The 72,089-nt window shown below is 42.4% G+C and overlaps 1 protein-coding gene across 1 annotated transcript; it reads left to right on the forward strand.

The window, feature by feature from the left end:
• Positions 1-33,185: 33,185 nt before the first annotated feature.
• Positions 33,186-45,192, forward strand: INHBA (inhibin subunit beta A). The gene is made up of 2 exons (XM_069730209.1): positions 33,186-33,876; positions 41,060-45,192. Exons 1-2 carry the CDS (start codon positions 33,483-33,485, stop codon positions 41,905-41,907), a joined length of 1,242 nt encoding a protein of 413 aa, XP_069586310.1. The 5' UTR covers positions 33,186-33,482; the 3' UTR covers positions 41,908-45,192.
• The last annotated feature ends 26,897 nt before the right edge of the window (positions 45,193-72,089 follow it).

The raw sequence follows: 72,089 nt of genomic DNA on the forward strand, positions 1-72,089 counted from the left end.
GGTGTTGGTCCACTGTGTTTCATCAAGGGCAGGGTCAATGCAGCTAGCTATCAGGAGATTTTGGAGCACTTCATGCTTCCATCGGCTGAAATGCTTTATGGAGATGAAGATTTCATTTTTCAGCACGACCTGGCACCTGCTCACAGTGCCAAAACCACTGGTAAATGGTTTACTGACCATGGTATTACTGTGCTCAATTGGCCTGCCAACTCTCCTGACCTGAACCCCATAGAGAATCTGTGGGATATTGTGAAGAGAAAGTTGAGAGACGCAAGACCCAACACTCTGGATGAGCTTAAGGCCGCTATTGAAGCATCCTGGGCCTCCATAACATCTCAGCAGTGTCACAGGCTGATTGCCTCCATGCCACGCCGCATTGAAGCAGTCATTTCTGCCAAAGGATTCCCGACCAAGTATTGAGTGCATAACTGAACATTATTATTTGATGGTTTTTTTGTTTGTTATTAAAAAACACTTTTATTTGATTGGATGGGTGAAATATGCTAATTTATTGAGACAGGTTTTTTGGGTTATCAGGAGTTGTATGCCAAAATCATCAGTATTAAAACAATAAAAGACCTGACAAATTTCAGTTTGTGGATAATGAATCTATAATATATGAAAGTTTAATTGTAATCATTACATTATGGTAAATAATGAAATTTAACACTATATGCTAATTTTTTGAGAAGGACCTGTACATGTTTGGTATCTCCATGATTGTAGTGACCTGGAGAATCATATTGGCAGGTCATTTATAGTGTAAATGAATGTTGTAAATAAAAACAATTGTGGAATTAGGCTTTTTCTGCAATTTTACCACACTTGCGGGCCTACACACTTAGAATTGTTTTCCCGCCTTCCAGTATATCACATGATAAAATTGATGGGGTCATTCAAAAGTACAACTCATCCCTCAAAAACAAGCCCCCACATGGCTATGTTGATGGAAAAATAAAAATGTTGTGCCTCTTGGAATAAGGGGAGGAAAAAACAAAAGAGAAAAAACAAAGAATTGTATTGTCATTAAGGAGTTAAAAACTACATAAAATGGAATGTGTAAAAGCACCATTAAAGAGTTATTCCCAACATTTAAAATTATGACCTAAATGAAAGTCCCAAGGTTCAGGCCCCCACCAATGAATCTGCAGCCAAGGTTCCATTCATTGTCTATGGGACTGCTGGGAAAATCCACTTTTTCATTCAGCTACCTCTGGCAGTAATATAGAGAATAAGCGACCAATCCTCCTTTTTGAAGGGGCATTTCAGATGTCTGTTGTCAGGATTGGTTGGGGTTGTTGGCAGTTGGGCTTCCACTGATTTACAAGCTATTAGCCACCCTTTGGATCGGTGATAATTTTTAAGGTAGGGAATTATTATGATTATTATTATTATTATTTATTATTATAGAGCCATTTATTCCATGGCGCTTTACATGCAAAATTGGATATACATAACAAAAACAAATAAAATAATCTGCCTCATTTGTGTAGGTAAGTTCTTTGGATGTTGTTGTGAGGTCTTTTGTGACCTCTTAGATGAGTCGTCGCTGCACTCTTGGGGTAATTTTGGTCAGTCGGCCTCTCCTGGGAAGGTTCACCACTGTTCCATGTTTTCACCATTTGTGGATAATGGCTCTCACTGTGGTTCACTGGAGTCCCAAAGCTTTAGAGATGGCTTTATAACCTTTCCAGGAAGACAGATCTCGATAACTTTGCTTCTCATTTGTTCCAGAATTTCTTTGGATAACGGCATGATATCTAGCTTTTGAGAAACTTTTCAGATATGTTACTTTGTCAGGCAGGTCCTATTTAAGTGATTTCTTGATTGAGAACAGGTGTGGCAGTAATCAGGCCTGGATGTGGCTAGAGAATTTGAACTCAGCATCTCAAAGATGTGATAGACCACAGTTAATTTATGTTTTAAGTGTGTGTGTGTGGGGGGAATCATGCTTTCACACAGGGCCCTGTAACTTTGGATTTCTTTGGGGGCAAACAATTTTTCAAACAATTGTATGTGTATCATCATATACCTACTAGGACCTCAACCAATCATATAGATAGTTAAGATGGCTGCCAATATTACAGTGTTGGAAAACCCCTCCCGTTTTAGCTGTTAGACTGCCAGAGAGTCAATACTATTTCTGTAACTGTTAAGTTGACATTACTGCAAAGGGTTAAGAATTCATAATGAGTTTATTAAACTTATTTTATATTATAATAATTTATGATTTTTTTTTAAAGTTGTAACATTATACAAGTTCAAACATGTGGGTAAACTGTAATTTTCAATTTCATTTTGTTATATATTCCTTGTGGTACATAGAAAACTGACAATACTAATGGCACCCTTACCGAATAAAAAAAGCAAACACACACACACACACACATATATATATATATATATATATATATATATATATATATATATATATATATATATATATACATATATATATGTATATATATATATATAAATAATATGATTAACCCTTTCACGACATGCGCCGTACTATTACTGCGCATGTCGTGTCTCCCCCTTTGATGTGGGCTCCGGCGGTGAGCCCACATCAAAGTCGCGACATGTCAGCTGTTTTGTACAGCTGACATGTGCGCGCAATAGCGGCGGGTGAAATCGCTATTCACCCGCCGCTATTAACCTGTTAAATGCCGCTGTCAAACGCAGACAGCGGCATTTAACCGGCGGCCGGAAATGATGTCATCGCCGACCCCCGTCACATGATCGGGGGTCGGCGATGCATCAGGAAGGTAACCATAGAGGTCCTTGAGACCTCTATGGTTAGTGATGCCGGCCTGCTGTGAGCGCCCCCCTGTGGTCGGCGCTCACAGCACACCTTCATTTCAGCTACATAGCAGCAATCTGATGATCGCTGCTATGTAGCAGAGCCGATCAGGCTATGCCAGCTTCTAGCCTCCCATGGAGGCTATTGAAGCATGGCACAAGTAAAAAAAAACTGTTTTTAAAAATATGAAAAAATATAAAAAATATAAAAGTTTAAGTCACCCCCTTTTCGCCCCATCCTAAATAAAACAATTAAAAAAAAAATACACGTATTTGGTATCGCCGCGTTCAGAATCGCCCGATCTATCAATAAAAAAAAGCATTAACCTGATCACTAAACAGCGTAGCGAGAAAAAAATCTGAAATGCCAGAATTACGTTTTTTTGGTCGCCGTGACATTGCATTAAAATGCAATAATGGGCGATCAAAAGAACGAATCTGCACTGAAATGGTATCATTAACGTCAGCTCAGCACGCAAAAAATAAGCCCTCACCCGACCCCAGATCATGAAAAATGGAGATGCTTCGGGTATCGGAAAATGGCACTTTTTTTTTTTTTTTAAGCAAAGTTTTGAATTTTTTTTCACCACTTGGATAAAAAATAACCTAGACATGTTAGATGTCTATGAACTCGTAATGACCTAGAGAATCACAATGAAAGGTTAGTTTTAGCATTTATTGAATCTAGCAAAAAAGCCAAACAAAAAACAAGTGTGGGATTGCACTTTTTTTGCAATTTCACCGCACTTGGAATTTTTTTCCCATTTTCTAGTAAAAGACATGGTAAAACCAATGGTGTGGTTCAAAAATACAACTCGTCCCGCAAAAAATAAGCCCTCACATGACTATATTGATAGAAAAATAAAAAAGTTATGGCTCTGGGAAGGAGGGAAGTGAAAAATGAAAACGCAAAAACGAAAAAGGGCCGCGACTTGAAGGAATAGTCCAGCTTCACGAATAGATTCTTCTTTATTAAGAAGAAATCCATACACAGGACATAGAAAGTCATGATGACAGGTGATCTTGCGTTGATATAACGCTCATATCTACAATCTATGGGTGATTGCTCATCTCAACTGCATAGATGCATGTGCTATATCAACAGTGGATCTCCTGTCATTGTGTAACGGGGGCCAGGGTGGTAGTCATGCCGAGGGGCTTCTGCATTTCCACACCCTGGCACTCCGCTACATAAACATCATGTCCAGACTGAGCAATGTGTGTACATTGACAGTCACTCACTTATAATATCTAGTTTTCCTCAGGTTGCTGCATTCCAGAGTTCTTCAGCACCACACAATGGAGGTCCCAGTCCAAGTTCATTTTTAATAAAACAACTTTACTGAGCTCGTCCAGTTTTATCACTGACACGACACTGTAATCTTCATACTTCTAGGACATTCCTTTCCCTGAACTGTTCTAGGTCCTTCCTGTCATTTCTCGTTCCTGTACCGTATCCTCCGGTACTGCAGCTCCCTGAGAAGCCATGCTAGCTTCTTCCTGATGCTCCCCGTCCACTTTCCCCATCCTGGTTGAAACTAAAGGATGCCACTGCCAATCCTTTTCAGACCATAGGTGTTGGACGTTCCGGGATTTGTCATTAAGCCTAGCCACTGTCTCTCTCATGCTGATTTGATCCTTCTCATGTCTCACACTGCCTGTAGGGACTTTTAAGCTTCTCCTTACAGACTCATTCCTCTCACAACCTGACAGGTCTGCTCAACTCTACTAACTGATTACCTCAGGAAGACACTCTTCCCGCCACAACCTGTCCCCGCCCCTTTTTCAACTGTTACTACCCTGAGTGAAACCAGTTTTGAACCTAACTCAATCTAATCTCCTACTCTCCTACTCTACATTGCCCTCCAATGTTCTAACTCCTAAATGACCCCTTATTAATACTAAACCCTACTCTATCACTATATCTCCTTATCTCTATCCCTAACCCATAAAGATATATATAATATATATATATATATATATATATATATATATATATATATATATATATAACTACTCAGTACATATACAGTACAGACCAAATGTTTGGACACACCCTCTCATTTAAAGATTTATCTGTATTTTTATGACTATGAAAATTGTACATTCACACTGAAGGCATCAAAACTATGAATTAACACATGTGAAATTCTATACTTAACAAAAAAGTGTGAAACAACTGAAATTATGTCTTATATTTTAGGTTCTTCAAAGTAGCCACCTTTTGCTTTGTTGACTGCTTTTCACACTTTTGGCACTTTTGAGGTAGTCACCGGGAATGGTTTTCACTTCACAGGTGTGCCCTGTCAGGTTTAATAAGTGGTATTTCTTGCCTTATAAATGGTGTTGGGACCATGAGTTGTGTTGTGCAGAAGTCTGGTGGATACACAGCTGATAGTCCTACTGAATAGACTGCTAACATTTGTATTATGGCAAGAAAAAAGCAGCTGAGTAAAGAAAAACAAGTGGCCATCATTGCTTTAAGAAATGAAGGTCAGTCAGTCTGAAAAATTGGGAAAACTTTGAAAGTGTCCCCAAGTGCAGTGGCAAAAACTATCAAGCGCTACAAAGAAACTGGCTCACATGAGGACCGCCCCAGGAAAGGAAGACCAAGAGTCACCTCTGCTTCTGAGGATAAGTTTATCCGAGTCAACAGCCTCAGAAATCGCAGGTTAACAGCAGCTCAGATTAGATACCAGGTCAATGCCACATAGAGTTCTAGCAGCAGACTCATCTCTACATCAACTGTTAAGAGGAGACTTTGTACAGCAGGCCTTCATGGTGAAACAGCTGCTAGGAAACCACTGCTAAGGACAGGCAACAAGCAGAAGAGACTTGTTTGGGATAAAGAACACAAGGAATTGACATTAGACCAGTGGAAATCTGTGCTTTGGTCTGATAAGTCCAAATTCGAGATCTTTGGTTCCAACCACGTGTCTTTGTGCAATGCAGAAAAGGTGAAAGGATGGACTCTACATGCCGGTTCCAACCGTGAGGCATGGAGGAGGAGATGTGATGGTGTGGGGCTGCTTTGCTGGTGACACTGTTGGGGATTTATTCAGAATTAAAGGCATACTAAACCAGCATGGCTACCACAGCATCTTGCAGCTATTCCATCCGGCTTGTGTTTAGTTGGACCATCATTTATTTTTCAACAGGATAATGACCCCAAACACACCTCCAGGCTGTGTAAGGGCTATTTGACCAAGAAGGAGAGTGATGGGGTGATATGCCAGATGACCTGGCCTCCACAGTCACCAGACCTGGACCCAATCGAGATGGTTTGGGGTGAGCTGGACCTCAGAGTGAAGGCAAAAGGGCTAACAAGTGCTAAGCATCTCTGGGAACTCCTTCAAGATTGTCGGAAGACCATTCCCAGTGACTACCTCTTGAAGCTAAAGATAGGAAAATGACAGCGCTCCATCCAGGTGTAATCCAAGTATGAAAATTTATTTAAGCCATAAAACAGCAATGTTTGCTGTTTTATGGCTTAAATAAATTTTCATACTTGGATTACACCCGGATGGAGCGCTGTCATTTTCCTATCTTCAGTCTTCTACGGTCCTAGTGGGTTCCCTGGACCTGGACGGGCGCTCCAGTTAAGTGAAGTGCGGTTTGCCAACTTGTTTGTTTTACCTCTTGAAGCTAATCAAGAGAAAGCCAAGAATGTGCAAAGCTGTCATCAAAGCAAGAACCTAGAATATAAGACATAATTTCAGTTGTTAAGTATATAATTCCACATGTGTTAATTCATAGTTTTGATGCCTTCAGTGTGAATGTACAATTTTCATAGTCATGAAAATTCAGAAAAATCTTTAAATGAGGTGTGTTCAAACTTTTGGTCTGTACTGTACATAAGCATGCTGTTTGACATGTTAATACACAATAAAACAATATCACATAACACATCACTTTACATGTGAAACGTACCCGTTTTATTAGGAAAGTGTGCAAAGTTATGCAGGGCATAAGCTAGCCCCCAATACACCCCTTACAGTAGTGACTTTCTATGTCCTGTGTATGAATTTCATCTTAATAAAGAAGAATATATTTGTGTGTAAATCAAGTTTATTGAGTTGCACGTAAATAACACAGTTGTAAGAAGAATATATTTGTGAAGCTGGACTATTCCTTCATATATCTTTTATCTGGGCTGTGGCAGAGCTTTTGTCAGAGCTCCGAGTGGATGGAGTCAACGTCAATGGTAAGCTGCAATCTATATTATTGTATTATATAAAATAATACACCAGAAAATCACACGCAGGACAAAACAAATTGTGAAATCAGGAAACTTACATAATTTTCCAGTGAAACCAAAAGTACAAAATTCTAATTCCACCTACGCCATAGGAGAATGAGTTCATTTCCCCAAAAATTCACAGCTAGTCACATAATATGATTATGAATAATGTGATGTGAGGCTGGGGATACATAAATGACTATTTTAGGAAAAAAACACTATTCCAGGCAATAGGTCCACCATGTAGATGAAGAATGTGTGCACTTAGTCATGCTGAGAAAGCCAATGTAGCGTTGATGTACTGTCCTGGTATTTAAACAAGTCAAAGAAGAGGAGGCTGGGGGGACAGACACATATTCTTTTCATTTGTTGGGGGGTCATAGGCCTTTTCACATGTGCAAACATACCATATATTTGTCTGTTCCCAAGATGGTGTTAAATGGATTTTCTTCTAGGAAAGTGTTTGCTGAGCAGTCGATTGATTGAAGCTCGTCTTCTGGAGCTGTTTAATATACAAATGAGTATCATATAAATAGAAACATACTAGAATATGCTTAACGATGATTTACTGACATGGGTGACATAAAGCATCATAGCAATTATTAAGCAATGACAAAGTTACTCACACAAAAACTTCTTAGAGCAACGAATATAGCTGGCTTGGAGGGCAGAATGTTTTCAGAAAGTTTTCTACAATGTAATAACAATAATAATATTAATGATGATGATGATGATGATGATGAAAAAGAACCTACAACATTAGCACACATCAATGATATGTTCCCTTTGCTTATTCCGATGATTACTTTCTTTAATTCTACATTGCCTCATATCAGCTCTGACACAGGCATAACTATAGGATTGTGAAGGTAACAGTCTCCCTCAAAAACTGGTACCTAAAGGGGTCTAAAGGCTCCTTTGTCCTTTCCTAAATTATGGGACACCAAAAATATACATGGCACATGGTAGGTACAGCGCCTATTACTGTATGACGTTTCTCCCCTGACCATTGCTTCCTCTGGAGCCTCATAGAATGCTGTGGGAGATCTCAAGAATGACTTTAAATGGGTAAAATTTTGATGCATCATAACACTTCATTGGTTTAATTCTGAGCTTAGATAGTTGGTGCTATTAGAAACAGCAATAGAACTATTCTAGGGGTGAATACCTCTACGAGGTGGACCACTATCATTGTGGTCAAATCTTTTTGTATCAAACAATACAATAATAAAATATATTCTAAGAACAGTGGAATATGGTTACATGTGTTCTATGGGACGTAAAAAATATACAGCGGGTGAAATAAGTATTGAACACGTCACCAACTTTCTAAGTAAATATATTTCTAATGGTGCTACTGTTATGAAATTATCATCAGATATCGGTAACAATCCCCACAGCCAAAGAAATTAAACCATAGATGTCGATAAATTAAGTTCTGAATATGGAGGGCTACATGGCTGCAAGTTTACAAGTCCTATAGTGATAATCTCTGGCTGATAAAACTGTGATTTTATAAAAACGACAGCACATTGCTAGAATCGGGGTCTTTACAGTTTGCCGTTCCATTAATAAAGTTATCTTCTGCGCATAATGAAAAGCATATATGGTACATTTATGGTAAAGGATAATGACTAATGTGCCTTGATTGTTGCTGCGTACTATCATGTGCGCTGCTGGCTATCACCCCACTAGTGTAAGGAGTTCACTCATTGTTACCGTCATGGATGGCACGGCAGTTCTGTGTCACGAGCTTTTTGGGGCAATGCTCATACTTGCATTAAACATGATTAATAACTCCAATGTAAATCATGAATCACATGTTTGTAATACATCAGTGAAAACTCTTCATGTCACGTATAAGCCCAGTGGAGGTGTTTTGTAAGCAGCTGCTTGGTTTACTTCATCTCTCCCAGAATTTAAGCACTCATTATATTTTACTGCACTGGATATAAAAGTTTCTTGAATAGGAAAATGTAATTTTTGGCTTTAAGTTAACAGAAGATTTGTTTTTAAGAAGCAGTTTATATTCTCTAAAAATATATGTGGAGTGTAATTAAAAATATAAAAAGTGTCCTAGATGAATATGGAGTTTTGTGCTGGTGGAATAAAGCTGTTCTTTTTGATAGATGACCTAGCATAACTTAGTCTATGTATTGCATCCATCGTGGGAGCCAGAGGCTTGTGTTGTAAAATAAACTTGCAATAAAGAGCTTACTGTTTTCATTTAATGCAATAACGCTGGAAACACTTTGAGACTGTACGGCCTTACAATGACAATGGGCGACACAAATACACACGCACACAGATTTTCATGGCTCTTAGAATACACTGTGGAAAACGAACCGATGCTTGGAGTTCACACAGATGAGGCAGCATCATGTCAAAAAGGATAGTGGAAACCGGACAACCTCGGGTCACCTGGGCAATAACGGTAATGACGGAGCAGATCGTGCAGCTGCCACAGCTTTGCATCATTCTTAATGTTCCGAAGCCAAAAGCCAGAACTTTTAAAGGATTCCGTACAGTCATATTACTTTTCTTTAGGCCTCATTCAGACATCCGCTTTGTACCTATGTGTTCTATCCGTAATTTTCATGGATAAAACATGTACCCATTATAGTTTATGGACTGCTCACATGCCCGTGTTTTTCACTGACTGTTTGTCCTTGCAAAGCTCATGGAGACATGTCCATTTTTTTTCCAGTATGATGGATGAAAAGGACCAATACAAGTGTATGAGTCATTGAAAACACGTACGGCACACGGATGACATCCAGGTGCCATCTGTGTACTGTCCGTATTTAACATTGCAAAGGATAGAAGCAGCTTTGTAATTTATTTATTAATGCATTTATTTATTCATCCGTGAAAAGCACTGATGTCACACTGATGGTAAAAACAGACACAAGGATCGAATACTGATAACACACGGATCAGTACCATTTTTTCACATATGTGTTTAAACACAAATGTGTGAATGAGGCCTACAGCACAGTAAATGCTTGCTCACCGCTCCGCCTGCTGCTGTTAAGCACTTAAATACTGCTGTCAAACCGTCACAGCGTCATTTAGAGCGGAGAAAAAAAAACTTTCCGCGCATCCATTGCGCCCCTGCCACCCAAACCAAGATCACGGTATGTCAGTCGCTTGCCTTGATAGCCAAGGACTTGCAGAAGGGCCCCTTTAACTGAAGTCCAGTCAGTGGCTGACACTCATAGGAGACCAAGATAATTACAAGATACATACAATACATAGCATAAGTGATCAGATGATTGTAGGTGCAAGTACCCGAAGGTAAAGACAATATATATATATATATTTATATATATATATATATACTGTATATATATAAATATATACAAATTCAAATTACCCCCTTTAAGGTAATCTGTGAACAGGTTTTTGCAACTTCATCTGAGAGCAGCACAATGTAGGAGCTGATTCCAGGGATGTGTCACTTATTAAGCTGTGTGCTATAGCTTCAATACATTCAGGGCTTTATCCCTAGAGGACTACATCTCATGTGTAGGCAAGTCAGGCTAATCTGTGTAGCCCCACCCCCACCACTGATTGGCAGCTTGCTGACAATTCACAGGACCAGGAAGCTGCCAGTCAGGGTTGTGGGCGGGTTATACACATCCCAGAAGTCTTATCTCTGCTAGATCAACATCAGACAAAACAGAGATTCTATCAAAATTGCACCCAGCAGTCCAGTAAGTGATACATCCCTGGAATCAAGGTCTCTATCGCTACTTTTAGATTGTCACAGCTTCCCCTTTAAAGAAAGAAATAAAAAATATTTAAAAATTAACATATATGGTATTGCTGAAACCATAAAAGTCATAAAAGGTAACAAGAAAAATAACAAAATGTCAGACTTGTGTTTTTTCAGTTGTTGCAACTCCAATAAAAAATGCAATAAGAAGCAATCAAAATATACCTACTTCAATATGATATGAAAAAAATGAGAGCTCCCAATGCAAATGTGCTGAATTAGTAACCTTTTCTCTGCATTACAGCAATATGTAGATCTATGCGTGTGTGCAGAAAACTAGAATAATAGAACAGCAGCTCAACAGATTTTGATAGAATAAAAAAAGATGGCTTTTCAATGCGTAAGAAGGTGCAATAAATGTCAACTTATCAAAATACAGATTCAAAAGGCAGAAATAACCAATCTCAGCCAGAAGCATTCTTGTACTTGCTTCTCCATCAATAGTAACCAACCAAGTAAAGATTAGTGGACAAATACGTATAACTACCACAAGATGAGTACCAAGTACCCACAGACCACTATATCACAAATGCCATACAATCAATAAAGTTTATTGAGAACAAATTAAAAAAGTATACATAATACCATGTGAGTTTTGTCAAAGAGAATTAGTCAAAATTCCATGTGCAGCGGAAGTACCACATCTAGCCATATCACTTTAAGCATTAAAACACATTATGATTGGTATAAGTCCCATATAAGATTCCCAGAGACATCCTTTAAGGTAGTCATACATATATTGTTCCCGGATGATGAGAATTCAGTATATAGTATATAAAGTAATTATCAGATGTTGTAAATGGATCAATGCTTACCCATAGTTGTGTACCGCTGCCCAGGAATGCCCCGACGCGCGTTTCGCCCGTGCTTTTTCAAGCACTCACAAAACTCACATGGCAAAACTTACATGGTATTATGTATACTTTTTTAATTTGTTCTCAATAAACTTTATTGATTTTATGGCATTTGTAATAAATGTCAACTTATGCTGCATTTTTCTAGCCTGATGCTACTGTTTATTAAGACTAAACAATGTAAAAAGAGGAACTACTCCCAGCAGTAGAGGCCATAGGTATTGTCCAAAACATCACTTATGGGACCCTTCCATACCCAGGACTTTAAAGCCGTAACTGTCAACAGTTCTTATTTTGCAGGACAATTCCACAACCAAGACTGGAAAGGCGGGGGCTTATGCAAAGCAAAACTGGGGATTTGGAGTTGTGTTGTGTACCTGGGTATTTGGGGGGAATTACAGGATGTTCAAGGGAGTAAAGTTAAAGGGGTTATTTCAAAAGTCACAATGTGGTCTACTAATAACATACACATATTCATTTGTTCCTCTTTTTGTTTTAAATCTGCTGTGTTTTGCACATATCACCCCACAAAGGATGCCCATCCAGGCTCTATTTACCCTCCAGTTGCCACTGAAACCAACCTGCTATAGATCCACTACTCCTGGTTGATAATGTGCAGTGCAATCTATCTCAGCTGGCTTCCTGCCAACATAGCTCTGTTCTGAGTCATATCTAGAATAGAAGGAATATGTCATTGGAAGAGGCAGAGCCTTCTGCATTACAGTGCAGAGATTATACCTGGAAGCAGAGGTGTGCCTGTGTGAACTAAAAAAGTGATGTAGTGCAGGATGGAGCTGTATATAGGAGGCTGAAAGCAGTGATATACTGCAGGATGGGGCTGTGTATACAGTGCCTTGCGAAAGTGTTCACCCAATTGTTTTTTTTAACCTAATTTGTTGCATTACAACCTGTGTTTAAATATTTTTGTAATCCAATTTCTGTATGATGCATTAACACTAAATAATCCAAGCTGCTGAAGTGAAGTGATAAAAATATAGGCATAAATTAAATGTATGGGGTCAATTAATTAAAAATTGGCATGTTCATATGTATTCGCCCCTTTTTTTGATGAAGCACCTAAAACCTTTTGGTGCAAGCAATTACCTTCATAAATCACATTCTTAGTGAAAGGAAATCCACCTATGTGCAATCTAAGTGCCACATGGTCTGTCAGTATATGCACACCTTTTCTTAAAGGCCACAGAGGCTGCAACATCATTGATCAAGAGGCATCACTAACCAAACACCATGAAGACCAAGGAGATCTCTAAACAAGTCAGGGACAAAGTTGTTGAGAAGTACAAGTCAGGGTTGGGTTATAAAAAAATCCCAATCTCTGATGATTACCTGGAGCACCATCAAATCAATTAGCATCAATAATGGAAAGAACATAGTACCACAACAAACCTGCCAAGAGAGGGCCGCCCACCGAAACTCTTAGCCTGGACAAGGAGGGCATTAATCAGAGAGGCAGCACAAGACCAAAGGAGCTGCAGAGTTCACAAGCAGAGACTGGAACACCTGTCCATATGACCACAATAAGCTGTACACTCCATAGAGGTGGCCTTTATAGAAGAGTGGGCAGAAAAAAAGCCTTTACTAACCCACAAAAATTGTAAGGCTTATATTTAGTTTGCCAAAAGACATGTGGGAGACTCCTCAAATGTATGGTAGAAGGAGCTGTGGTTAGATGAAACCAAATTGAACTGATTTGTCACCAAGGTAAATGCTACATCTGGTGTCAAACCAACATAGCTCATCACCCAAAGAACACCATCCCCACAGTGAAACATGGTGGTGGCAGAATCATGCTGTGGGGATGTTTTTAGCAGTAGGTACAGTGGAAATGGTCCATGTCAAGGGGAAGATGGATGGTGCGAAATAGAGGGGTAATTTTGAGCACAACCTGTTTCAGTCTGTCAGTGATTTCAGATTGGGATGGAGGTTCACTTTCCAACAAGACAATGACCCAAAGCATACTGCTAAAGCAACACTTGAGCGGTTTAACCCTGCTGTTCTGTTCGGTCTGGGGAGACCTATTTTGAACTTTGGTATTTTTTGGGGTGTTCAAGATGCGGTTCTGAAACTTGTGGTTGATTGACTTAAATGAGGATGGGTCGGTCGGCCACGGGTTTCAGAGCCGCATCTTGAATATTTTAAAGAATATTGAAGTTCAAAGTCGGTCATTTTTGACCAACAGAACAGCAGGGTTAAGGGGAAGTGTGTAAATGTTTTGGAGTGGCCGAATCAAAGCCCAGACTGTAATTCAATTGAGACACTGTGGTAAGACTTGAACGTTCACCAAAGGAAGTCATGTAACTTGAAGGAGCTGGAGAAGTTTTTCCTTGAGCTATGGGCAAAAATAACAGTGGTGAGATGTGGAAAGCTCATAGAGACTTATACAAAGCAACTTGGAGCTGTAATTGTCATAAAAAGAGGTTCTAAAAGTGCTGACTTTAGGCTGGTGAATAGTTATGCACACTGAAGTTTTCAGTTATTTTGTACTATTTGTTGTTTGCATCACAATAAAAAGAAAACAAAATGTTCACAGTTGCAGGCATGTTCTAAAACCCCTGGCAAAATTTATGGAATCACCAGCTTTGGAGGATGTTTATTCAGTTGTTTAATTTTGTAGAAAAAAAGCAGATCACAGATATGGCACAAAACTAAAGTAATTTCAAATGGCAACTTTCTGGCTTTAAGAAACACTAAAAGAAATCAAGAACTAAAAATGTGATAGTCAGTAATGGTTACTTTTTGTAACCAAGCATAGCGTAAAAATTATGGAATCATTCAATTCTGCGGAAAAAATTATGGAATCACCCTGTAAATTTTCATACCCAAAAATAACACCTGCATCAAATTAGATCTGCTCGTTAGTTTGCATCTAAAAAGGAGTGATCACACCTTGGAGAGCTGTTGCACCAAGTGGACTGACATGAATCATGGCTCCAACAGGAGAGATGTCAATTGAAACAAAGGAGAGGATTATCAAACTCTTAAAACAGGGTAAATCATCACGCAATGTTGCAAAAGATGTTGGTTGTTCACAGTCAGCTGTGTCTAAAATCTGGACCAAATACAAACAGCATGGGAAGGTAGTTAAAGGCAAACATACTGGTAGACCCAGGAAGATATCAAAGCGTCAAGACCGGAAACTTAAAGCAATATGTCTCCAAAACAGGAAATGCACAACAAAACAATTGAGGAATAAATGGGTGGAAACTGGAGTCAACGTCTGTGACCGAGCAATAAGAAGCCGCCTAAAGGAAATGAGATTTACATACAGAAAAGCTAAATGAAAGCCATCAATAACACCTAAACAGAAAAAAAACAAGGTTACAATGGGCTAAGGAAAAGCAATCGTGGACTGTGGATGACTGGATGAAAGCCATATTCAGTGATGAATCGCAAATCTGCATTGGGCAAAGTGATGATGCTGGAACGTTTGTTTGGTGCCGTTCCAATGAGATTTATAAAGATGACTGCCTGAAGAGAACATGCAAATTTCCACAGGCTGCATGTCAGGTAAAGGCACTGGGGAGATGGCTGTCATTACATCTTCAATAAATGCACAAGTTTATGTTGATATTTTGGACACTTTTCTTATCTCATCAATTGGAAGGATGTTTGGAGATGATGAAATAATTTTTCAAGATGATAATGCATCCTGCCATAGAGCAAAAACTGTGAAAACATTCCTTGAAAAAAGACACATAATCTCAATGTCATGGCCTGCAAATAGTCCAGATCTCAATCTAATTGAAAATCTTTGGTGGAAGTTGAAGAAAATGGTCCATGACGAGACTCCAACCTGCAAAGCTGATCTGGCAACAGCAATCAGAGAAAGTTGGATCCAGATTGATGAAGAGTATTGTTTGTATTGTTTGACACTCATTAAGTCCATGCCTCAGAGACTGCAAGCTGTTATAAAAGCCAGAGGTGGTGTAACAAAATACTAGTGTTGTTTTGGAGTTTTTTTTGTTTTTCATGATTCCATTATTTTTTCCTCAGAATTGAGTGATTCCATAATTTTTACCCTATGCTTGGATAAAAAAAGGAACCATTACTGACTACCACATTTTTTTTTCTTGATTTCTTTTAGTGTTTCTTACAGCCAGAAAGTTTCCATTTGAAATGACCTTAGTTTTGTGCCACATCTGTGATTTGCTTTTTTTCTACAAAATTAAACAACTGAATGAACATCTCCAAGACCGGTGATTCCATAATTTTTGCCAAGGGTTGTATACATGAACTGATGCAACCGGCAAAAAAAACTGTGAAATTCCAGATTGTGAGGAAGCAAAATACAAAAAATGCCAGGGGGGGGGGGGGGGGTGAATACTTTCGCAAGCCACTGTAATTGATGCGTCTATTTTAGAAAATAACAAATTTAACACCTACATTTTGTTGTTTAATGCTAAAGCAAATGAAAAATCTTCCGACAAGTGTATTATAAGCTTAGCCGGTACAGATATATCTTTAGAATTACAATAACACATTTCACCTGTTGATCAAGTTTTATTCCAGAAGTAAACACATTTTATCCACTGTAAACTTGCTCGTCATTTCCATATTACTACATGTCTCCACTCTTTCATTGCTCATGTAGTAACGGCATGCCTTCTGCATCGGCTAAATCCTTGTATTATTTGGTGAAGGCAGCGAATACACGAGTAAATAATAAAATCAATATTATAGGGCTTGATAGCTGGAGTTTAAACACAGCAGTAAAGTATAAATAGTTTAATACACTAACATTCAGAATGATTCTCAAGTCAGTTTCCTAGGAGAACGAAGACTGCTTGCTGAGTTAAAGATGTATCTAGATGAACTTTTACTTCAGTTTCAGGCTCGGCATTGCAACAAGCCATAATTACAGCTCTCTGTTGGGCTGTTTGCAGAGAGACATGATATTAATATGCATTATTATAAGCCTTTGGTTACTTAGGCGCTTACTATATGATACACCGTACGGACCATTTCCACAAGGAGCCAAGTCAAAATATACATAATGAACGCCTACGACCTTATGGAATATGAACCTTAAAATGTGAAGCTTTGTCATATCAGTCCTATCTGTCCTGTATTTGTATAGCTGCATAACATAGCCTTCTATCCGAATGGGAAATAATAGAAAGACGTGGAGGACTATCATTTAGTAAGGATGAATGACATATTATAAAAAAAAGACCAGCAGCCGGGTCTCCGCAGGCAGATTGTACAATGTGTATTTATATGATTATGTCAATCCATTGATTACAGTAACATGAACTTATATGGCTCTCAGGGAGGACGTACTGCGGATAAAAAAGAAATCATAATCTTAAATACACATCAAGTTAAATGTATCTACAGATGGTGCAGAGCTGAGTCTCTAAAACGCAGCAGAGCAGAGCTGAGCTTGTCACTTGGCACTCACTGTGATTTTCCAATATCTGTGTTTTACTATACCCTATAATTTTATTATATGCTGTCATTACCTTAATGTAAATGACCTTAGGAGTATGCTCACAGAGTACTTTTTATGCATACATTATATGTGTTTTTGTTGCATTTTTTATGCATTTTTTATGTATTCAATTGAATGGGTTGAAAAAGCAGCAAAAACGCTTATTTTGCTGCTCATGTAAAACGCTGCCTTTTTTTCATCATGAAAATACACAGGGAAAAAAAGAGCAGCAATAACATCATGTGTGAACAAGCCCTAAGGGTACATTTAGACAGAGCGTAATGGCACTGCAAGGCTTTCGCCTATGGAAGAAGCTGGGAGAAACGCGCGTCGGGTTGGAGGAACACAGAGCCGAACACTATGCTGAATACTGTGCTGGCTTAATGCTGCTCTAATGTATATCCTGTCTAATTGTGCAATTATTACTGCTGCTAGTGCAGTACACACACATATATATATATATATATATATATATATATATATATATATATATATACATGTATTTCTGATTGCTCACTAGTAGGATTTGTGCCTGGGTGGATATCTTTGGTTGTTTATTTAGAACATATTTTCCTTTTTACCATGTCCCCTCATAAGTCACATCTGTGGGTCAGTATTTTACATATTGGCTATTTCAGTGTCCCTCAAAAGAGGCATCTTTTTAATATATGTGTTTTATGCTTACAATAAACATTTACTGATTTTATTTGTGCTTTAGTTCACTTCATTTAACTGCTGGGGATTTATTCCCATTCCTGGCAGTTGTGTTGTTATATACCTCGAAGTGCTATTCTACTGCTACATTTCATGGAAAAGACTTGTGTTGTCATACTGTAAAACACTGGATTTTTTTCAGCACAAAAAATGCGTGGAAAAAAGCACAACAAAATCATTACGCGTGAACAAGCCCCAAAGGTACATTCAGACATACGATAGAAAATTTTTGCTATTTTGTCATAATATACTACAATAAAAACAAAACATCGAAATCTGATGTCACATCAGACAATAGAAAGATATAAAGCACATCTATTTTATATTTTTATACAAACACACACACACATATATACTATACATATACAAATACACTCATATATACTGAGGGACACCCATTGGGGCTATCAGAGAATGTGAAATATGTACACTGGTCATTAAGTGCCAGGGGAAACAAGTAACTGTGCCTTGATATTAAGTGCTGGGGTGCCTGGGTTACAAACCACTGTGCCTTGATATTAAGTGCTGGTGTGCCGGGGGTCAAGTCACTGTGCCTTGATATTAAGTGCTGCGATGCCTGGGGTAAAAATCACTGTGCCATGATATTAAATGCTGGTGTTCTGGGGGGTACAAATCACTGTGCCTTGATATTAAGTGCTGGCGTGTCTGGGGGGGGACAAATCACTGTGCCTTGATATTAAGTGCTGGGGTTCTGGGAGAGGACAAGTCACTCTACCCTGATAGTAAGTGCTACGGTGCCAGGGGGGGAGGGTACAAATCGCTGTGACTTGATATTAAATGCTGGGATGCCTGGGGTACAATTCACTGTGCCTTGATATTAATTGCTGGAGTGCCGGGGGGGACATGTCACTGTGCCTTGATATTAAGTGCTGGGGTGCTGAGGAGACAAGTCACTGTGCCTTGATATTTAGTGCTGGTGTGCCGGGGGGGGGGGGTACAAATCACTGTGACTTGATATTAAATGCTGGGATGCCTGGGGTAAAAATCACTGTGCCTTGATATTAAGTGCTGGGGTGCCAGGGGACAAGTCACTATGCCTCCTGATATTAAGTGCTGGGGAGTCGGGGGGACAAGTCACTGTGCCTTAATATTAAGTCCTGGTGTCAAGTCTTGCCTTGTGCAGGTGTGTACTATGGAGGACAGAGAATGAACTTCAATCCAATATTGCAGCCAGCATGCAGCCAGCGGGTAAGGAAAGGGTGAATCAAACACCCGAAAACTCCGCCCATATGACCCAAAACCAGTCCCGCCAAATTCAGGTGACAGGTTCCCTTTAAGTGCTGGTGTGCTGGGGGGACAAGTCACTGTGCCTTGATATTAAGTGCTGGTGTGCTGGGGGGACAAGTCACTGTGCCTTGATATTAAGTGCTGGGATGCAAGGGGAACAAGTCACCGTGCCTTGATATTAAGTGCTGGGGTGCCGGGCAGGACAAGTCTCTGTGCCTTGATATTAAGTCCTGATGTGCTGGGGGGACAAGTGTTGTGAATTCTGTGGCTGAATTCACTCCTGTGGTCACAAGTGGTACTGCAGCTTCTGAGCTTCCTCCCTCAGGTGTTCTCGTGAGCTCGTTAACTGCTTCATTACTTAACTCCGCCTGATGCTGCTATCCTTGCTCCTTGTCAATGTTTCAGTGTTGGATCTAAGCTTCTCCTGATTGTTCCTGTGACCTGCTGCTCTGTATAGCTAAGTGCTTTTTTCTTTTTTGTTGCTTTTTTTCTGTCCAGCTTGTCTTTTGTTTTGCTGGAAGCTCTGAGACGCAAAGGGTGTACCGCCGTGCCGTTAGTTCGGCACGGTGGGTTTTTTTTTTGCCCCCTTTGCGTGGTTTTGCTTTAGGGTTTTTTGTAGACTGCAAAGTTCGCTTTACTGTCCTCGCTCTGTCCTAGAATATCGGGCCCCACTTTGCTGAATCTATTTCATCCCTACGTTTTGTCTTTTCATCTTACTCACAGTCATTATATGTGGGGGGCTGCCTTTTCCTTTGGGGAATTTCTCTGGGGCAAGTCAGGCCTATTTTTCTATCTTCAGGCTAGCTAGTTTCTTAGGCTGTGCCGAGTTGCCTAGGTAGTTGTTAGGCGCAATCCACAGCCGCTTTTAGTTGTGTTTAGGATAGGATCAGGTGTGCAGTCTACAGAGTTTCCACGTCTCAGAGCTCGTTCTTGTATTTTTGGGTATTTGTCAGATCACTGTGTGCGCTCTGATCGCTAAGCACACTGTGTTTCTGGATTGCCTTCATAACACCTGTCATTAGCAAACATAACAGTACAAGGAGCCTAACTAATTATTCTCAATAGAGGGAAAGAAAAAGTTCTGACATCATTTTTTTTTTTTCTCAGCTCTGTGTTCACTTTTTTTTTTTTCCCCTAGACATTTGGGTTATTCTGGACACAGGTGTGGACATGGATATTCAGGGTCTGTGCTCTTCAATGGATAATCTCGTTATAAATGTACAAAAAATTCAAGATACTATTGATCAGAAATCTATGTTAGAACCAAGAATTCCTATTCCTGATTTGTTTTTTGGAGATAGAACTAAGTTTCTAAGTTTCAAAAATAATTGTAAGCTATTTCTGGCCTTGAAACCTCATTCTTCTGGTAATCCTATTCAACAGGTTTTGATTATTATTTCTTTTTTTGCGCGGCGACCCTCAAGACTGGGCATTTTCTCTTGCGCCAGGAGACCCTGCATTGAGTAGTGTCGATGCGTTTTTCCTGGCGCTCGGATTGCTGTACGATGAGCCTAATTCAGTGGATCAGGCTGAGAAAAATTTGCTGGCTTTGTGCCAGGGTCAGGATGATATAGAAGTATATTGTCAGAAATTTAGGAAATGGTCAGTACTCACTCAGTGGAATGAATCTGCGCTGGCAGCTTTGTTCAGAAAGGGTCTCTCTGAGGCTCTTAAGGATGTCATGGTGGGATTTCCTATGCCTGCTGGTTTGAATGAGTCTTTGTCTTTGGCCATTCAGATCGGTCGACGCTTGCGCGAGCGTAAATCTGTGCACCATTTGGCGGTACTGCCTGAGGTTAAACCTGAGCCTATGCAGTGCGATAGGACTATGACTAGAGTTGAACGGCAGGAATACAGACGTCTGAATGGTCTGTGTTTCTACTGTGGTGATTCCACTCATGCTATTTCTGATTGTCCTAAGCGCACTAAGCGGTCCGCTAGGTCTGCCGTCATTGGTACTGTACAGTCCAAATTCCTTCTGTCCATTACCTTGATATGCTCTTTGTCGTCGTTTTCTGTCATGGCGTTTGTGGATTCGGGCGCTGCCCTGAATCTGATGGATTTGGATTATGCTAAACGTTGTGGGTTTTTCTTGGAGCCTTTGCGGTGTCCTATTCCATTGAGAGGAATTGATGCTACACCTTTGGCCAAGAATAAACCTCAATACTGGGCCCAGCTGACCATGTGCATGGCTCCTGCACATCAGGAAGTTATTCGCTTTCTGGTGTTGCATAATCTGCATGATGTGGTCGTGTTGGGGTTGCCATGGCTACAAACCCATAATCCAGTATTGGATTGGAATTCCATGTCGGTATCCAGCTGGGGTTGTCAGGGGGTACATGGTGATGTTCCATTTTTGTCGATTTCGTCATCCACCCCTTCTGAGGTCCCAGAGTTCTTGTCTGATTATCAGGATGTATTTGAAGAGCCTAAGTCCGATGCTCTACCTCCGCATAGGGATTGTGATTGTGCTATCAATTTGATTCCTGGTAGTAAATTCCCCAAAGGTCGATTATTTAATTTATCCGTGCCCGAACACGCCGCTATGCGCAGTTATGTGAAGGAATCCCTGGAGAAGGGACATATTCGCCCATCGTCATCACCACTGGGAGCAGGGTTCTTCTTTGTAGCCAAGAAGGATGGTTCGCTGAGACCGTGTATTGATTACCGCCTTCTTAATAAGATCACTGTTAAATTTCAGTATCCCTTGCCATTGTTATCTGACTTGTTTGCTCGGATTAAGGGGGCTAGTTGGTTCACTAAGATAGATCTTCGTGGTGCGTATAATCTGGTGAGAATCAGGCAAGGAGATGAATGGAAAACTGCATTCAATACGCCCGAGGGTCATTTTGAGTATCTAGTGATGCCGTTCGGACTTGCCAATGCTCCATCTGTGTTTCAGTCTTTTATGCATGACATCTTCCGTGAGTATCTGGATAAATTCCTGATTGTTTACTTGGATGACATTTTGATCTTCTCAGATGATTGGGAGTCTCATGTGAAGCAGGTCAGAATGGTTTTTCAGGTCCTGCGTGCTAACTCTTTGTTTGTGAAGGGATCAAAGTGTCTCTTCGGTGTGCAGAAAGTTTCATTTTTGGGGTTCATCTTTACCCCTTCTACTATCGAGATGGATCCAGTTAAGGTCCAAGCCATCCAGGATTGGATTCAGCCGACATCTCTGAAAAGTCTGCAAAAGTTCCTGGGCTTTGCTAATTTTTATCGTCGCTTCATCTGTAATTTTTCTAGCATTGCCAAACCATTGACCGATTTGACCAAGAAGGGTGCTGATTTGGTTAATTGGTCTTCTGCTGCTGTGGAAGCTTTTCAAGAGTTGAAGCGTCGTTTTTGTTCTGCCCCTGTGTTGTGTCAGCCAGATGTTTCTCTTCCGTTCCAGGTCGAGGTTGATGCTTCTGAGATTGGAGCAGGGGCGGTTTTGTCACAGAGAGGTTCTGATTGCTCAGTGATGAAACCATGTGCTTTCTTTTCCAGGAAGTTTTCGCCCGCTGAGCGTAATTATGATGTGGGCAATCGAGAGTTGCTGGCCATGAAGTGGGCATTCGAGGAGTGGCTTCATTGGCTTGAAGGAGCTAAGCATCGCGTGGTGGTATTGACTGATCATAAGAACTTGACTTATCTCGAGTCTGCCAAGCGCTTGAATCCTAGACAGGCCCGTTGGTCGTTATTTTTTGCCCGCTTCGACTTTGTGATTTCGTACCTTCCGGGCTCTAAAAATGTGAAGGCGGATGCTCTGTCTAGGAGTTTTGTGCCCGACTCTCCGGGTTTATCTGAGCCAGTGGGTATCCTCAAGGAAGGAGTCATTGTGTCTGCCATCTCCCCTGATTTGCGGCGGGTGCTGCAAAAATTTCAGGCGAATAAACCTGATCGTTGTCCAGCAGAGAAACTGTTCGTCCCTGATAGGTGGACTAATAAACTTATCTCTGAACTTCATTGTTCAGTGTTGGCTGGTCATCCTGGAATCTTTGGTACCAGAGAGTTAGTGGCTAGATCCTTCTGGTGGCCATCTCTGTCACGGGATGTACGTACTTTTGTGCAGTCCTGTGGGATTTGTGCTAGGGCTAAGCCCTGCTGTTCTCGTGCCAGTGGGTTGCTTTTGCCCTTGCCGGTCCCAAAGAGGCCTTGGACACATATTTCGATGGATTTCATTTCTGACCTTCCCGTTTCTCAAAAGATGTCAGTCATTTGGGTGGTCTGTGATCGCTTTTCTAAAATGGTCCATCTGGTGCCCTTGGCTAAATTGCCTTCCTCCTCTGATTTGGTACCTTTGTTCTTTCAGCATGTGGTTCGGTTGCATGGCATTCCTGAGAATATTGTTTCTGACAGAGGTTCCCAGTTTGTTTCAAGGTTTTGGCGAGCCTTTTGTGGTAGGATGGGCATTGACCTATCCTTTTCCTCGGCTTTCCATCCTCAGACTAATGGCCAGACCGAACATACCAATCAGACCTTGGAAACATATCTGAGATGTTTTGTTTCTGCAGACCAGGATGATTGGGTGTCCTTTTTGCCATTGGCTGAGTTCGCCCTTAATAATCGGGCCAGCTCGGCTACCTTGGTTTCTCCATTTTTTTGCAATTCTGGGTTCCATCCTCGTTTCTCTTCAGGACAGGTTGAGTCTTCGGACTGTCCTGGTGTGGATTCTGTGGTGGATAGGTTGCAGCAGATCTGGACTCAGGTAGTGGACAATTTGATCTTGTCCCAGGAGAAAGCTCAACTTTTCGCTAATCGCAGACGCCGTGTGGGTCCCCGACTTCGTGTTGGGGATCTGGTTTGGTTATCTTCTCGTCATATTCCTATGAAGGTTTCCTCTCCTAAATTTAAACCTCGTTTTATTGGTCCGTATAGGATTTCTGAGGTTCTCAATCCTGTGTCTTTTCGTTTGACCCTCCCAGACTCCTTTTCCATACATAATGTATTCCATAGGTCGTTGTTGCGGAGATACGTGGCACCTATGGTTCCATCTGTTGAGCCTCCTGCCCCGGTTTTGGTGGAGGGGGAATTGGAGTATATTGTGGAGAAGATTTTGGATTCTCGTGTTTCTAGACGGAAACTCCAGTATCTGGTTAAATGGAAGGGTTATGCTCAGGAAGATAATTCCTGGGTTTTTGCCTCTGATGTTCATGCTTCCGATCTTGTTCGTGCCTTTCATGCGGCTCATCCTGGTCGGCCTGGGGGCTCTGGTGAGGGTTCGGTGACCCCTCCTCAAGGGGGGGGTACTGTTGTGCATTCTGTGGCTGAATTCACTCCTGTGGTCACAAGTGGTACTGCAGCTTCTGAGCTTCCTCCCTCAGGTGTTCTGGTGAGCTCGTTAACTGCTTCATTACTTAACTCCGCCTGATGCTGCTATCCTTGCTCCTTGTCAATGTTTCAGTGTTGGATCTGAGCTTCTCCTGATTGTTCCTGTGACCTGCTGCTCTGTATAGCTAAGTGCTTTTTTCTTTTTTGTTGCTTTTTTTCTGTCCAGCTTGTCTTTTGTTTTGCTGGAAGCTCTGAGACGCAAAGGGTGTACCGCTGTGCCGTTAGTTCGGCACGGTGGGTTTTTTTTTTGCCCCCTTTGCGTGGTTTTGCTTTAGGGTTTTTTGTAGACTGCAAAGTTCGCTTTACTGTCCTCGCTCTGTCCTAGAATATCGGGCCCCACTTTGCTGAATCTATTTCATCCCTACGTTTTGTCTTTTCATCTTACTCACAGTCATTATATGTGGGGGGCTGCCTTTTCCTTTGGGGAATTTCTCTGGGGCAAGTCAGGCCTATTTTTCTATCTTCAGGCTAGCTAGTTTCTTAGGCTGTGCCGAGTTGCCTAGGTAGTTGTTAGGCGCAATCCACAGCCGCTTTTAGTTGTGTTTAGGATAGGATCAGGTGTGCAGTCTACAGAGTTTCCACGTCTCAGAGCTCGTTCTTGTATTTTTGGGTATTTGTCAGATCACTGTGTGCGCTCTGATCGCTAAGCACACTGTGTTTCTGGATTGCCTTCATAACACCTGTCATTAGCAAACATAACAGACAAGTCACTGTGCCTTGATATTAAGTGCTGGTGTGCTGGGGGGACAAGTCACTGTGCCTTGATATTAAGTGCTGGGGTGCTGGGGGAAAAGTCACTTTGCCTTGATATTAAGTGCTGGGGTGCCGGGGGGAAAGTCACTGTGCCTTGAAATTAAGTGCTGGGGTGCCGGGGGAAGGGGAACAGTCACTGTGCCTTGATATTAAGTGCTGGGGTGCAAGGGGGAAAAGTCACTGTGCCTTGATATTAAGTGCTGGGGTGCCGGGGGGAAAAGTCACTGTGCTTGATATTAAGTGCTGGGGTGTTGGGAGGAAAAGTCACTGTGCCTTGATATTAATTGCTGGTGTGCTGGGGGGACAAGTCACTGTGCCTTGATATTAAGTGCTGGTGTGCTGGGGGGACAAGTCACTGTGCCTTGATATTAAGTGCTGGGATGCAAGGGGAAAGAGTCACCGTGCCTTGATATTAAGTGCTGGGGTGCCGGGCAGGACAAGTCTCTGTGCCTTGATATTAAGTCCTGATGTGCTGGGGGGACAAGTCACTGTGCCTTGATATTAAGTGCTGGTATGCTGGGGGGACAAGTCACTGTGCCTTGATATTAAGTGCTGGGGTGCTGAGGGAAAAGTCACTTTGCCTTGATATTAAGTGCTGGGGTGCCGGGGGGAAAGTCACTGTGCCTTGAAATTTAGTGCTGGGGTGCCGGGGGAAAGGGAACAGTCACTGTGCCTTGATATTAAGTGCTGGGGTGCAAGGGGGAAAAGTCACTGTGCCTTGATATTAAGTGCTGGGGTGCCGGGGGGAAAAGTCACTGTGCTTGATATTAAGTGCTGGGGTGCCGGGGGGAAAAGTCACTGTGCTGTGATATTAGGTGCTGGGGTGCCGGGGGGACAAGTCACTGTGCCTTGATATTAAGTGCTGGGATGCCGGGGGGAAATGTCACTGTGCCTTGAAAATAAGTGTTGGGGTGCCGGGGGGACAAGTCACTGTGCCCTGATATTAAGTGCTGGGATGCCGGGGGGAAATGTCACTGTGCCTTGATATTAAGTGCTGAGGTGCCGGGGAAAAATGTCACTGTGCCTTGATATTAAGTGCTGGGGTGCCGGGGGGAAAAGTCACTGTGCCTTGATATTAAGTGCTGGGGTGCCGTGTAGAAATGTCACTGTGCCTTGATATTAAGTGCTGGGGTGCCGGGGGAAATGTCACTGTGCCTTGATATTAAGTGCTGGGGTGCCAGGGGGACAAGTCACTGTGCCTTGATATTAAGTGCTGGTGTGCTGGGGGGACAAGTCACTGTGCCTTGACATTAAGTGCTGGGATGCAAGTGGAACAAGTCACTGTGCCTTGATATTAAGTGCTGGGGTGCCAGGGGAGACAAGTCACTGTGCCTTGATATTAAGTCCTGGTGTGCTGGGGGGACAAGTCACTGTGCCTTGATATTAAGTGCTAGTGTGCTGGGGGGACAAGTCACTGTGCCTTGATATTAAGTGTTGGGGTGCTGGGGGAAAAGTCACTTTGCCTTGATATTAAGTGCTGGGGTGCCAGGGGAAGGAGAACAGTCACTGTGCCTTGATATTAAGTGCTGGGGTGCAAGGGGGAAAAGTCACTGTGCCTTGATATTAAGTGCTGGGGTGCCGGGGGGAAAAGTCACTGTGCTTGATATTAAGTGCTGGGGTGTCGGGAGGAAAAGTCACTGTGCCTTGATATTAAGTGCTGGGGTGCCGGGGGGAAAAGTCACTGTGCTGTGATATTAGGTGCTGGGGTGCCGGGGGGACAAGTCACTGTGCCTTGATATTAAGTGCTGGGATGCCGGGGGGAAATGTCACTGTGCCTTGAAAATAAGTGCTGGGGTGCCGAGGGGACAAGTCACTGTGCCCTGATATTAAGTGCTGGGATGCCGGGGGGAAATGTCACTGTGCCTTGATATTAAGTGCTGAGGTGCCGGGGAGAAATGTCACTGTGCCTTGATATTAAGTGCTGGGGTGCCGGGGAGAAAAGTCACTGTGCCTTGATATTAAGTGCTGGGGTGCCGTGTAGAAATGTCACTGTGCCTTGATATTAAGTGCTGGGGTGCCGGGGGGAAATGTCACTGTGCCTTGATATTAAGTGCTGGGGTGCCAGGGGGACAAGTCACTGTGCCTTGATATTAAGTGCTGGTGTGCTGGGGGGACAAGTCACTGTGCCTTGATATTAAGTGCTGGGATGCAATTGGAACAAGTCACTGTGCCTTGATATTAAGTGCTGGGGTGCCAGGGGAGACAAGTCACTGTGCCTTGATATTAAGTCCTGGTGTGCTGGGGGGACAAGTCACTGTGCCTTGATATTAAGTGCTAGTGTGCTGGGGGGACAAGTCACTGTGCCTTGATATTAAGTGTTGGGGTGCTTGGGGAAAAGTCACTTTGCCTTGATATTAAGTGCTGGGGTGCCGGGGGGAAAGTCACTGTGCCTTGAAATTAAGTGCTGGGGTGCCAGGGGAAGGAGAACAGTCACTGTGCCTTGATATTAAGTGCTGGGGTGCAAGGGGGAAAAGTCACTGTGCCTTGATATTAAGTGCTGGGGTGCCGGGGGAAAAGTCACTGTGCTTGATATTAAGTGCTGGGGTGTCGGGAGGAAAAGTCACTGTGCCTTGATATTAAGTGCTGGGGTGCCGGGGGGAAAAGTCACTGTGCTGTGATATTAGGTGCTGGGGTGCCGGGGGGACAAGTCACTGTGCCTTGATATTAAGTGCTGGAATGCCGGGGGGAAATGTCACTGTGCCTTGAAAATAAGTGCTGGGGTGCCGAGGGGACAAGTCACTGTGCCCTGATATTAAGTGCTGGGATGCCGGGGGGAAATGTCACTGTGCCTTGATATTAAGTGCTGAGGTGCCGGGGAGAAATGTCACTGTGCCTTGATATTAAGTGCTGGGGTGCTGGGGGAAAAGTCACTGTGCCTTGATATTAAGTGCTGGGGTGCCGTGGAGAAATGTCACTGTGCCTTGATATTAAGTGCTGGGGTGCCGGGGGGAAAAGTCACTGTGCCTTGATATTAAGTGCTGGGGTGCCAGGGGGACAAGTCACTGTGCCTTGATATTAAGTGCTGGTGTGCTGGGGGGACAAGTCACTGTGCCTTGATATTAAGTGCTGGGATGCAAGTGGAACAAGTCACTGTGCCTTGATATTAAGTGCTGGGGTGCCAGGGGAGACAAGTCACTGTGCCTTGATATTAAGTCCTGGTGTGCTGGGGGGACAAGTCACTGTGCCTTGATATTAAGTGCTAGGGTGCTGGGGGGACAAGTCACTGTGCCTTGATATTAAGTGCTGAGGTGCTGGGGGAAAAGTCACTTTGCCTTGATATTAAGTGCTGGGGTGCCGAGGGGAAAAGTCACTGTGCCTTGATATTAATTGCTGGGGTGCCGGGGGGGGGGGGGAACAGTCACTGTGCATTGATATTAAGTGCTGGGGTGCCAGGGGAAATAGTCACTGTGCCTTGATATTAAGTGTTGGGGTGCCAGGGGAGGACAGTCACTGTGCCTTGATATTAAGTGCTGGGGTGCCGGGTAGAAAAGTCAATGTGCCTTGATATTATGTGCTGCGGTGCCAGGGGGAAAAGTCACTGTGCTTGATATTAAGTGCTGGGGTGCTAGGGGGAAAAGTCACTGTGCCTTGATATTAAGTGCTGGGATGACAGGGGTAAAGTCACTGTGCCTTGATATTAAGTGCTGGGGTGCCGGGGGGAAAAGTCACTGTGCCTTGATATTAAGTGCTGTGGTGCTGGGGGTAAATGTCACTGTGCCTTGAAATTAAGTGCTGGGGTGCTGGGGGGGGACAAGTCACTGTGCCTTGATATTAAGTGCTGGGATGCCAGGGGGACAAGTCACTGTGCCTTGATATTAAGTGCTGGGATGCAAGGGGAACAAGCCACTGTGCCTTGATACTAAGTGCTGGGGTGCCGGGGGGGACAAGTCACTGTGCCTTGATATTAAGTGCTGGGGTTCCGGGGGGGGGGAACAGTCATTGTGCCTTCATATTAAGTGCTGGGGTGCCAGGGGGAAAAGTCACTGTGCCTTGATATTAAGTGCTGGGGTGTCGGGGTGGGGGGGTGGGCAGTCACTGTGCCTTGATATTAAGTGCTGGGGTGCCGGGGGGAAAAGTCACTGTGCCTTGATATTAAGTGCTGGAGTACCAGGGGGGACAGTCCCTGTGCCTTGATATTAAGTGCTGGGGTGCCGGGGGGAAATGTCAATGTGCCTTGATATTAAGTGCTGGGGTGCCGGGGGGAAATTTCACTGTGCTTGATATTAAGTGCTGGGGTGCCGGGGGGGAAAAGTCACTGTGCCTTGATATTAAGTGCTGGGGTGCCGGGGGGAAAAGTCACTGTGCCTTGATTTTAAGTGCTGGGGTGCCGGGGGGACAATTCACTGTGCCTTGATATTAAGTGCTGGGATGCCGGGGGGAAATGTCACTGTGCCTTGAAATTAAGTGCTGGTGTGCTGGGGGGGGACAAGTCACTGTGCCTTGATATTGAGTGCTGGGATGCCAGAGGGACAAGTCACTGTGCCTTGATATTAAGTGCTGGGATGCAAGGGGAACACGTCACTGTGCCTTGATATTAAGTGCTGGGGTGCCGGGGGGAAAAGTCACTGTGCCTTGATATTAAGTGCTGGGGTGTCAGGGGGGAACAGTCACTGTGCCTTGATATTAAGTGCTGGGATGCAAGGGGAACAAGTCACTGTGACTTGATATTAAGTGCTGGGGTGCCGGGGGGACAAGTCACTGTGCCTTGATATTAAGTGCTGGGATGCCAGGGGGACAAGTCACTGTGCTTTGATATTAAGTCCTGGGATGCAAGGGGAACAAGCCACTGTGCCTTGATACTAAGTGCTGGGGTGCCAGGGAGAAAAGTCACTGTGCCTTGATATTAAGTGCTGGCGTGTCGGGGGGGGGACAGTCACTGTGCCTTGATATTAAGTGCTGGGGTGCCGGGGGAAAAGTCACTGTGCCTTGATATTAAGTGCTGGAGTACCAGGGGGGACAGTCCCTGTGCCTTGATATTAAGTGCTGGGGTGCCGGGGGGAAATGTCAATGTGCCTTGATATTAAGTGCTGGGGTGCCGGGGGGAAAAGTCACTGTGCTTGATATTAAGTGCTGGGGTGCCGGGGGGGAAAAGTCACTGTGCCTTGATATTAAGTGCTGGGGTGCCGGGGGGAAAAGTCACTGTGCCTTGATATTAAGTGCTGGGGTGCCGGGGGGACAATTCACTGTGCCTTGATATTAAGTGCTGGGATGCCGGGGGGAAATGTCACTGTGCCTTGAAATTAAGTGCTGGTGTGCTGGGGGGGACAAGTCACTGTGCCTTGATATTAAGTGCTGGGATGCCAGGGGGACAAGTCACTGTGCCTTGATATTAAGTGCTGGGGTGCCGGGGGGAAAAGTCACTGTGCCTTGATATTAAGTGCTGGGGTGCCGGGGGGACAATTCACTGTGCCTTGATATTAAGTGCTGGGATGCCGGGGGGAAATGTCACTGTGCCTTGAAATTAAGTGCTGGTGTGCTGGGGGGGACAAGTCACTGTGCCTTGATATTAAGTGCTGGGATGCCAGGGGGACAAGTCACTGTGCCTTGATATTAAGTGCTGGGATGCAAGGGGAACACGTCACTGTGCCTTGATATTAAGTGCTGGGGTGCCGGGGGGAAAAGTCACTGTGCCTTGATATTAAGTGCTGGGGTGTCAGGGGGGAACAGTCACCGTGCCTTGATATTAAGTGCTGGGATGCAAGGGGAACAAGTCACTGTGACTTGATATTAAGTGCTGGGGTGCCGGGGGGACAAGTCACTGTGCCTTGATATTAAGTGCTGGGATGCCAGGGGGACAAGTCACTGTGCCTTGATATTAAGTGCTGGGATGCAAGGGGAACAAGCCACTGTGCCTTGATACTAAGTGCTGGGGTGCCGAGGGGGACAAGTCACTGTGCCTTGATATTAAGTGCTGGGGTGCCGGGGGGGGGGAAACAGTCATTGTGCCTTCATATTAAGTGCTGGGGTGCCAGGGGGAAAAGTCACTGTGCCTTGATATTAAGTGCTGGGGTGTCAGGGGGGGGGGACAGTCACTGTGCCTTGATATTAAGTGCTGGGGTGCCGGGGGGAAAAGTCACTGTGCCTTGATATTAAGTGCTGGAGTACCAGGGGGGACAGTCCCTGTGCCTTGATATTAAGTGCTGGGGTGCCGGGGGGAAATGTCAATGTGCCTTGATATTAAGTGCTGGGGTGTCGGGGGGAAAAGTCACTGTGCTTGATATTAAGTGCTGGGGTGCCGGGGGGGAAAAGTCACTGTGCCTTGATATTAAGTGCTGGGGTGCCGGGGGGAAAAGTCACTGTGCCTTGATATTAAGTGCTGGGGTGCCGGGGGGACAATTCACTGTGCCTTGATATTAAGTGCTGGAATGCCGGGGGGAAATGTCACTGTGCCTTGAAATTAAGTGCTGGTGTGCTGGGGGGGGGACAAGTCACTGTGCCTTAATATTAAGTGCTGGGATGCCAGGGGGACAAGTCACTGTGCCTTGATATTAAGTGCTGGGATGCAAGGGGAACACGTCACTGTGCCTTGATATTAAGTGCTGGGGTGCCGGGGGGGACAAGTCACTGTGCCTTGATATTAAGTGCTGGGGTGCTGGGGGGGAAACAGTCATTGTGCCTTCATATTAAGTGCTGGGGTGCCGGGGGGAAAAGTCACTGTGCCTTGATATTAAGTGCTGGGGTGTCAGGGGGGAACAGTCACTGTGCCTTGATATTAAGTGCTGGGATGCAAGGGGAACAAGTCACTGTGACTTGGTATTAAGTGCTGGGCTGCTGGGGGGACAAGTCACTGTGCCTTGATATGAAGTGCTGGGGTGTCGGGGGGCAAATGTCACTGTGCCTTAATATTAAATGATGGGGTGCTGGGGGGAAAAGTCACTGTGCCTTGATATTAAGTGCTGGGGTGCCGGGGGGACAAGTCACTGTGCCTTGATATTAAGTGCTGGGGTGCCAGGGGGGAAATGTCACTGTGCCTTGATATTAAATGCTGGGGTGTCGGGGGGACAAGTCACTGTGCCTTGATATTAAGTGCTGGGGTGCCGGGGGGACAAGTCACTGTGCCTTGATATTAAGTCCTGGGGTGCCAAGGGGGAAAAGTCACTGTGTCTTGATATTAAGTGCTGGGGTGTCGGGGGGACAAGTCACTGTGCCTTGATCAGAAGTAGGACAGCACATTACTGAACCTTGGCCATGGGTGAATGTATAATAATAATAATTATTATTATTTTACTTATAAAGTGCCAATAAATTTGCCACACTTTACAATTAATATATATATATATATATATATATATATATATATATACACAGTATATTCGTGTGTGTAAGAAATTAAGAGCAGATGGCAGTGACATAGTAATCGTTTAGCATAGCAGTGTGCATCAATGCCTCCTACATGTTTGTAATACAGTAGTCTGTGGGAATAAAGTGAAGACTTTTAGTCACTGTAATGATATTGAATCAGTTGTTCAGGAAACCCCAAGTTTGCTTCTTATGATTGCTCATAAGGCAGTGAAATAACAGACGGCAGCTGTGTCAGAGAGAATTTCTTAATTCTTCATCATCAGCCGCACTACACGTTATTGTCTATACACCTAGGTTATCTCCCCCCCCCCCTCCTTCTTCTGCTCCAAGCAGTGGCGGGACAGTAGTAATGACTGCCAGAGGTATTTGTGTTAAGTTACTTATTTTTCTCTCCAAAAGTCATAAAATGGTCTGAGCTTAGCTATAGGATACCTGTGAAGAACTGCGTGTGAAAACCTGGTAGCTGCTGTGCACATGGCAATAGAACATAGAGTGTATGTAACATGGGCAGCTTCAGACAATAATGTGTCTAATATGGTGAAAAAAGAGAACAGATTCTGAGGCTCTGGAGACTAAAAAAAAGAAAAAAAAAAGATAAAAGAGGAGGGCGGTGAAAACATTAACATTGGTGTGTATAGCTTGGAGCACCAGAGCAGAGCTCGAAATGTTCCTCCCCTTCCTTACTCATAGACCAAACTCCCACCCTCTCATTCACTTAGTTGAGGCCAATCGTCCTCTCTGTCTGTCTCTTTTTCACTCTCTCTCTCTCACTCTGAGACAGAAGTCAGAGCTTTTCCTCACTGACAGCCTCAAGTACTCACAGCACTTACAGAAGACTAAGAGAGACACTGCTAACTAAAACTACACTGAAAAACTTTTTTCTCTATTTTGCTCCTGATTATTTTTCATTAGAGGAAAAAAAAAAGTTCTAGTTTTTCTTTTTTTTTTTTTATAAAGGGATAAGCTTTTCACGCAGAGAATAAAGAAGAGAAAAAAAAAAGTAAGCCTATAAAACCTGGTGTCAGGATGTCTGTACATTTACTGAAAGGATTTCTGCTGGTACTTTGCTGGATTATGGTGAGGAGTACGCCAACTCCAGGATCTGAGGGGCACAGTTCAGTCACAGACTGTCCATCATGTTTGCTCTCGAGATTCCACAAGGATGCACCCACTTCTCAGACTGACATGGTTGAGGCAGTGAAGAAGCACATACTAAATATGCTGCACATGAGGGACAGACCCAACATCACTCAGCCAGTGCCTAAAGCTGCGCTTCTAAACGCTATCAAGAAAGTTCACGTGGGGAAAGTGGGAGAGGATGGCCAAGTGCAAATAGATGATGTTATTGCACGGAGAGCAGAAATGAATGAAATTTTGGAGCAAACTTCAGAAATCATCACTTTTTCTTTTACTGAAGCAGGTGAGTGTGGCTGTCACATTTTTGGGGCTATGAAGCAATTTAAAAGGTCCATAACTAGCAATGGCCAAAGGGGTAGAAATGCCCAAAATAATGTGTTTTCTGTGATCTAACCTTGGCTGCAGCCTCCCTGTTTACATTAGCTAAATTCACCTAGAATGAGCTATCTCTAAGAATCTTTAACAAAGTACAAGTGTTTCAGAGGGGGGAGGGTATGGACATTCTGCAAAACTCCACAAGAACCCCCCACCTAAGAGGGCTAAATATGACTTGTGCCCTTAGGGCAGGTTTTTATCCTAGCAATGCAATTAGCCGGCAGGGCACAAAAACAATAACCGCGTTATTTGTAGCTGAAGGTAGCAATGACAATTAAGGGTTAAGCCGAAACTTAGGCAGAAGGAAGATGAGGTGCCAGGAGAGTACCCGGCGCTGTGGGTGCCACTCTAATGCACAGCTGCTGCGCCAGGTCGCAGAGCTCAGAGAGCTGTGCACTTGCAGCCGTCACAGCTGTAAAATTAGGCAAGGAGATGACTTTAACTGCTGTATATATTCCCCTCCTAAAGTAGGAGTTATACTATCCCACTGAGGAGTCGCCTTAAAGTGCTCCATCATCTGCAGACCGATAGCTTACCTTACAGCGCTGTCGAAAACGGGGAAATATCTATTAGAAAAGAACATTTCTGCGCTTCTTCCACTTTGGAAACATCTCTAGGATTTTCCAGTCTGGACCATCAGTGTTTTTTGATAACAGTCATCTCTCAATTATAGGAATAAAAGTTAAGCACTGGCTGTTTGCTGAAATACTCTGCAGCAGGCAGAAGCTGGGAGCCTGTCAAACCTCAGGTTGGCCAAAACTGTTAAAGGAACGGGCTTGTAAACACATTTTTTTTTTGTATTCTTGCCTCTAAGCCAAAGCAAAAAGAATGTCATTGTTTAGCGCAGAACATGGTAGTCAAAGTATGTGCGGGAACTATAAGCATTTCTGTTTAAAGTGTGCTCCAGCAATATAAACAATTAGGACAGCACTCAGAGTTTCCAGTCTTAAAAAACCTGTTGACTCAGATGTTCTGTCTGCAGGAAAAGCCTTGCAGTGTGAGCATGCCTTCAGATCAGACATTCCTGCCAGCTTTCTGCTGCTTCTGAGTACACAATGAAGTATTGCGTCCTAGCTCCCTGTCAATGAGACTGTGTTATGGAGCCTGGAGGTTACCAGTCAGGCTTCATATGGCTTGGTGAATAAATGCAATTCACATGTGTGGAGAAGGCGCCCGCTGCACTCCTGGAATGCTTGACAAGGCCACTTGCAAGGAGAAGAGTTTGCATACAATAAAGATGCATGTTGGCTCTTCAGGTTACCCAGCTGCTTTGTGAGTAAGATTTCGATTGGCGTAATTCATATTCTCCCTACACGAGATAAATCAAAGTATAAACCTTCTGGCTTTAAGTGTTGAAGCCAATACTCATAATTGGATGCCAAAACGTTATTTTCGGCAGGCATAAGGCTACGCATTATGTAATGTATGAATCAGTTGCTAGGCAGAGAATATCTTGGCAAGTAACTTTACCCTATACCATACTTTTAAAATACAAAAAATTCCGTCTTTAAAAAAATTGTACCGTTAAAAAGTTCTTTAGATATAAAATGGATGATATAATAGTCCGACTGATGTTGTCATATCAATTAAAATCCTGCTGTGGCCCGGAGCGCAGCTGCTCCATGATGTCAGGCTTTTCGAGAAGTTCCGTTGCTTTCATTGGGCTCTCTGCAACCTCACAACAACCTTGTAAATTAAATGATCTAATGTGGTTGGCTTGCAACAGGCAAAAGCATTCGGCCAAATGGGTGGTTGCTGCATTACGCCGGGGGGCGACCATATTTTAGGGCTGTGTTCGTGACTAAAAAAAAAAAGCCTGTGGAGACTTCCCAGGTCAGGACAGGTGAATACACCCGCACTTTAAGTTTCATATTTAAGTGCACCTTCGTTGGGTCAAGGTAGCGAGTGTCGAGGATATTTTGCCTGTGAACAGGTAACGATAAGTAAAAGCAGACTGGGAGATCGGTCATGGGCTAGGACACAGTAGAGAGGTCATATCTCCTGGTTAGGAGTCCATCACCCACTCTAGGTATAGTCAGACAATTTTTATGGAAACGCATATGTAGCAGGCATTTTTGTAAAATAAAAAGTTCTAATCCGTTATTTAGACATGTCCATTTTACATGGTGTATATCATTATTCTAGCCATCTGACAGCAGCTAATGAGTAGCATGGAATGATAACCATATAACAGATGTCTGGTGGCATAGAGGAGGCCAGTGATAATATTTACTTGCTATGGATCACATGCATCATTCCATGTAGTAATACAAATCATCCATTCATTCCAAACTTAGATTTACTGCACATTGATATAGGGAAACCTAATATCTGGCAGCATGCTTCATCATTAAGTTTCATTTACAGCAGCGTTGCAAAGAGTTAAACACCAATGCTAATAAGTCCAGTAAAACTTGCAGTCCTGTGAAACAGTAGCTTCATTTCAATGGCCACTAGAGGGCGCTGGCTACTGCAAACTGCATTTCCCCAGCTACTTCTACCTAATGACTTCTCATGCAGAGCTACAGCAGTAAAGTCTCATTGGATAACGGCTGTCCTATCCACTGGTAAGGGCTGTTATATAAAAACAACATCTTGACTACCTTTCTATGGAAAAGAAAACGAGCAGGCACCATAGCGAGAGGTTAAGTCAAATAAAGAATATATAGGATTGCACACAAGGAACCACAAACAATGCAGCGCTTCCCAGCCCCACGGTAAGGGTGCGCAGCCATGATTTAATATATCCACAAGCTGACGTACTCATGATTTAGATCTCTATTCTACACACGGACAAAAGCAGATTAGGTAGTTTTCTGCCTGCGATTTTTCTCATTGACTGCAATTGCAATTAACGGGAGACAACGGTCGGATTTCTTCTTCTCGTATAATAAGGCCTTTAGTCACATTCATCTTGGTGGATTTCAATCATTCTGCAATCAATAACATCATATTGACAAAGGGCAAACAAGGGCAATATTTCAATAGGAGCTAGCTCCGAGAGGGTAGCATTTATCAGAACCTTCACAACTGTTTGGCTTAAGCAAGTGACAGAGGAGAGAAAAGTCAAAAGGAGCCGTTCTCTTTTGATGGGAATATCGTTCAAAGCTTTTTCTCATTTTGGAAAATGAGTTTACTGATCTGGAACGAGCTTGCGGTGACAAATAACATGTCTTCGGCTATTTATGGCACTTTTCTTTCTAAGAATACAATTTCAGCTTGTTTTTGAGGAAACAAATTCATCTAGCCACAGAAAAAAAATACTAATACATATTCATTGCCAGACTTGTCAGCAGCCGAAATGCAAAATTTTTTTTTTTTCAGAAATACTTAATAGTCCATAAAGAAAACTACTAGTAAGTTCCTTGTCAAATGTATCATCCAAAAACAAAAGGGTCACCAGACTGGTGACCGCCGCCGATTGAGCTCCACCACAATCCCGCATTCCCTTCATGTTAGTAAATTGCATGTGTGCAACAGAATTGTACTTAGCAGGAAATCAAACGGCAGTGTTAGTTTATTCCTGGATTATTCACCTGATGGTATGTATATCAGGCAGGCGGCTGTGTGTCATGCCAAGATGTCTCTTTGCAGAAGTTAAGGCATGCACAGTAACTTGTATGAGTCCTGTGCACATAGTATCACTCTGAAAGACTTACTCATAATCTGCCAATATTTCTCACAAGGTTCTATTATCGGGCTACTGTTAGCAAGGCTTTATTTAGTTTGCCTATTATTTTGCCTACCTCATTTTCCCTTTATAAGTAGCACTTCTCTTCAATTTGTGTTGATTCGAGAGACTTCCCCAGTTTTATGAATGTTTGATCTTCCTAGACAAGTACTAGAACACAAAATGTGTGCACATCATGACCAGCAGTGACTTTACATCTTTATTGATCATGACTTCATCACATTGGACTCTACAATAAAGTCAGTCTGTAGAAGTTGAGCTTAGGAAATCCAGGCAGATCATTCATATATGAGGTCTCTGTAGACCAGATACATAAAATATGCTCATTTAGAGCAATGAATGGATCCTGGCGGCTTGCATGCATAGGCCACAATATAAATACACAATGACTTCCTAAAGGGTCTGCCTTTTATTTAGTGTAGATGGGTAATAATGGTGTGCACTCAGCCTAATAAGAGCGAGGTGCTGGTGTAATGGACTGTGAGAAGTCCCTAACAATGAAACATATTGATACACCACACACTCTATTGGTATTCATATGCAAAAATAGTAAAGTTTAAATCACATAAGTATGGGAGCAAAATATGTACAATGAGCGATCAAATAAATGTTGACGTTTCAACCCTCCTGAGTCTTACTCATAAGTCACTTCAATAGTAGAATGTAGGTTTATTGTGAAACCTTAAGTGGGTATAAGGGTTGCTGCTGGTATGCAGCAGTAGTGTGGATAAAGAAGGACAATGCCCAAAAGGTAGGGGACCTGGTCTGAGCTGATGCTAGCCAGCATACCAGCAACCCTTATACCCACTAAGGGTTTCACAATAAACCTACATTCTACTAATGAAGCGACTTGTGAGTAAGACTCGGGAGGGTCGAAACATCAAAATTTATTTGGGCGCTCATTTTATTTAGTGTAGATAAGGAAACCCTTCCCAGTTATATTAATCTAATCCCAAAAGACCACAACCTATCAAAATGCATGAAGAGAGCTCTTTAAACTTGGGAACAACCCTATAGTAATAGAAATGTTATTTTAAGTAGCATTTCCTTAATCTCATGAACTCATATGTGGTCCTGATGGATTTTGGGTTCCTAACTAGCTTACAGTAAACTTCTCAAACAGTTTATCTACCTTTAGAAGACATCATAGTCCTGTCACAGTAAAGTACAAAAGACCCCAAAAAGGAAGAAAAAAAACAACACATTTAAAAAAAAAGCCATCAAGTAACATTAAAAATAGGTAAACAAAAAAAACCCCCAAAAGTCAAACTTTTGACATAGTCAATGTCATACGAAATAAGTTTTGATTTGTAGGGTCCCGGATACTGAGACTCCCACTTGTCCTGAAAGAAAGGTGCATAAGAACTCAGATCCTCAAGGTTTGACCGGAGCGTTGTACCGACTCATAGAAAGTCTATGTCAATCTGACAATTAACTGAGCCATTTTGCCCCTTCGTTCTCAGAACTTGGACCGTTACTGATTTTAAACTTCTGACAGCCAAATGTAACTTGGCAAAAGTTTTTGAATAGTGTAGTTCTTGTTTAAAAACATTTTCCTGATCTTGCATCATGTCCTGTTCAGTACCTCTACCTCAATGGACTGCTCACTAACATTACGAAGCTTTAACATTTACCTTCAGATATCTGTATTCTTACATGGTAAGGTGAGTGTGCAGGTCTTTGGACCACTGCGCTATAATGAAGGAACTCACATGTTCCGTTGTACCATACAATACATTTATATCAAAGTAAATCCTACTTCTGATTAGCCAATATATGTAGGTCTCATAAAGCCAGTGGGTACCTATCTTCTAGCAGTAACTGGTAGTCCCAGCTCATGTGGTCCGCTGATACTATATTCTAGCATATTTGTACTGTGTAACTACGCCTGGAGAGAGATAGAAGAGGGGAGACATGTTAAAGCTTTGTGCGTGCAATTCTTAGAGGTTTGACCCCAAAATGACAGTTTTGTTTGCCTCCTGCTTTTTTCCTGCTTTCTTTAGAATTTTATTGTAAAATAGTTGACGTGAACATACTTCCTCGAAATGTGCAACAGCCCTGAAATCATACAAGCAGAAACAGAATTGCATTTTATGTGTTCCAGTTATTAGTATACAACATGTTGTAGCAGACCAAAACATAGACAGTCCTGCCTGTTCTGCAGCAACACATTTCGAGGCCTATAAAACACCGTACTAACGAGTCATCGCTCAAACTGCTTGTATCATCGTGAGAAAGAATGGCAGTGACCATCTGTGAGACTCTGATCATTTTTTATAATTATTTTTTTTGGAACAGTAAAACTAAATTCAATGTCTTCTAAACTGTCACCTTCCCCAAATAAAGCAATACGTGTTATAATAAGAAACGCTTCATTTGCTCATGATCAAATAACCCAGCAGAACCTATTACTCATTTCACCCTCTGCCAAGTACATGTAGTCTTTATCAAGGGAACGCCCCCACATCATGATGTTCACGATCAGAACCATTATGCCAACAAGTATATGCATAGGAGAAAACATCCCAAAATATGCTCTTCTCTGATTATATCCATTCCTCAGCATATCTACCACCAGAGTGCTATAATTATCGTGCACACAGCATGTTAAATTAGAAACATAGCTGTCAATGACAAAGCTTTCTATAAACACTTTATAAATCTGCTTATGCAAGACAGATGCACAGGCAGGTAAATAAATGTGCACAGGAAACTACAAAAACTTTTACTATACATGGATAAGATACAGATGTAGCAGAGCTGACTTAGCTTCTTAGTGTAATGTCACAATGAATTAGCCTAGTTAGTTTACTTGCAGTCCTTTAGGGAAGCTGTAGAGACCATGACATCAAAATAATGCCAAATTAAAAACTGAACTCTATTACCTATTTTCTTCTTTTTAAATATATTTTAAACACTATTCTACATATCTACATCCCATTGCGAGACTTAAATGTAAGATATGTTAGAAGATGAGAAGGTTATGCTGCTTGAAATGCTATTGCAAACGTAGTCACTTAAGTGAGCTGACAGTAGAGGCAGATGTGTATGCCCTTGTAGATCTGTGTAATGATGAAAGCTGAATATGCCATGCAGATGTATGAGGGATTATTAGTAATCAAGAGGCCTCTGACATATTCCCATTTAGAGGTAATGACTTGCATGATATTTATCCTGTAGAGTCGCATGGACCAACATTTAGGAGAAGTGAACTATATTGCCATGAAAAGTAGTGGAAGAAGTGAGCAAGCTGTTAAAGCCAAAGCCTCACACATTGTGCTATGTATCTTCTCCAATGTATGAATCGTGTGAAAAGAAATCTAATTATGCATGCAATATAGCTGAAAGTCAAGTGACTGAAATAATATTTATATTTGCTTTTGTTGCCCTTGACCTGTAGGACCCTCGAAGAAGATACTCCACTTTGAAATTTCCAAAGAAGGCAGCGATCTATTGATAATCAGGGAAGCAGAACTTTGGTTTTTCCTTAAACTCTCTAAAGCCAATCGAAGTCGGACGAGATTAACAATTCGTTTGTACCAGCAGCAACGAGGGCAAAAGGAGCATAGAGGACCCGATGGGAACAAGAATGAAGTGTTGATTGCCGAGAAAGTGGTGGACACAAAGAAAAGTGGCTGGCATACATTCCCTATATCTGGGAGCATTCAGCGCCTTCTGAATCATGGAAAGTCATCAATGGATGTTCGAATAGCCTGTGACCAATGCCAAGAATCAGGAGCAACCCCTGTATTGCTTGGTAAGCGGAAGAGAAAAGATGATGAGGACAAAGAAGCAGGGGCAACTGGAGGTGAAGAAGAAAAAGAACAGTCACATAGACCTTTCCTAATGATCGTGGCTCAGCAGACAGATGAACACCCTCACCGAAGGAGGAAACGTGGCTTAGAATGTGACGGTAAAGTAAGCAACTGCTGTAAAAAGCATTTTTATGTAAGTTTCAAGGACATTGGCTGGAGCGACTGGATCATAGCACCTCCTGGCTACCATGCCAATTACTGCGAGGGAGATTGCCCTAACCACATCGCAGGGACATCTGGGGCTTCTCTGTCATTTCATTCCACAGTCATTCACCAGTATCGGGTTAAAGGCCACAGTCCCTTCAATAGTATCAAATCTTGTTGTGTTCCCTCTAAGTTGAGAGCCATGTCCATGCTATACTATGATGATGGACAAAATATTATTAAAAAGGATATCCAGAACATGATTGTGGAAGAGTGCGGTTGCTCGTAAAAAAAAGAACAAAATGCAGAAACAATGTCTGTTGTTGAATACGCTAATCAAGAAGACGACAAATGACTTGCAGCTGAGCAATGATCAATGGAAGAAGAAATAAGATACAAAGGAAGTGCAAGTTCTACACCTGCAGCAACCAATATATGAAAGGAACATTTCCAGCTCTTCTAGCCGGGAGTGTGACTAATAGACTTACAGGCACGAGAATACCCCTGTATATCTATAGATACATCACATTCACTGTTTGCGTAAATGTGTTTGCATTTATACCAGTTTGTATAGATAGATATACAGAGATCCAGACCACCTTCTTAAGACTCTAAAAGTATCTATACTGCGCGGGAGACTCGACTTCTTCCTCTGCACTATTACTGCAAAAAAAAAAATTGAAAGCATACAAAGTTAAATTTCGCTAAGGTGCTTACGATCTTAGAACTATGCAACTCATGGGGATTGAAAACTGTTTACCCAAAACAAAGAAAAGAGAGACTTTTCAGTGGAAGTAACATGTTTAATATTTTTGTTCTTTCATGAGAGATACTTGAAAGGAACATGTTGGTTCAGATACTGGAACCAAACATTTCTATATTTTGTAAAAAAAAAAATGTTTCTTTTTTATTTGCACTACAACAGTATTTGACCTGTTTAATATCCTTATTTAACAAGTATTTTCAAGAGAGGTTTTAAGAGCTGCACTTAACATGAGCTATATTGGAAATGCTACAGCACACATCAAAATAGATATTTTTATGACTATTTTCAATATTTTTTCTACCTTTAATGAGACACTTACACCAAAGACGTGTGTGAAGATATAAGTCTGCCTGTGGTTAATAATCACTGAGCATATGGGAGGGAAGAAGTTAAAGGATTGAGTGTAAAAGAAAATGTAACAAAGCCAAAATTACATATTTTATTTCCATTCATTATGGATAATTGTGCTGCCCTTTAGCAGCTTGTATTTCCTTTAGAAAATGGCACTTCAGCAATTTTTTTTTCTCTATACCATATTTTTCCATATTTTCTTTGCCGATTATCATTCTGCTAATGGGTTAATCTTAATCTAAGATAAGATTTTCTTGGCTTATGGAACAAATTACCTACATAAGTTATCTTCTGACAGTAATGCAAGCTTCATACTGTGCAAAAAAAAGTAGCAAAATTAAAAACCACTCTGGCTGTTCTTATTTGCCAACCGGCGTAATTTTCCAATATATTAAAAACTTACACCAACAGAACATTTCAGTAATAGAACATATCATGGCAGTAGTCGATATGAAGTAATTATGCATTTGTCGAATCGTTTTGATTTTTTTCCCCACAGTATTTAGCTTGCATCTTAAAGCAATATATGTATTTGCCTATTTAACTGACACATTTCAAGCGCCTTTTGCATAAAAAAGGACAGAAAGAAAATATGATCAAAAATCTAAAAGGACTCGGAAAGTTAAAGAGTGTAAAGTTTTTACACTGCTGTACATAACTCATTTTCAAGACAGAAATTTGTAAAAAAAAAAAAAAGTCAACTGTTCACTGCTTTAACAGAGTATACTTTTATTCTCTCTTCACACTGCTAGTTAATCACAAGGGTTCCTCATATAGTAACTTTAGTATCTTAGTATTAATTTGCCAGTTTACATTAAAGCCATAGAAAATAAAAAATGGGCCTACGAAATGAGCATTCCTTTAGAGACTCTATAGATGTCAAACTCAATATTTTATTCATTAATATGTATATGGCGTTTTATGCCTTATGTATTGCTCAGTATGAGTAAGCATAGTTCTGCAATACACTACAAAATCCAAAACTTTTTAACAAATTAGTACCTTGATTATCATGACACCTATGTTTTTGATATCATCAGTGTCACCGGTAATCTACTCGATTAAAGATTTGTTTGCCTTAATATTTTTGCAAAAGACAAATATCTTCTCCCAAACACTAATTTTCCAAAAAACGAATGTCACACTCAATATAAATTGAAGGAAGAATATCTACAGATATTATTAAATGATTGTTCATCCAGGCTGGTTTTCCAGATTTTCGATTTGTACTATATTCTATAAAGGTCATTTCCTTCATTGTAAAATATTTTGTCATGCTAGGCATAAAATCCCCTCAATTTAAACCAGCAAATTGATGTGACACAACATTAACAGATACATAATAACCACTTTTTGTAAGCTGTATATTTTACTTGTATTATTGTAAGTCATGAAAGGACTGTAAAGGTAATTACCAAATACTTTTTCTAAACGGTGGTCATAAACCTCGTAAGTTGTGAAAAATTAACTAAAGTTAAAACACTACTTAAAGAGATTTTAATTTCCGTTAGCCACTATTAGAAATAACATAACTCTAAGTTACTGTATAGATTTATTTTAAAAAAATAATAATTAAAAAAAACAATGACATCTGAGCAAGGCAAATGAAGGTCAGATTAAGAGGGAAATATAAATAGACACAGGAGGCCATTATGTATCCTCCGACTCATGGAAAAAAAAAAAGATTTGTTCTACAGTATATAGTGTCTTTCTATAATTTACAATGAAAGTATAGGAAACAGAAAATCTGCATGACAAGATGAGAGAAAATAGGATGGTAATCAAGGCTGACCACTACTAAATAGCATGGAGGACAATTTAGTTTAATGAAATATGCATGTCCACAAATAGCAATAGAAATTGTTACCATATTTAAACATTTTGCAGGCCATCCTATATTGTAGGCAACCCTTCTTTAAGGTAGCTGTTGAAAAAAAAAAAAAAACTAATTAATGGTAAATGTTACCACATTTTTTCTAAAGCCATGAGTCCATCTCCCTTATCCAGAAATAATCTTTTCATCATTAAGCATTTATGTGGAAAAAAAATATATTTTTTTTCTTGTCGATTTTGTGTTTGTTTTTTTTTAGTTACTTACACTTTTTTAATTTACATGTTTAGTCAGCACTTGCATTGGGACAAAAACTTTTAGTAAGATCCTTATGACATCTATATTACTAATAGTCAATTAAAAAGCAAAAACCTTATCGTGAATTATTTTATTTCCGTGATACCCTTTAAAATAAATTATCGCAGGAAAAAAAAAAATGATTTAACGCAAAACACTTGCCGTTGGTTAAATGTTCTGCATCACCCAGAGTCTTTAAAAATCATAAAGGTCCAACAACATTGCATTACACCAAGCGGTGGGTATTGTTTTCATCCCTAGGTATTAAACAGCCACATTTTGGAACTAAAGGCAGTTAAAATTTCCATTTTCCATTTCAATACTAATGCAAAATAAAAAAAAAATAAAAAAAAATAAAAAACATTTTAACTTACAGAAAGGTAATTTATTCTTTTACGTTGCTCTATTAAAACATTTATTTATTTTGTAAAATAATAAAACAACATGGTAAATCTATAAACAATTTCTTCTTTATATTTTAGCTATCGCAACCAACTCATTCTCGGAAATATTTTATTTGCATTCCACTTTCATCTTTGTTAATTGCTTTTACCTATGTTCATTCTGCTATATGTAATTAAAGTTGTTAATTTATATGAGAATATTTTCAACTATGTCAATGGTTTCTTAATATTTATTGTGTAAAAGGACTGGTATTTTTTTTTTTATTTACGGTTTGTTGAAAGAGATGTTTGCATTTGTTTATAGTAGATATTATTTATTTGGACGGCATACCGCTCAGTATGATTTTCATGTGAACGGTATGCTAGCTGTACAATTTAGTGGGAAATACTCAACAGCTCCTTGTAGATTTTAGGATTTATGATTTTTCAAATACCTGTTGAAATAGGTTTTTTTTTTCCAAATCCTTTTTAAAAACTTTCTTTAAAAGGTCCACCATGCACACAGGTGGTTGCCTTGGTAAAAGGCTGTTGTTAAAAAGGATGCTAAAAAAAACCCAACAAACTATGGAGTACTCCTATAATGAGGTCATTTTTTTTATGTACACGCAAGATGCTTGAGTCAGATATGTTTTTATCTTGATCTTATGTCCTCTTGTTCTTTGAACAACAGCAAAATGAAACAACTTAAGTGAACTAAATAAACAGAGTTTACTGAGACACTTGCGTCTGTCACTGTGTGTTTTTGTTATGCCGGGGTCTTCATGGAATGGGAAGAAATGCAAAGGAAATGCTATATATATATGCCTGATGAGCTATTTCGATATTGTTTTCTTGGGAGGGACATTCCTGCTAAAAAATAATTAGCTCATCGTAGACCTTAAACACATGGTAATTTACGTGCTACTAATTACATATACATCTCTAACATAGACCTTTGCAAAGAAAAAAGAGAAAGACCACTTACTCAGATCACACTAAACAAGAGTCTATATATAGTTCAAACTATTCACAGTATGGGACAAGTAACAAATACCGACATCACTAATATTGAGACTATAGCAAAAGAGTTCATATTATAGAATCATAGAATGTTAGAATGTTGGAAGGGACCTCCTGGGTCATCTGGTCTAAAGCCCTGCTCAAGTTGAGTGAAGACTCGGTGACAGAAAGATGTTGTGCACAAACTCTTTACATTGTTGTACGTAGTCCATATAAGTCCATATTATGGTCCATTGACACTCTCCATGCTGATGGAGATGGTATTTTGGTTCCATTGGCTTTCTCCATGCCATTGTATGGTGCCTCTACATAGCAACATACTCCTGAGGTTTTCACCCTAAAATTTCTAGAATTTCTCCACAACATTGTATCCAACCAATGTATTAACCTGTACAGGGGCAGACACGTGCAGCAGAGGGCCCCTTTGTGAAAACAATGGTCCCTTGCTCTCCAAATGACTAATTTCCCTAGTAAAAGAGAGCCACTATATTCATTAGGTCAGTACGCTACATGCAATGTAATAAGCTGAAAGAGGCAAAACGAAACTTCTTTGAGGGTGGCAGTGGGCTCCCTAACCTACTGGGCCTCAATGTAGCTGCACACGTCACAAATATAATGGGTTCATCCTGGCCCAATAGACTGGAAGCCTATAATGGCTGTTTGTATAAGCTCTTAATTGGCTTAATGGATCAACTCAGATCTAAAGAATGAATTGGTTTATGTATAATTATAAATTGTAAAATATTGTTTCTGTGCTCAATCAAAAGCAGAACTCTTTAGTGAATATATATCTAGGTATATATATATATATATATATATATATATATATATATATATATATATAACTCGTATATATATAACTCGTATATATATATATATATATATATATATATATATTCCTTAGTGATATTTAAACAGTTTGTCTCATGTTGTTTCTGCAAGAAGCATGGCTGTGCCTCTGGCCTGAACTGTGTGCTCTTCTGCCTCCCATGTTACAAGCAGAGGCAACTTTGGATTATAGGAATGTAGGAGCACTGAAGTTGACCAGTAGTACATGGACCCGAGTTCAGGTTCTGGTACCTGACCCAAACTTTAGTCCAAAGTTCGGTTCAGGTACCAGAACTGTACCCAAACTTGAACTAGGATCCGAACTCCATTAAAAAACAATGGGGACCCGAACTTTGGAGCAGGAAAGTACTCTCTTTCTCTCTGCAACGGACTTCTCCCAAAACTCTGAACTTCGCAAGAGACTTCCGGAGAAGTCCGTGTTTGGTTTTTGATAGTGATGAGCGAGTGTGCTTGTTACTCGAGTTTTCCGAGCATGCCTGGATGTTCTCTGAGTATCTTGGGCGTGCTCATAGATTATGTTTTGTCTCCACAGTTGCATGATTTGCAGCTGCTAGACAGCCTGAATATATGTGGTGATTCCCTAACAAACAGGCAATCCCTGCATGTGTTCAAGTTGTTTAACAGCCAAAAAATCATGTAGCTGCGAAGACAAAAACATAATTTATGAGCATGCCCAAAATACTCGGAGAACACTCGAGCATGCTCAGAAAACTCGAGTAGCGAGCACACTTGCTCATCACCAGTGTTTAACTGTCCAGAACAAACTACAAACTTTTAAGTTCAGGTTCGTTCATCTCTATTGGCCAGATCTAGTAATTGCCGATTTCCAAGCAATGTTTGCAAGTTCTATAGCAAACAATTTGCATGCACTGTGCTTCTTGACTAAGAACCCAGTCATGTCTCAAAGATGGCATTAGTGGCCGGTAACCTTGGCTATGAGGAGTAAACTATATAATTTAAAATCCATTTAAGAACAGAGAAGATTTTTACTGTGGAAAATTGCAAAGCTGTTTGTTTTTGCAAGCACGTTGCAATGTTTACCCATTTAAGATAATGGGTTAAACAATAAAATAATATGGACTATATGGACTAAAACAGTTGGTGGTAATGTTGAAGAGGTTTCCTACAAAAAAAACAACTTAATGTCATTTATAGTATAGCTAGGTGAACATATCTGCTGCTGGTTCTTCGTGAGCGTTGTGGAACAGCTAAAGGAAACATATACAATATATTAAATATGTTATAGAAACATTCTATCTTTCCATTCTTTTTTTTCTAGGCAAAGACTAAATGACTGAATGAATAGTTCACATTTTGAAAGCATCATTGTGACACTTAGTTCTTAACATCTATTCCAGGAATTACTATATTGGCTTCTGAGTAATACACAGGAGACACTCAGACTAAGACATGTATAATACAAGTGTCTTACTCATTTAATCTATCTACCTAATAATCCTGGGCATTATTTTCCATTGCTTTACATATTTGTAGACCACCAGCATGGTTATCAGTAGTCCTTCCATTATAATGGACCTATGCCTAACGTAGGGAAGTATGCGATTGTGTAGAACAAATAATAATTTAGTATCTACTGTTTTGAAGAGAATCAGTAGTATATAATGTTGTACTGAGTAAAAAATGAATACTTTTATAAGCATTAGAATTTTTTTTATCATTTTTTTCATCAATTTTTTTATCATTTTTTTTTATCAAGACCCAATTAATGCCAGCATATTGTTTACACCATGGAACTTGCATAAATATCTATTGCATATAGTTTTTTCAGCACTGCAGTAGTAATATAAGTGACCTTTAACTTTGTAGAAGCAAATAGAAATATCGCTCTGAAATGCGATATCGTTTTTATATTATAAACTGTAAAGGCAATCTAAGGGGAAAGCAACATCAAATGGCATTAAATAGGAAAAAAAGAAACGAACAAACAATCAAGAATAAATGAAAATTTCAACCATTAGTGGAAGAGTTATTTAAACAACATAACAATCATCCTGCATTAAGAAAACATTTGTACCACAGTGCTTCATTGTAAAACTAACAACTTAATCCACCACAGAAAAGTAGACCTTCAGGCAACATTGGACAAACAGCCCAGCCCTAAGTGTTTTTTTCACTGCGCTTTGTCTGACTGTGTCATCTGAGCGCTTTGCTTATGTCCATTACAGTGATTTTCCGAACTGATATTTCTACATAGATGACCAAAAATTGGTTGAGGAAACTTTTTAATGCAATTTCATAGCCTGGCCCTTAACTAATTATAACACTTGGGTTGAGTACAAAATAATTTTACATGCATGAAGCTTGGGCTTACACAGTAAAGTTTCTTCTTCTGAACTTCTAAATGGAGATTTTCTCAACTGAGTTTCTAAGATATGAAAATCATCAAAACTCAAAACTAAAGAGTTTGGAGCTCCATAGTCTCACAGGTTTAAAGAGGTTGTCCGATCCCTAAAATATACCTTTATAAAAATGTATTTTTAACCCTTATCCACTTTTGAAATTTGTTTTATTTTAAAACATGAACGTTTTTTCCCTATAAAGCAAATCTTTATTATAAACCCTATACAGTTAATAAACCTGTATTTGTATTTCTTACTTCAGTTCCTTTGATGTTTTCTTTGCCAGTGGAGAAGAGCGGACCACTGAAAGTTCAGATTTGTCCGGTTCAATTGAACTTTAGTGAAACTTTTCAGTTGGAAAATCTCTCTCTCTCCTACCCAAACTAGCGAACTGTAAAATGGACATCCTGGAAAAGCCCCTGTGTGGAGATCAGCACCGGACACCTGTCCAGTATGAACCCCTAACTTTGCAGTCCGAGTTCTCATATTTCTATTTGACAGTTCTGCTCCAGGCGGGATGATAGGAGATGTTCGTACAAGGCCATCCTTGTAATGACATCTCATTTGAGACTCCACTCAAATGAAGTGTTGCAGGATCTAAAGCAAAAAGAAGCACATATAGGGATTAGCTACTTAGGGAGAAAAGTAGGGTATTGTAAAATAAAGCAAATTACAAAAGGGGTTAGGGGTTAAAATAGATATTCTAAGATATTTATAAGGACATTTTAGGTATGGGACAACCCCTTTAACATAGGGTTAAACCATGGACCTTCTGACTAGTCTAAATTACACATTAAATTTCGGTACTCTGACAGTAGTGGCTTAGTCAATAATCTTTGTCTTCTCCCCACCTTCCATCACAACACCCTTGCATTTACTATTCATTGTGATGGCTTATATAGCGCTATCATATTATGCAGCTTTTTACAAAAATTATCATCACTTTCCCCATTGGGGCTCACAATATAAAGGAAGGAAACTGGAGTACCAAGAGAAAACCCATGAAAACCCATGAAAACACGGGGAGAACATACAAAACTCCTTGCAAATGTTTTCCTAGGTGGGAGTTGAACCCAGGACCCCAATGCAAAGAAACAGTGTTAACCACTAAGTTTTGACTATAGTCAACCCACAAAATAAATCTGACCCAAACCAGAAAGTAAATAAATTCAGACCCCAGACAAGATCCATATATTTATTCTCTTTGCTTCGGGGCTCCTCTTCAGGTCCAGACCTAAAGAATATCATAATATTATTAGAAAATGGGCCACTGTTATGTTATTGGTGTTCAGCTAAGAACCACGCAGCATATAATTCATTCAGTTCCTTGCTAACTGCAATGGTTTTCATATGCTTCATCTGCATTTGCCACAAAGTAATAGCAATTAGTGGTAAAATGTGCATGTTTTGACTCGGTTTTTGGCCACTTCACAATACCACAGGAGAAGCATTATTTGTAAACCTATCTCTAAAGAGTAGCTGTCACCAAGTCAAAAGTGGCCAGTTTTTCATATTGTTTTATTCCCACTGGTCCCTATCGTATTCCAGCTACTTATTCTTCTTAAATGTGACATACGGCTACAGAGATATGAGTCTTTTTATTTACTTATTATAAAAAAAATTCCAGCTCACCAGCATAAATGATTGCAACAATGGGGGCAAGAAAACCACATGTGCCAAGATGTAGCTAGAGAGGAAAAGGAGAAAATGTTCAGCTCCACAATAGTGCAAAATAGTTTATTAACCCCTTTCTGACATTAGACGTACTATCCCGTCGAGGTGGGGTGGGCCCCTATGACCACCAATGGGATAGTACGTCATATGCGATCGGCAGCGCTCACGGGGGGAGCGCCGCCGATCGCGGCCGGGTGTCAGCTGCCTATCGCAGCTGACATCCGGCACTATGTGCCAGGAGCAGTCACGGACCACCCCTGGCACATTAACCCCCGGCACACCACGATCAAAGATGATCGCGATGTGCCGGCGGTACAGGGAAGCATCGCGCAGGGAGGGGGCTCCCTGCGGGCTTCCCTGAGCCCCCCGCAGCAACGCAATGTGATCGCGTTGCTGCGAGGGTCTCTTACCTCCCTCCCTGCCTGCTCCAGCCCCGGATCCAAGATGGCCGCGGATCCGGGTCCTGCAGGGAGGGAGGTGGCTTCACAGAGCCTGCTCAGAGCAGGCACTGTGAAGCCTGCACTGCTTTAAGTCAGATCGGTGATCTGACAGAGTGCTGTGCAAACTGTCAGATCATCGATCTGTGATGACCCCACCTGGGACAAAATAAAAAAGTTAAAAAATTTTTTTCCAAATGTGTAAAAAAAACTAAAAAAAAATATTCCTAAATAATGAAAAAAATATATATATTATTCCCATAAATACATTTCTTCATCTAAATAAAAAAAAAACAATAAAAGTACACATATTTAGTATCGCTGCGTCCGTAACGACCTGACCTATAAAACTGGCCCACTAGTTAACCCCTTCAGTAAACACCGTAAGAAAAAAAAAAAAACGAGGCAAAAAACAACGCTTTATTATCATACCGCCGAACAAAAAGTGGAATAACACGCGATCAAAAAGACAGATATAAATAACCATGGTATCCCTGAATATATCATCTTGTCCCGCAAAAAACAAGCCACCATACAGCATCATCAGCAAAAAAATAAAAAAGTTATAGTCCTGAGAATAAAACGATGCAAAAATAATTATTTTTTCTGTAAAATAGTTTTTATCGTATAAAAGCGCCAAAGCATAAACAAATTATATAAATGAGGTGTCGCTGCAATCGTACTGACCCGTAGAATAAAACTGCTTTATCAATTTTACCAAACGCGGAACGGTATAAATGCCTCCCCCAAAAGAAATTCATGAATAGCTGGTTTTTGGTTATTCTTCCTCACAAAAATCGGAATAAAAAGCGATCAAAAAATGTCACATGCCCGAAAATGTTACCAATAAAAACGGCAACTCGTCCCGCAAAAAACAAGACCTGACATGACTCTGTGGACCAAAATATGGAAAAATTATAGCTCTCAAAATGTGGTAACGCAAAAAATATTTTTTGCAATAAAAAGCGTCTTTCAGTGTGTGACGGCTGCCAATCATAAAAATCCGCTAAAAAATTTGCTATAAAAGTAAATCAAACCCCCTTCATCACCCCTTTAGTTAGGGAAACATTAAAAAATGTATTTATTTCCATTTTCCCATTAGGGCTAGGGTTAGGGCTAGGTTTAAGGTTAGGGCTAGGGTTAGGGCTAGGGTTAGGGCTAGGGCTAGGGCTAGGGTTAGGGCTAGGGTTAGGGTTAGGGTTGGGGCTACAGTTAGGGTTGGGGCTAAAGTTAGGGTTAGGGTTTAGATTACATTTACAGTTGGGAATAGGGTTGGGATTAGGGTTAGGGGTGTGTCAGGGTTAGAGGTGTGGTTAGGGTTACCGTTGGAATTAGGGTTAGGGGTGTGTTTGGATTAGGGTTTCAGTTATAATTGGGGGGTTTCTGTTATGATCTGGTAATTCAGTACCACAATGGACATAGAAGTCAGAGCACATACAGTGACCTGACAATAACCCAAAAACATAGAACGAGCTCTGAGACGTGGAAACTCTGCTGACCGCAATCCCTAATCCTCTCCAACCACACTAGAGGCAGCCGTGGATTGCGCCTAACGCTCCCTATGCAACTCGGCACAGCCTGAGAAACTAGCTAGCCTGAAGATAGAAAATAAGCCTACCTTGCCTCAGAGAAATACCCCAAAGGAAAAGGCAGCCCCCACATTTAATGACTGTGAGTTAAGATGAAAAGACAAACGTTGTTAGGACTGGCGGAAAGCACCAAGAAAGATGTAATAGATGCGTTCGCAGTCCGGGGTCCACCGTGCAGGTAAAAACCTGCTGCTAGTAAATGGCAGCGTAATATGGCGGTGGAAGCGAACCCGGTAAAACCACAGGTCCGCAATACTGCACTAAAGAGTGCAAGCAAGGAGTCAGCGAACACAACCCCAAGACACAGGATTGAAGTCCGATTAGACCCCTTGCTGACACAACACCGCAACAGGGTGTGTAAGGCAACTCTTATAATTAGAGCACCGAAGTGCGAACTGTGCCGTGCTGGCAGGCACCACTAAGCACCCAGACATGGGTCAGGAAGCGCACTACTGGCGCGTGGCGCCGCACTGGCGGTCACAGCAATAGACGCTGATACGTGTGTGACACGTTGAGAGATTAGTCTGGCGCTAGATAGCAGCCATACTCCATACGCGAACAGTCATACACTAGGGTAGGGGTATTTAATGAACGACTTGCACTCACAACAAACACACGTATTCAATTGTAAGACAATACTAGCGCATGGCCGTGCGGTCATGCGCAGTTTATGTAGCAGCAGCACAGGAAGTGGCTACAGTACCTTTGCCCTTTCAAGACCTGCCAAAAGGACCAATGGAATGTGCGGCAGAGCCTGAGCACATTACCCTCGATCTCCAATGGGAGATCTTACCCTGGACATGCTCAGTACGTGCAGACAAGGACTTAGTCCCAGAGAAGTCCGCTCGCTGCTGACCAGCACTGACTTTAATGGCAGAGACTGGAGAAGCAGCAGTAACTCTCTGAACAGAGTGAGAATGAGCAAGACGCTGGGACCGACGTCTTTGCTGAGCAGACTCCACTGCGGCTGGACAAGAATGGGAGACCGCAGCGGAGGTGGCTCGAGATTCCCCCTGTGCAGAAGCGGGAACTCGACCCCTAACATTACCCCCCTCCTAGGGCCCCCCCTCCTTGGGCCTCGCTACGCTCGAAGGCAGCAATGAGCTGCGGAGCCTGAATGTGCTCAGCAGTCTCCCAGTATCTATCCTCAGGACCGTAACCCCTCCAATCCACCAAATAAAATTTTTTGCCACGAACCACCTTGTACCCCAAGATAGCGTTCACCTCGTAATCGTCCGTAGACGAACCCGACGTCCCAGTAGATGACTCAGAAAACTGGGACATGTAGACGGGCTTAAGGAGGGACACGTGAAAGGTGTCGGTGATACCTAGGCGTGGAGGAAGGGCCAGACGGTAAACCACAGGATTAACCTGTTCGAGGACCTTAAAAGGACCTAAGTAGCAAGGTGCAAACTTGGTAGACTCAACTCGCAGCCTGATGTTACGGGCGGAGAGCCACACTAAGTCGCCAGGAGCAAAGGTTGGAGCGGGGCGCCGATGTGCGTCGGCGGAGGACCTCATTCTCTCCTTGGAAGCCTGAATGGCATCCTGAGTGTGATCCCAAATGTCCCGTGCCTCCACAGCCCAGTCTGCCACCCTGGAATCGGCGGAAGACACGGGCATGGGCACAGGTACCCGCGGATGCTGACCATAGTTAAGGAGGAATGGAGTCTGTCCAGTGGAATCAGCGATGGCATTGTTAAGAGCAAACTCCGCCCACGGTAGCAAAGATGCCCAGTCATCCTGCTTAGCGGAAACAAAATGTCGCAGATATGTGACCAAGCTCTGGTTGGCTCTCTCTACCAACCCATTCGTCTCGGGATGATAAGCCGAAGAGAGATTCAACTCGATACTGAGAAGACGACAAAGCTCTCTCCAGAACCGAGACGCAAACTGGGGACCTCGGTCACTGACAATTTTGTCTGGCATACCGTGAAGACGAAAGATGTGTTTGACAAACAACGCTGCCAAGGCCCGTGCAGAAGGTAACCGGGGAAGCGGCACCAAATGCACCATTTTAGAAAAATGGTCGGTGATTACCCAAATAATGGTACAGCCACGAGACTTGGGCAGACCCACAACAAAATCCATCCCGACCATCTCCCAGGGCCTGTCTGCCACCGGCAGAGGGTATAACAAACCAGCTGGCCGTTGTCGGGAAGACTTATTCTTGGCACAAGAGACACATGCCTGAACGTAGTCTCCGACGTCACGAACCATATGTGGCCACCAGTACGTCCTCGCCAGTAGCTCAGATGTCTTTTTTGCCCCAAAGTGTCCACCCACTCTGGATGAATGAGCCCAAGCGAGAACCTCCGGACGCAAATTGATGGGAATGAAAGTCTTGCCCGGGGGCACAGACTCCAGCGAAACCGGAGCTACAGTTCTCAGACTCTCCGAAGGGACAATGAGCCGAGGCTCGTCCTCCTCCTCCTCAGCTGACACGAAGGAGCGAGAGAGAGCGTCAGCACGAATGTTCTTCTCCCCGGCGAGATAATGTAGGGTAAAGTGGAATCGGGAGAAAAACAAGGACCATCTGGCCTGACGAGAATTCAGCCGCTGGGCTGTTTGTAAATAGACCAAATTCTTGTGATCCGTGAAAACTTGGAATGGGAACCGAGCACCCTCCAAGAGATGTCTCCACTCCGAAAAGGCCAACTTCATTGCCGGCAACTCTCTATCCCCGATGGAGTAATTTCTCTCCGCTGGTGTGAAGGTCTTTGAGAAAAAGAAGCATGGGTGCTTCCGACCCTGAGCATCCTTTTGATAGAGGACTGCTCCAGCACCAACGGATGAGGCATCCACTTCCAAAAGGAATGGCTTACCCACATCGGGACGATGTAAGATAGGAGCACTGGCAAAATGGGACTTTATAGAAGAGAAGGCCTTGGAGACCCCTTCGGACCACGATTTGGGATTCGCTCCCTTCTTGGTGAGGGATACCAAGGGAGCTACCAAAGTTGAGAAGTGGGGAATGAACTGGCGATAGTAATTTATGAACCCCATAAAGCGCTGCACCGCTTTAAGAGAATGGGGTTCCTGCCAGTCCATCACTGCTTGTAGTTTGGCAGGATCCATAGCCAATCCCTGGGCCGAGATGATATAGCCCAGGAAAGGCAAGGACTCCTGTTCAAACACACACTTCTCCAACTTTGCATATAAGGAATTCGCCCGTAAGAGTTCGAAGACTCTGCCAACATCTCTCCGGTGGGAGTCAATATCTGGAGAGAAGATGAGAATATCATCCAGATAGACTACAACCGAGGTGGAAAGCATATCCCGGAAGACATCGTTGACAAAGTCCTGAAAAACGGCTGGGGCATTACAGAGCCCGAAGGGCATCACTAGGTACTCATAGTGCCCATCCCTGGTATTGAAAGCCGTTTTCCATTCGTCCCCCTCACGGATGCGAATTAAGTTGTAGGCACCCCGCAGATCTAGTTTGGTGAATATCTTTGCTCCCCTTAGCCTGTCAAAGAGCTCCGATATCAGGGGCAACGGGTACTTATTTTTAATGGTGATAGCATTGAGACCCCTGTAATCAATGCAAGGACGTAATTCCCCGTTCTTCTTCTGTACGAAGAAGAATCCCGCCCCTGCAGGAGACACTGACTTCCTAATGAATCCTCTTGCCAAATTCTCCTGGATGTATTGAGACATAGCCTCCGTCTCAGGGAGAGAGAGGGGATATACCCTTCCCCGAGGAGGTTCAGCTCCAGGCAAGAGGTCAATAGGACAGTCATAGGGGCGATGAGGCGGTAGAGTCTCTGCTGCCTTTTTAGAGAATACATCTGCATAGCACCAATAGTACCTTGGAAGAGATGAAAGGTCTGCGGGTACCTCGGTAGTAGAGACCTGTACACACTCACTCACACACCTGCCCATACAAGACTTACTCCAACCCAATATTCTCCCAGAGGACCACTCAATATGTGGGGAGTGGTAACGGAGCCAGGGTATTCCCAGTAAAATCTCATCCATTCCCTCGGGTAGGACTAGAAGGGAAATAATCTCCTGGTGGGAAGGGGACATGGACAACGAGAATGGAACAGTCTGGTGTGTGATTTGTTGTGGAAGTGTCGACCCATTCACAACTCTAACAGTTACAGGTTTGGCGAGCATAACAAGTGGTACAGCGTGGCGCAGAGCAAAAGCAGAGGACATGAAATTTCCCTCTGCTCCTGAATCCACACAAAGCTCGACTGGTAGAGTGGATGAGTCAAACAGGATTGTCCCTTTAAAGGACAATTTGGAGGAAAAAGCCGCTGTGTCTAGTGAACCTCCCCCTAAGGTTACTAGACGCGATCGTTTTCCCGACCGCCGTGGACATTTATTAGTGTAATGTCCTCGTTGGTGACAATTTTTACAAACCATGGGTACTCGAGCGGCCTGAGACTTAGGTCCCGCTCGAGAAACCTCCATGGGCTCATGGGAGTCGGACGCCAAAACGGAAGATTCAAGAGGTCTGGCGAAGGTGGGAGCCAGTTTAAACCTCTGCCTACACTGGGTCTGCTCTAACCTTCGTTCGTGAAAACGGAGGTCGATGCGGGTAGATAGAGAAATAAGCTCCTCCAGTGTGGCAGGTATCTCCCTAGTGGCTAAGGCGTCCTTCACGTGGTCTGCCAGTCCCCTCCAGAACACCGGAATAAGAACTTTATCCGACCACTCTAACTCCGAGGCTAGAGTCCGGAACTGGATGGCAAACTGACTGACCACGGACGAACCCTGAGTGATTGTCAATAACTGGAGCGCGGTATCGTGTGTAATACGGGGTCCCAAAAAGACCTGCTTCAGAGCATCCAGAAAGAGCGGAGCACTCTGTACCACACGGTCATCACGCTCCCAAAGTGGCGTTGCCCACTCCAACGCCCTGCCCGACAAGAGAGATAAAATAAATCCCACTTTCGCCCGTTCCGTAGGGAAACGCGCCACCAGGAGCTCAAGGTGTATGGAGCACTGGCTTACGAATCCACGACATTGTTTACTGTCACCAGCAAACTTGTCAGGAAGCGGGAGACGGGATAAAGTCGGGGCAGAGGTGGCAGCGGACAAACTGGCTGCGGCTACACTTGCAGCCTGAACAGCGACAGCAGTGACATCCACAGCTGAGGTTGAACGCTCTAGAGCCGCCAACCTTCCCTCCAGCTGCTGGATGTACCGCTGTAAACGCTGATCGTCTGCCATTTACTAGCCAGACCCTGGCGCTAGTATTCTGTTAGGACTGGCGGAACGCACCAAGAAAGATGTAATAGATGCGTTCGCAGTCCGGGGTCCACCGTGCAGATAAAAACCTGCTGCTAGTAAATGGCAGCGTAATATGGCGGTGGAAGCGAACCCGGTAAAACCACAGGTCCGCAATACCGCACTAAAGAGTGCAAGCAAGACACGACCCCAAGACACAGGATTGAAGTCCGATTAGACCACTTGCTGACACAACACCGCAACAGGGTGTGTAAGGCAACTCTTATAATTAGAGCACCGAAGTGCGAACTGTGCCGTGCTGGCAGGCACCACTAAGCACCCAGACGTGGGTCAGGAAGCGCACTACTGGCGCGTGGCGCCGCACTGGCGGTCACAGCAATAGACGCTGATACGTGTGTGACACATTGAGAGATTAGTCGGGCGCTAGATAGCAGCCATACTCCATACGCGAACAGTCATACAATAGGGTAGGGGTATTTAATGAACGACTTGCACTCACAACAAACACACGTATTCAATTGTAAGACAATACTAGCGCATGGCCGTGCGGTCATGCGCAGTTTATATAGCAGCAGCACAGGAAGTGGCTACAGTACCTTTGCCCTTCCAAGACCTGCCAAAAGGACCAATGGAATGTGCTGCAGAGCCTGAGCACATGACCCTCGATCTCCAACGGGAGATCTTACCCTGGACATGCTCAGTACGTGCAGACAAGGACTTAGTCCCAGAGAAGTCCGCTCGCTGCTGACCAGCACTGACTTTAATGGCAGAGACTGGAGAAGCGGCAGTAACTCTCTGAACAGAGTGAGAATGAGCAAGACGCTGGGACCGACGTCTTTGCTGAGCAGAATCCACTGCGGCTGGACAAGAATGGGAGACCGCAGCGGAGGTGGCTCGAGATTCCCCCTGTGCAGAAGCGGGAACTCGACCCCTAACAAACGTAGAGATGAAATAGATTTAGCAAAGTGAGGCCCGACTTTCTGAACAGAGCGAGGATAGGAAAGGTAACTTTGCGGTCAACACAAAACCCTACAAACAACCACGCAAAAGGGGGCAAAAAGACCCTCCGTACCGAACTAACGGCACAGAGGTACACCCTCTGCGTCCCAGAGCTTCCAGCAAGCAAGAAAAAGCAAAAAAGCAAGCTGGACAGAAAAAAAACAGCAAACAAATAGCAAAAGCAGAACTTAGCTATGCAGAGCAGCAGGCCACAGGAACGATCCAGGAGGAAACAGGTCCAATACTAGAACATTGACTGGAGGCCAGGATCAAAGCACTAGGTGGAGTTAAATAGAGCAGCAGCTAACGACTTCACCACATCACCTGAGGAAGGAAACTCAGAAGCCGCAGTACCACTCTCCTCCACCAACGGAAGCTCACAGAGAGATTCAGCCAAAGTACCACTTGTGACCACAGGAGGGAGCTCTGCCACAGAATTCACAACAGGTTTCCACTGTTTAGGCACATCAGGGGCTCTCCAAACACGACATGGCGTCCGATCTCAATTCCAGCCAATTCTGCGTTGAAAAAGTAAAACAGTGCTCCTTCCCTTCCGAGCTCTCCCGTGTGCCCAAACAGGGGTTTACCCCAACATATGGGGTATCAGCGTACTCAGGACAAATAGGACAACTTTTGGGGTCCAATTTCTCCTGGTACCCTTGGGAAAATACAAAACTGGGGGCTAAAAAATAATTTTTGTGGGAAAAAAAAGATTTTTTATTTTCACGGCTCTGCGTTATAAACTGTAGTGAAACACTTGGGGGTTTAAAGTTCTCACAACACATCTAGATGAGTTCCCTGGGGGGTCTAGTTTCCAAAATGGTGTCACTTGTGGGGGGTTTCTACTGTTTAGGTACATTAGGGGCTCTGCAAACGCAATGTGACGCCTGCAGGCTATTCCATCGAAGTCTGCATTCCAAATGGCACTCCTTCCCTTCCGAGCCCTCCCATGTGCCCAAACGGTGGTTCCCCCCACATATGGGGTATCAACGTACTCAGGACAAATTGGACAACAACTTTTGGGGTCGAATTTCTCCTCTTACCCTCGGGAAAATACAAAACTGGGGGCTAAAAAATAATTTTTTGGGGAAAGTTTTTTATTTTTTATTTTCACGGCTCTGCGTTACAAACTGTAGTGAAACACTTGGGGGTTCAAAGCTCTAACAGCACATCTAGATGAGTTCCTTAGGGTGTCTAGTTTCCAAAATGGTGTCACTTGAGGGGGGTTTCTACTGTTTAGTTACATTAGGGGCTCTGCAAACGCAATGTGACACCTGCAGACCATTCCACCTAAGTCTGCATTCCAAATGGAGCTCCTTCCCTTCCAAGCCCTCCCATGTGCCCAAACAGTGGTTCCCCCCACTTATGGGGTATCAGCGCACTCAGGACAAATTGGACAACACATTTTGGGGTCCAATTTCTCCTGTTACCCTCGGGAAAATACAAAACTGGGGGCTAAAAAATAATTTTTGTGGGAAAAAATTTTTGTTTTATTTTTACGGTTCTGCATTATAAACTTCTGTGAAGCCCTTGGTGGGTCAAAGCGCTCACCACACATCTAGATAAGTTCCTTAGGGGGTCTACTTTCCAAAGTGGTGTCACTTGTTGGGGGTTTCAATGTTTAGGCACATCAGTGGCTCTCTAAACGCAACATGGCGTCCCATCTCAATTCCTGTCAATTTTGCATTGAAAAGTCAAACGGCGCTCCTTCCCTTCCGAGCTCTCCCATGCGCCCAAACAGTAGTTTACCCCCACATATGGGGTATCAGCGTACTCAGGACAAATTGGACAACAACTTTTGGGGTCCAATTTCTTCTCTTACCCTTGGGAAAATAAAAAATTGGGGGCGAAAATATAATTTTTGTGAAAAAATATGATTTTTTATTTTTACGGTTCTGCATTATAAACTTCTATGAAGCACTTGGTGGGTCAAAGTGCTCACCACACCTCTAGATAAGTTCCTTAGGGGGTCTACTTTCCAAAATGGTGTCACTTGTGGGTGGTTTCAATGTTTAGGCACATCAGGGGCTCTCCAAACGCAACATGGTGTCCCATCTCGATTCCAGTCAATTTTGCATTGAAAAGTCAAACGGCGCTCCTTCGCTTCTGAGCTCTGTCATGCGCCCAATCAGTGGTTTACCCCCACATATGGGGTATCAGTGTACTCAGGACAAATTGTTCAACAACTTTTGGGGTCCATTTTCTCCTGTTACCCTTGGTAAAATAAAACAAATTGGAGCTGAAATAAATTTTTTGTGAAAAAAAGTTAAATGTTCATTTTTATTTAAACATTCCAAAAATTCCTGTGAAGCACCAGAAGGGTTAATAAACTTCTTGAATATGGTTTTGAGCACCATGAGGGGTGCAGATTTTAGAATGGTGTCACACTTGTGTATTTTCTATCATATAGACCCCTCAAAATGACTTCAAATGAGATGTGGTCCCTAAAAAAAAATGGTGTTATAAAAATGAGAAATTGCTGGTCAACTTTTAACCCTTATAACTCCCTAACAAAAAAAATTTTTGGTTCCAAAATTATGCTGATATAAAGTAGACATGTGAGAAATGTTACTTATTAAGTATTTTGTGTGACATATCTCTGTGATTTGTTTGCATAAAAATTCAAATTTGGAAAATTGCGAAATTTTCATAATTTTCGGCAAATTTCCATTTTTTTCACAAATAAACGCAGGTACTATCAAATAATTTTTACCACTATCATGAAGTACAATATGTCACGAGAAAACAGTGTCAGAATCACTGGGATCCGTTGAAGCGTTCCAGAGTTATAACCTCATAAAGGGACAGTGGTCAGAATTGTAAAAGTTGGCCCGGTCATTAACGTGCAAACCACCCTTGGGGGTAAAGGGGTTAAGGATGATATTGATTTTATTTTTTCCTTGCACATTTTAATTGTACCTTGTATATGATTACTTTTTTGTACTCTTCCGCTGAATAAACTATTTTGCACCATTGTGGGGCTGAACAGCTCCTCCTTTTGCCCATTTTTTTAGTGCTAATAATTGTGATTTTAACTGGGGGCTGTTAAACATATGGTAATTATGTAGAACAGCTCAAAGCCACACCCCATTAGTAAATACCATAAAATTTAGCACTAATTAAAAGAAAACACATTTCTGCTACCATATGGTGGATTTTAAAAAGCAAAAAACCCTGAATAATCAGTGGAGCAGGGAGAATAAAATAAGAGTATAAACTTGTCACTTTTGTCTTTGTGACAGGTCAACGATAAAGAACTTGTCTCTGCTGTATCTAAGATTAACTATACTGATATCAGGGTACATGATGTGGCCCATTTAGCAGGGTCAGCGGAATGACTGGGTTTATTTAATATGAAAATTGTCTCTTCAGAGAGAAAGAGGACTTGAACTGAACTCTTTAGCGTCATCTGTTGGAAGTAGCAAGCAACCCTTTAACAAGTTTTGGAATATGACATAGGATAAAAATCAAATCAGAATCTCAATTTGCAGATGGAGCGCCCGCTAGGGCCTAGGAGTACTCGGTACCAAGTCTGGTCATCGTTAAAGGTGTGGTCACGGTGGCAGCGACCCGGTCCGTGGCCCTGGGAGTCCAAATTAAAGGGAAGGTCTTTAAAGGGGTTATAAGAAATAAGAATGTTTGTGATGCCACCTATGATATACGGTTAGGGGTGACAGATGCTGCTTAAAGGGGTCCTCTGGGTAGTGATGGCTCTACAGCAAGGATGGTACGGCTTCCCACAGGTGAATCTGGGTCCCCAGGGCTCCCAGTGTAATAGGAAAAGATAGTGTAGTGCCAGAAATAATCAGAAAACGCAAGGATGCAGTCTCTTTACCTAGTTTACTGGTGGTTTACGGCCACAGTCCAGGGTACCAGCAACAAGTGACGGCGGAGTCCAGGCAGCCTGGAAACGAGTTGAATTCCCCTTGTCAGTTCAGATTGGGAGCCTTCTTCTATGCGCTGAATAATAGTTCCTTGCTGAATATGGCTTCTTTCACTGTCCTCTCTCACTCTCTGTCCTGAGACTGTACCTGCATGTTAGGCAGCACAAGCCATTTTGTAGGGGCCTCTATTCACTGTGACTCCAGGCTCTGTATGTTGCTGTACCTCAGGGTGTAGATGTGGTCAAGTTACTTTCAATCTCCTGCCCTCCAGCTTCTGCTGTGGGGAAAACAGTCCCACACAGCCTCGGACTCCTGGTGTCCGGTCTCTGCGCTTCAGAGTGGAGGGAACCCAGTCGCAGCTCCCCTCCAGCTCCTCACTTCTCCTCTGCTCCTTCCTCCTTCACTGTCTCACACAATGTAAACTCCTCCTCCAAGCCAGAATATACATCTAGGGAAGCTCCCCTGGAACCGGGTCAAGAGCTTCCCCTTCTGGCCTAGAGTCAGAAAGTGTTGCATGTACAGATTACCTGTCAAAGGGATCATCCTCGTTTCTAGGCATGGCATCACCCTCCCCGAGAGGAAGGAAATACCACTGTGGTTCCTGAACTCCTGGGGTGCCACACAGACATGGTGTTTTGGGCTGTTGGCCTTCGTCAGTGCAAAGTATGAGAACTGATTTGGCTAGGTGAGAGGCCCTGGACTGGGGTCTAAGGGTTAAGGTTTCTCCTTGTGGAGAGTGACATACCAGCTCTGGCTTTTCAAGGTAAGGAGGCTTATTCGCCGTGCAATGCTCTTCTGGGAAATGTAATATGCAAATTGCCTTTTCAGAAGGAAAGAGGACTTGAGCTCCATAGCGCAACCTGTTGGAAGTAGCGATTCTCAGTCTTATTAAACAGAGGTTCTTCAGTGAACTCTTGAAAATAAGTGGAGATAAGTTGTATTTTCTGTTTCTACAACAGTGTTTCAGCCAGACAGTGTATCTAGAAATGATAAAAGCTGCTAAGTGACTGGCAGTGAACATGTGATGCATCATGTGACTCTACAAAACCAAGAAGTGTTTCCTTTCCCTAGATAGACAAAATGCACACAAACACATAAACTTTTATAGCTTGCATATATCTGGACTTTTGTAATGCTGGTACCATGGTCAGGATGCTGGGGCTCCTTTGCATGACAGCAGTGCAGGAGGACATGGATAATAAAAGATTCTTCATTCACAACTAGAGATGGGCGAACCCAGTCACGGACCCAGAACAAGGACTTCTCATTGGATGTTTCCCACGCTGTCATCTGTATGACAGCAAGACAAACACCAGCGACTCTGATCGGCAGTAAGATTACTACCACAGGTCAGAAAGCTGCTGTTCCCATGCTGTCAGATGACAGCAAGAGCCAGCAGCTGTGATCGGTGGAAAAAAGTTTACTGCCGATCACAGTTGTTGACTGGTGAGAGATTACTACTCCCATCAGCCTACGCCTGCTTTAGCTGATAACAGCAAGAGCAAGTGCTTGTGCTATAAATACATTTTTTTTAAATGGCGTGGGGCTCTCTTCTATTTTTGATAACCAGCGCAAGCAAAACTGACAGCTGCGAGCTGCAACCCTCAGCTGTCAGCTTTATCATGGCTGGTTATCAAGAATAAATGGGTCCCCATGCCATTTTTAAAAATTATTTAAATAAATAATTAAAAAAACGCATGGGGTCCCATCATTTTTGGCAAACAACCAAGCTAAAGCAGACAGCTGGGAGTCTTTTCAGACTGGTCAGGGGCCATGGAAACTGCCCCCAGCCAAAAAATAGCAGTTTGCAGGCACCCTGTGACTGTCCAGGTTGAAAGCCATGTGAAAGTGAGGCACTGTGAGTACAGTGTCAGTGACTAGTGTGGACGTCATTGAGGTTACCACAGGTCACTGAAGCTGCATAGGATTAGACAGAGACAGGAAGAACCCATTTTACTCTACACTAATTACCATACAGACTCTACTTGTACTCCAAGGTCCCCTGGAGACTCCATTGAGTGAAGAACCACGTCGGGATGCACATAGGGAGAGTGCAAGGCCTTCTTATTAGGGTTAGGGTACCGTCACACAGTGCAATTTTGATCGCTACGACGGCACGATTCGTGACGTTCGAGCGATATAGTTATGATATCGCAGTGTCTGACACGCTCCTGCGATCAGGGACCCCGCTGAGAATCGTACGTCGTAGCAGATCGTTTGAAACTTTCTTTCGTCGTCTAGTGTCCCGCTGTGGCGGCATGATCGCATGCTGTAACATATATCGTATACGATGTGCGCATAGTAACCAACGGCTTCTACATCGCACATACGTCATGAAATTATCGCTCCAGCGTCGTACATTGCAAAGTGTGACAGCAGTCTACGACGCTGGAGCGATATTGTTACGATGCTGGAGCGTCACGGATCGTACCGTTGTAGCGATGAAAATTGCACTGTGTGACGATACCCTTAGTTGTGGACTGTGAAGCTTTTGGGAATTCAGGCTATTATAATCGTATGACCAAACTGTATGCCATATCTCCTGGGTGTTTTCTTAGCAGGATTGATATTGCTTCCCCGTACATAAATGAGCATCAATTGGATAAGGACGTTTGTACTTTTTTTCATTGCTTGGTTGTGTTACATGACATAAACTTTTTATAGAATGCCCGCTCAAACAGACACTACTATCATGTGTACTGTGTACTCACTACTATCGTTCTCTATGATCTAATATGTATTCTGGCTTGTTTCTTTATACCATATCTGAGCAATGTCAACTGATATATCCTATGACCTTTTAGAATCTGACCACTCATATCCTGTCATAATTAGCCCGATACATTTATGTTCAGCAACAATTTGTGATTGCCAGGAAGACAATTTGTTACCCAAATAAGCATGGACAAATCGAATTGTGTGGTTAGATGTCTCACTGTTATCCTAATAACCATAACATGAGGGTTTTTTCTGATTCTGGATTTACTCTTGCATTTTATTATAAAAGGGTGGGCCTCCACCTTTTGTCAAAGGTTATACAGGTCCTTCTCAAAAAATTATCATATAGTGTTAAATTTCATTATTTACCATAATGTAATGATTACAATTAAACTTTCATATATTATAGATTCATTATCCACCAACTGAAATTTGTCAGGTCTTTTATTGTTTTAATACTGATGATTTTGGCATACAACTCCTGATAACCCAAAAAACCTGTCTCAATAAATTAGCATATTTCACCCATCCAATCAAATAAAAGTGTTTTTTAATAACAAACAAAAAAACCAACAAATAATAATGTTCAGTTATGCACTCAATACTTGGTCGGGAATCCTTTGGCAGAAATGACTGCTTCAATGCGGCGTGGCATGGAGCCAATCAGCCTGTGACACTGCTGAGATGTTATGGAGGCCCAGGATGCTTCAATAGCGGCCTTAAGCTCATCCAGAGTGTTGGGTCTTGCGTCTCTCAACTTTCTCTTCACAATATCCCACAGATTCTCTATGGGGTTCAGGTCAGGAGAGTTGGCAGGCCAATTGAGCACAGTAATACCATGGTCAGTAAACCATTTACCAGTGGTTTTGGCACTGTGAGCAGGTGCCAGGTCGTGCTGAAAAATGAAATCTTCATCTCCATAAAGCATTTCAGCCGATGGAAGCATGAAGTGCTCCAAAATCTCCTGATAGCTAGCTGCATTGACCCTGCCCTTGATGAAACACAGTGGACCAACACCAGCAGCTGACATGGCACCCCACACCATCACTGACTGTGGGTACTTGACACTGGACTTCAGGCATTTTGGCATTTCCTTCTCCCCAGTCTTCCTCCAGACTCTGGCACCTTGATTTCCGAATGACATGCAAAATTTGCTTTCATCAGAAAAAAGTACTTGGGACCACTTAGCAACAGTCCAGTGCTGCTTCTCTGTAGCCCAGGTCAGGCGCCTCTGCCGCTGTTTATGGTTCAAAAGTGGCTTTACCTGGGGAATGCGGCACCTGTAGCCCATTTCCTGCACACGCCTGTGCACGGTGGCTCTGGATGTTTCCACACCAGACTCAGTCCAATGCTTCCTCAGGTTCCCCAAGGTCTGGAATCGGTCCTTCTCCACAATCTTCCTCAGGGTCCGGTCTCCTCTTCTCGTTGTACAGCGTTTTCTGCCACATTGTTTCCTTCCAACAGACTTACCATTGAGGTGCCTTGATACAGCACTCTGGGAACAGCCTATTTGTTGAGAAATTTCTTTCTGGGTCTTACCCTCTTGCTTGAGGGTGTCAATGATGGCCTTCTTGACATCTGTCAGGTCGCTAGTCTTACCCATGATGGGGGTTTTGAGTAATGAACCAGGCAGGGAGTTTATAAAAGCCTCAGGTATCTTTTGCATGTGTTTAAAGTTAATTAGTTGATTCAGAAGATTAGGGTAATAGGTCGTTTAGAGAACCTTTTCTTGATATGCTAATTTATTGAGACAGGTTTTTTGGGTTATGAGGAGTTGTATGCCAAAATCATCAGTATTAAAACAATAAAAGACCTGACAAATTTCAGTTGGTGGATAATGAATCTATAATATATGAAAGTTTAATTGTAATCATTACATTATGGTAAATAATGAAATTTAACACTATATGCTAATTTTTTGAGAAGGACCTGTATACCCAAGTTGGAGCCATTTTTCCTTTTTTAAGCATAGCTTCTTTTTCATTTTATTGACCTTGCTGTATTGTATTAACATTGTGAGGTTGTATGAATTTTGAGGTGGCCATTTATTCCACTCTACTGCTTCTTGCCCACTGTATGTGGTGCCATCTACTGTATAAATATATACAGTTGTTATATTTTAATTTCTATTTTCAAATGTACCGTATTCTGTCTACATTTACCACCAAGAGACAGCAGACACCTCCCAAAAGAATCACACTTACTAGACCCTAAACTATAGAGTTGGCAAGTGAGTGGGCTCTTACATACAGATCTGCGTCGCTGTTAGGTCTCCCAGCATTCCAAAGAAGTTGGCTCCCCTTACTGGCCGGAAGCAGTATCACTTGCGCGGAGTTAGTGAGAGCGGATTGATACCGAGACTCAATGTGTGTGTGAAAGCTGAGTGATGCTGTGACATAATCTGTGTGTGCGAGCTGCAGTGCAATGCAACTAGAATGGCGAGAGATCTGATAACGATGCAGATCTCTATGTGAGAGCACCTCCACCATCAGCGCTTGCCAGTTATAATTCTTTAGAGTCTGGTGAGTGCAATTTTTTTGGTGGGTGTCTGTATTCTTTTGGGAGTCTCTGCTTTCATTAATTAAGAGTTCTACCATATTCATTAACTTTTTTAGCTGCCTGGATACTTGAACCGCACCTAGGGCTTATATTTGGAGTAGGGATTATATTTCAAGCCTGCTCCAACAAAGCTGAAAATTCATGCTAGGGCTTATTTTCAGGGTATTGCTTATTTTCGGGCAAACAGGTAGAAGTCAGTTTATCTATGTTTGAGTGGCCACTGTAAAGTAAATCTCTGTTGCTGTTAAAATAAAAAAAAACAAAACGCAAAAACAGCAATTCAGGCAGAATGGTTGCCTCCATAGTCATGTACATAGAATAGCATTAAAAATCTACAATTAGAAAATCAAACAGATTACAAATAAAGTATCTGTCAGTACCTTATATTAGATATTAAGGTATTAAAAGCAAACTACTAACCACTTAGGGTAAGTTCACACAGGGCATTTTTGCTACTTTTTTTTCTGCAGCAAAACCTGATCTTCTTGGCAGGAAAGAAGCTGCATCAAAAATGCAGGTTTATGTGTTTTTTTTTGTTTAGGTGCATTTTTGTTGTGTATTTGTTGCGTTTTTGGTGCGTTTTATTGTGCATTTCTTTTTCTTTGTCCATGCTAAAGTACTTGGAAACCACGCTCTTTAGAAAGCCAACTGCAACTAATAACCTGCTGGACTGGGGCAGTAGTCATCCGCACAGTCTACGCAGAGGGATCCCCAAGGGACAATACCTAAGGGTAAAAAGAAACTGTTCCAAACCCTCAAATTTTTATAGGGAGGCAAAAGAACTTAAGAACAGATTTCTTGATAGAGGATATCCCAGGAATGTGCTTCATGAGGCTTTCAAAAAAGTAGAATCATGTGACAGGAATAGTCTTTTGACCCCCAGAGAGACCAAAAATGATAAGCAGACACGTATCATTGGAAATTTTGACAGCTGCTCAAGGGAGGTCCGTGCTATTATTACCAAATATTGGGATATTCTAAAAGCGGATAGCGAGATCAAAGACTTCCTTACGGATACCCCAGCAATAACCTATAGGAGGGGGAGATCCATCGGGGACCAGTTGGTCCACAGCATGTACACCCCACAACTGAGAACGGGTACCTGGTTGGACAGAAGAGAGCTTGGCACTTTCAAATGTGGCCATTGCTCATTCCGCAGATACATAAAGGTTGGCAAAAGTTTCTCTAATACTATTACTGGGAAGGTTTATTACAACAGACACTTTGCCAATTGCAAAACCAGTGGTGTAGTGTACTTATTCCAATGTACGTGTCCGATGAATTATGTAGGAAAAACTAAGAGAGAATTAAGGAGGCGGATTGGTGACCATCTAGGAGATATTCGCCATGCGAGGGATACACCTATCTCTAGACATGTTAGGGAGATTCATGGGGGGGACTTGACCTGTCTATCATTTACCGTTATAGAGGTGATAGCACCATCAGTGCGTCGGGGGGACTGGAATAAAAGAATTCTGCAGAAGGAATTACGCTGGATCCATAGACTGGACACTACCTCCCCCATGGGACTGAATGAGCAGATTCATTTTGGTTGCTTCCTGTGATACGTCTGTTCAGACATACTTTCAGCTACATTTCCCTATGTGTCCATGATGTGCCTGTTATATCCAAAGCCTATGCCCCATATCGGTCGGAAAGACCAGTATTCTCTTCCTTATCTGCTCTCATTGCAGAGCATGTTTATCCTTTTGTTCTCCTCCTTACATTAGAGTGGGGAGATATCTTAATGGAGCTACATTGTATACCCCCCCCCCCTACTCTTCACTACCAAAGTAATAGATATAAGAAGGATAATGCTGATGGTTAATTTGCTCCAAATATGATGTATACAAGTGCTGGCATTACCATATTATGCTATCTGCAATCCCCAGTTTAATATCGGTGAAAAATGTGTTTGTATTGCTTTCATGTATTATACTGGCATGCTCTGATACTGTGTTTTACTTTTATATTCTCTATATGGGTGCCCGCCCCACCTTATATTGCTGTCCTATATATTCATCTTATTAGTATATGTTTATCACTGCACATCAAGCAGCAGGGGGCGGACTCCTATGCCTCTTTTGGGCGGTAGACCCTATTGTGAGATGGGACAGTGAAATTCTCGTATATACTTATCGCTCTAAAGTATCTTTATTTATACGTAATCTTGACTGGTGGTCAGTTTCCCTTGTTATTGTTTGGGGGATACAGTAGAACGATAGGCACTGCATGCTTTGTGGCCAAGTCCGCTCGTTATATATCTCATTTTATATGAACGCCCCATTTTTGCATAATGGGCGGTACTGGGTTAACACCCATGCTGCACATGGGTGACAGCAATACAATAGAGGGAGGTGTGGAACACACACCTCCTAGATACAACGGTCGGACACGCTGGCTATCCTGTATCGTCATCTCTAGGCGTTGACTGCTGGCGGCATCATAGCGAGGCGTGGAACGCATGCCTTTTGCACACGTCGGCCTGACACGCACGCCGATGTGTTTCTGTCATCTCCATGCGACGCTGGGCGGCACCATAGCGAGGCGTGGACCGCATTCTACACACACTGGCCTGACACGCACGCTGATGTGTCATATCTGTGCGCCGCTGAGACCGGAAACAAGGATACATAGATGGCAACATAATTGAGATTGGGGTTAGCGCTTCTATATAAGAGTGGGACACGGGCGGTTCGGCTCCATGGCATCATACCAAGACAGGGTATTGTCCCGACCACTGTGCTGCATCCACGCACCTTATACCAGTATTTGCAGATAAGTACCTTGTTTATATCCTCCTCCTGATGAACCTCGGCTAAAGAGGGGAAACGCGTCGAGTAACTATTTTCAAACTGGTACGATTATTCTATTTAGAACTGGTACAGAATATATATGGGCAATATGCCCTGGAAGTCGACAGTGGACTTATATGTCAAAGGACATAATGGTTATCTTAAGTTGCAATATGACTAAGATTGTTTAATACTGTTTTTAGGGTGACTGGTGTGTTTTTTTGTTCCTTTTTCATTTTTTGTGTATATATATATATAGATTTATCTTCCTGGCCTATGCATGTATATTAACATCACCTAAAGTGAGGTATATTTAGATTAATAGAGTGCACGCCCTCTACTTCTGTGTACTTATCATGGACACATCAATACCTGTAGAAATATCTCTTTATAAACATATCCCTAGGTGGAGTAGTACTCACAATATATAGCTATAGATAGTGTAAGAACGCTATCAGAATATTAGTTCAAGTCACTATAGCTAGGTATATCAGTTTAGCCCACTAAGTATACTGCTATTGTAAGAGCGCTATCAGAATATTAGTTCAAGTTACTGTAGCTGGGTACATCAGTTTAGCCCACTAAGTATACTGCTATTGTTATCATAGGGTCGAGTTATCTATTGCAATAAGTTATTTGAGCAATATTCAATTAAGACAAATAGCAAATAGTATCTAGCATCTCCACGAAAGGGCCATGTTTATGATTACATATAGCAAAATCAGTCTAGACATCTAGATATTATATATATACCTCT

The sequence above is a fragment of the Ranitomeya imitator genome, chromosome 6 (assembly GCF_032444005.1).
Source record: "Ranitomeya imitator isolate aRanImi1 chromosome 6, aRanImi1.pri, whole genome shotgun sequence".
NCBI classification, from domain to species: Eukaryota; Metazoa; Chordata; class Amphibia; order Anura; family Dendrobatidae; genus Ranitomeya; species Ranitomeya imitator.

Coding starts and splice junctions, on each gene's coding strand:
- INHBA (XM_069730209.1), top strand. CDS start 33,483: ATGTCTGTACATTTACTGAAAGGATTTCTGCTGGTACTTTGCTGGATT. Junction 33,877..41,059: donor TTTTTCTTTTACTGAAGCAG/GTGAGTGTGGCT, acceptor CTTGACCTGTAG/GACCCTCGAAGAAGATACTC.